At 39.4% G+C, this 72089-nt stretch overlaps 2 protein-coding genes across 2 annotated transcripts; one reads left to right on the top strand and one right to left on the bottom strand.

The window, feature by feature from the left end:
• Nucleotides 1–43102: 43102 nt before the first annotated feature.
• Nucleotides 43103–46078, top strand: LOC110892233. Its single transcript, XM_022139467.1, has one exon. The coding sequence runs from the start codon at nt 43103–43105 to the stop codon at nt 46076–46078; it is 2976 nt and encodes a 991-aa protein (XP_021995159.1).
• A 19170-nt stretch (nt 46079–65248) lies between these two features.
• On the bottom strand, nt 65249–70750 carry LOC110917172 (probable ATP synthase 24 kDa subunit, mitochondrial). Its single transcript, XM_022161771.2, has 7 exons — nt 70599–70750; nt 68278–68374; nt 68016–68160; nt 67325–67435; nt 67094–67240; nt 66749–66871; nt 65249–65538 (listed from the first exon to the last, which is right to left on the bottom strand). Exons 1-7 carry the CDS (start codon nt 70629–70631, stop codon nt 65475–65477), a joined length of 720 nt encoding a protein of 239 aa, XP_022017463.1. The 5' UTR covers nt 70632–70750; the 3' UTR covers nt 65249–65474.
• Nucleotides 70751–72089: the final 1339 nt, after the last annotated feature.

The raw sequence follows: 72089 nt of genomic DNA, 5'->3' as shown, positions 1-72089 counted from the left end.
CATGGCAAACAGGTCGGACCGGGTCATGGATCATGGGTCAAAACGAGTCAATTATAAAAAAAAGGGTTGTTTTGTTTCAAGTCGAAACGGGTCCGGGTCAGAACGGGTCTGGGTCGTGTGTTTTTTTTTTTGATATACTAAAATCTTATATTGATACATATTAGTATATTAATTATAAAAGGAAGGACTTGTTCACTGATTTCAAGTAGGCTACTTCAATAGATTTGAGTATTTAACTTCTGTTATGATTTAGAACAACTCTGCAGCCAGTATCACCTAGACTTTTAGAGACCTACATAAGAACTTAATTTTTCGTTTGGTTTTGTGTATATTAATTGCTTGTTCTTGTTGTCCTTGTGACAACCTCTGCTTCACATATTATTTTTCTATAAACTTGTTCATGGGGGGCAAACTGGTATCAATTTAGTAGATGTTAACAAGATTTCTAACCCAAAACCATTGGAAAATTTAATCTTACAACAATCTAAACACCAAAAAGATTACCTAAATTCACTAAAACAATCCTCATAATCGGCAAATTCTAAAAGCAACTAAAATACTAATGCATTTTGAGACTTTGATCCTGTAAAAACCTATGTGGTCAAAGAAGCCAAAGGCACGCACCAAGGCACAAAAACGTCTGAACCTAAAAAACCTGCCCGAAACAGCCAAAACTAGTTTCAAATGGTCTAAACCAGCCACAAATGGCCTAGACCGAACTCGCGACTGGCGCACCCTTAACCCTTTAACTACTAGCTAAAAACATCTTTCAAAGTGCAACAAAGTAGACATCAATTTACCAATAATAGGTAACACCTTGTAATAACAAAAACAACTCACAAATCCAGTAGTAATTCCAACAGTTTCTTAATTTCTCACAAAACCAACACCAATGGCTAAAAGAGCTGTTAAATTTGGTGACTATTTCTATCGATTAACACACAGATGCATGTTTTGTGGATGAAAGTAAAAGACTTATCAAAGTGACAGCTATCAAAAAGGGAATATAACACGGATACTTTAAGATCCTTAACATGATACGCTCAAGGCATAGAAGATGTAGCAAGAATATAACTCCAAAATTCCAACCAAACATAAGCATAACAGATGGGAAGATTTGAGTAAATTAGTTCATAAATTTATATAAAAAAAAATTCCATAGTGTTTTAAATGCAAGAAAGGGTGTATTAAAATATAAAAGTAATAACTTAGAATTTTTCGCAATAATAGGTGTTTTGAACCACAAAAGAGTGGCATTAGGTGGTTAAACATTTTGTTTACACTTTTAGGTAAGTTGCAACTTGATATAGCGACCTTCAATGAAGTATTCTGCAAATTCTGCCAAATTCTGCAAAAGCTGCCAAAGATGTTGAAGGTTGCTATTTGATACAGCGACCTTCTGAAAGTCGTTGTTTTATCTTGCAACCTTATAGAAAGTCGCAGTTTCATACTACAATGTTATTGAAGGTCGCAGAATCATACTACAAGCTTATTGAAGGTTGCTGTTTCATACTACAAGCTTATTGAAGGTTGCTGTTTCATAATACAAGCTTATTGAAAGTCGCAGTTTCATACTACAAGCTTAATAAAGATCGCAGAATCATACTACAAGCTTAATAAAGATCGCAGAATGGTGTCACAAGCTTATTAAAGATCGCAGAATGGTGTCACAAGCTTATTAAAATAACTGTCATGTTTGTAGAATTTACATGCAACTTTCGTTTGCTAGTAATAGGTGACTGTTTCACCTTGTTGTCTTTTTGCAGCATGAAATGTGAGTGGTTAATGTAAAGGTGATATGACTAAACCCTAGGCTCTCACATGATATGGAATCAAACCTGCTAACTTGAATAGTTTTGTGTAAGAATTCAACTGTAGTGTAAGAAAAAATATTGTCTTTCAATATGAATTCGAAAAATGATGCACAGATTGAAGTCTTTACATATGAACATAAAGCAAAGCACTCGAGATACATTTTCAATATCAAACGAAGCTTCAATCCTTTCATTACCGATAAATATTCAGTCAACTTTTATCAGCCGAAGATGAATTTTGAATGTCATCCTGGTCCTCTTGATGCATCGGTGTTGTTCTTGAACAAGAATCACCATGCGTTTGAGGTATTCAAAAATCCAACAGCGTATGATGAGCCAATAAATATTAGATGATCAGATCGATCGTTCCGGCAGTATATGAAAGAAAATCCGGTTGGTGGAAGGGTAGAAGGTTTAATACATGCAGCAGGATTCAGCGGGATACTGCAAATTGGGTACAAGTATGTAGACCACTCATTAATAACTGCGTTGGTTGAGAGGTGGAGGCCAGAAACTCACACGTTTCACCTTCCTTTTGGAGAAACGACTATGACATTACAGGATGTCAATGTGTTGTGGGGGCTACCAATAGATGGGTTGCCTATTTCTGGGGCTGACACTGTTATGTCGATGTATACTGTAAGAGACAAGTGTCAACTGGTGTTGGGGTTTACCCCTGAGGAAGCTTATGTGAGGGGCAAAAGGGTTAAGTCCTCCCGAGTTTTACAACAAATAACGTCCGATTTTTCTGAAAATGAAGCATCAGATGAAGATTGCATTTTTCGTGCACGTCAAATAATATTTCATTTGATAGGGTGCACAATCTTTCCTGATAATGCAAACCACCTGATTGATGTCAAATTTTTAGAATTTCTCGTAGACTAGCCCGCATGTTCGGGATATAGTTGGGGCAGTGCTGTGTTAGCTCACCTTTACAGAAACCTTTGTAATGCTGCAGCACCTAATGCTATAGCCATTACTGGCCCAGTTGCGCTTCTACAAGTGTGGGTTTGGGAGAGGTTTCGTTGTTTGCTCCTGCTGTTGCCCGGTTCCAGTACAATGCCCCGTTAGCTGCTCGGTAGTGTGAATTGAAATAATTAAATTTATTATTTGGTATCTATATAACACTATGTTATTTTTTTATTTATCCTTTTAGGTGGAAGGGAAACTTAACGTGTACAGATGTTTCCACACATTGCCTGAGAACATATATATCTCAGCTGCAATCTATGACCGAGGCAAAAGTATGTTTGTTAGTTGTTGACATATAAAATTTTAGTTTGTTTGAACACGTTTCTAAAGATTGTTTTTTTTTTGTTTCAGTTTAATTGGAGACCATACGACGACATTGTGGGTAGACTCCCCGATATATGTCGGAGTGGTATGGGAATTTGGCGGAGTTGTTGCCCTCTGCTATACTACTCGGTTGTGGAGCATCACTATCCTCAACGAGTGATGAGACAGTTTGGCATGTTCCAGTATATACCTAACCCAATTGCCATAGATAATAATGAGCATGCCAGGCTTCATTCCATGAACCGGAGCGGAAAACCGGCTGGAACTGGTTAAGTCGTCACGCACCGTATGTTTCTCAGTGGGAGGCACGTCATCAAAACTTGGTCACCGGGGAACTCATGACATCTGTTGGAGTTGCCAATGATTACATGCCGTGGTACATGGAACATACCGTGTTATATGTGTCTAACCCACAGTTGCCAGTTGGCCCTACGAGCGGTTTTCAAGACGAAGGAGCAAGGGCCCAAATGATGGTATACACAAGTTTAAAATTATTGAAAGTTACCTTTATTATTGTTAGTAAAAAAATTAATTACTAATTATTTTTTTGCAGTCGGAGATGATGGGTCTAATTCACCGATCTGAAGATGTGGACGTTATTCATGGTGTGGCGTATCGGGCCCTTGAGATGTCTAATGTTCCACAATACACACAACATCCGACTCATCTGTCACAGGAGCCAGTGGACCTTGTTTCATATCCTCGTACACAGAGGGTAGGGAGGCCCCGACGTCGTGGTCGTGGTGGTAGAAATGTTCAAGAGGCCGGGACATCAAATTGGGGCCCAAACTTCGAAACAGGGGGGATCAGGATCCGGTGGTAACGAAGATGTAAATTTTGCGGGAAACTTTGGTGTGTCACATAACGTTGGCACTATGTTTGCGGATGCTAATATAGCGCCAAACAATGATAATAATGATATGGGTGGATCATGGCAGTCAGTGTTGGCTACGGCATGTTCCGAGGGTTTTGACGTCGGTGACTTATTGAACCCCCAACAGAATGATATGGGTAACAACAATCAGTTTGTAGACCCAAACATAAGTCAGGCGGGGTTTTTTAGCCCCTCGTCACATATGATGGACCCCAACACAAGTCTGGCACGGTTTGTTACCCCCGCGTCACAGATGATAACATTTATGCTGGAGACCCAAACTGACTATCAGTACTGGCCCCCAAACCAAAGTAACGAAGATCACCGGAACCGTTATGCAAATGTTGAACCAAACCCCTTAGACTGGAGTCTCGACTTGAACCTGTTTCCACCACCGAATGACCCATAGAGTGTAATACATTGTGAAATAAATATATTGTGTAATACATTGTGAAATAAATTGTGACAACTCGAGTTTCCAAGATTCCATTTTCGCATTTATTGCACGTTCATTGTTTGTTTAGTTGTTTACTTGCACAATTGGTTTGCTTTGTAACTGTATATGTTTTGGATTCAATAAAGTGTATTGTAACTGTGCATGGTTATGTGTTACTTGTGAAAGATTTGACAAATACTTGAATGTGGTGATGAAACTGTAATAGATAATACTTAAGGGTGTTTAGTGCTAATAGTGAAACTTTAACAACTCATAACCCTAATCTCCTTCCCTAATCATTCACTAATCATCACCAAAGAAACTAAGCACGTACTCTCACATTCTCTAATCATCTCCTACAATCATTTGCTTCATCTGTGGCACAAGACTTTTACATCAATCTTGGTCTTTCAATCTATTTAGAATCAATCCAAGGTAATTGTTTATTGATTGTTTGATTGTTATCAATTCTTGATTCTTGTGATTCTTGTAAACCCTAAGTTCTTCATATGATGTTCTGTGTCTATTTGATTTATTCTGATTATTGAGAAATGAATAAGGTTGTATGATATGTAATCGATTGCCTGATGATTAAGATATATGATATGCTAGAACTATTGATGATTGACTTGATTCTTCATTGTGAAAGTATGAATTAGGGTTTTGATCGTATGAATGTTAGAATGTAACTGTTGCTTTGATTCTGTGAATTGGCTGTGGAAATCACGTATGTTGAAACTCGTTGTTAACAGTCAGGGCTATGTGAAGTCACAAAGGTCAGAGTTTTGTGTTTGTCTGAGTTTTGTAACAACATGCTTAGTCCGAACTTTATACCTAACAAGAGTCTGAGTTTTGTGTTAAACATAGTCAGAGTTTTGTAACCCTAATTGATAGTCCAATTTTTATCCTAGGGAAGAAAGTCCAAGTTTTATCCTAGGGAAGAAAGTCCAAGTTTTATCCTAGGGAAGAAAGTCCAAGTTTTATCCTAGGGAAGGAATGGAAGTCAGAGTTTTATACATGAAGGGAGGGGTCCGAATTTTAACCCAGGGACTAAGAGTCTGAGTTTTTAAGCCAGGAAACCCCCCCCCCCTTGGTCCGAATTTGTTGCCCTGGAATGTTGTCTGACCTTCTGTTGTGCTGTGTTGTCAAACCTTTGTGAATTAAGCATGATTGTCACCCTGATTTGCATGCTACTAGTCAGAATACCACATATGATATATGCTTATGACAAACATCAGTGTTGAAGCTTACTGTATGATTCTGTATATGATTGTATGCTACTGAATACAACTGTATGATCCTGTATGTGTGGACAATCACCTCATATCATTCTGTACACAATGAACACACATAACACAATTGCTTGTATATCAAGGACTTGTAAACCCTAATTGAATGTAATCCTTACATCGAATCATGTGCAATGTATCCTAGGTCGTGTGTAACGGACTTAGACATTTAATTAACCCTAGAAGCAATAACATACCGAGCAAACCAAGGTGAGTTCACACTCTTACTAAGGCATGGGATTTCCCGGGGATAGCGAATGGTTTGAATGATGGAATTGAACAATTACGCGTACATACACGGTTACTAGACTATCTACCATGGTCCTCGGGTTAAGCAGGACACTTACGTAAAACCTACGTAAACAGGAATACGCTACTGTCTTCCGGAGTCAGGAAGGACACTTACGTAAAACCTACGTAAACAATAACATGCTACTGTCTTCTGGAGTCAGGAAGGACACTTACGTAAAACCTACGTAAACCCCACGCGTACCACTGTCCTCGGGTAAAGAAGGATACTTACGTAAAACCTACGTAATGCTTGTACGCACTACTGTTCTCGGTTGTGAAGAACACTTATTGTTACGAATAGTCTAGTGGATATACAACATGGGAAGCCCCCACCAATAGAACGTACTATCGGCCCAGTAGAGCCACATGTTACATACGAACTTACTATTACGCATTTACTTTCTGTGAACTCACTCAACTAGTTGTTGATCCTCTGTTACATGCCTTGCAGGTCGTTAGGTACATGGAGCTTGCACAGGGAGGAGATGGTCGTTGTGGGCACGGATCGTGAATGTTTTGTTAAACACTTTATGACATTTCATACTTTATTATGTTGGGTTTTATTTATACGCTTCCGCTAAACAATGATAACATACTTGTGTTTTGAACACCTTTCATATTGGTGATTGAATGGCATTTACTTTTACTTATTAATTACATGTTCAATATGATTGGTGGCTTGATCCTGGTCAGTCACGCTCCCAAGCGGTGATACTCCGCAGGTGGATTTTGGGGGTGTGACAGATTGGTATCAGAGCCATTGGTTATAGAGAACTTGGTTTTAATATGGGAAAACGTTTTATTAAAACCAGACTATAACCAGAACAGTGCTCTCAACGATCCACGACGACGCCTCGCTCCACGTGCAAGACTCAACATCCTAGGTAATAAGGTTTATGTTTATTACCTGCTTGCTAGAACTACATAGAACTTTGCTCGTGGTATGCTTAGATTACATTGCTCACTATTTGTTATTGCTTGAGAACACTTGTGTGCTTACACTCTTCTATCATCGCACTATTCGCTAACCTCTCTCACTTACGTTACATTTGCTATGAAGATCATGGCCGGACGTATCAACATGACACAAGCCCAGTTGACGGCTCTCATTAACGAACGGATTGCTGCGGCACTTGCAGCCATACAAGCAGGAGGTATACCCTACAGTCGTAACTAGGATCTTTAGATCCTACACTCCTAAACCAACTCTTGTGTTTAACCTTGTCCTATTCTTATACACAATAGGTCAACACGCTCAGCCACCTGTTTACACCTTCAAAAATCTCAAGGATTGCCAACCTAGTACCTTCAGTGGAACTGAGGGAGTTGAAGGCCTCCTCCACTGGTTCGAGAGGCTCGAAACTGACTTCGAGGTGTGTGATTGCCCTGAGTCTCGTAGAGTAAAGTTTGCTACTAGAACACTCGAAGGTGCTGCATTAACCTGGTGGGAAGCACAGGTTCAAATGTTAGGGCTGGCAGCTGCTAATGCCACTCCCTGGAACGAGTTCAAGGACCTAATTAAGGAAGAGTTTTGCAGTCGAGAAGACATCCACAAACTAGAGGTGGAGTTCCTCAACCTACAGATGGTGGGGTCTGAAATTGAAGTTTATACGAAGAGATCGAATGAATTAGCCACATTTTGTCCCACTATGGTAGACCCTCCCACCAAACGCATCGAACTGTATCTCAAGGGTCTGGTGCCCGAAATTCAGAGTCATATGACCGCAGCTAATCTTGGCACTATCCAGCAAGTCACTCGGCTTGCTCATCGTCTCACAGACCAGGCTGTAGAACAGAACAAACTACCGAAACGTGCTAAGACTGATACTACATGTGCTTCTAGTGGTAACAAACGCAAGTGGGATGAAAGCCTGAGCAAGGAATTAATTTTGGTCCAGCCTCTGGCGCAGCAGCAAAAGATAGATGACTACCAGAGCCCCAGACAGCAATTTTCTAGTAGTCGTGGGCAGAGTGGATATCGAGGAAATCATCCAAAGTGTAACAGATGTAATAGACACCACAGCGATCAGTGCAACAAGGGTCGTTGCCAGAGGTGTCTCAAGATTGGGCATGAAGCTAAAGATTGTTGAAGCTCACGTCCTGCAACTCAAGAACAGCTACGGCCGCCTCAATCTTCACAGAATCAGCAGCAACAACAAAGTTTTAAAGGATGTTTTCAGTGTGATGCTAAAGATCACTACAAGAGACATTGTCCGCATATAAACCAGGACCAGACTCAGAACCACGACCATGGCAACAGGGACGACAATGGGGATAGCATTGGGGGAAACAATGGAAACAATGACGCCTGGGCCGCATGTACGTGATTGGTTAGGGTGACGCAAGGAACGATCCTAATGTAATAATGGGTAAGTTTCTTCTCGACGACTTTTATGTTACTGTCTTGTTTGATTTGGGTGTGGATACCAGTTATATGTTCTTGAAAGATAGTCAAATGTTACAACGTACACCAACTCCCCTGAACACCAAACCTGTCGTAGTGTTAGCTTATGGTACAAGTCTAGAGGCCACACATAGTTCAGGGTTGTAATCTTATCCTCGCTGGGCAGACGTTCCCTATCGACTTCATTCCTATAGTTCTGCACAGCACCTATAGCTCACGCACCGTATCGCTTATCTCCATCAGAATTGGGAGAACTATCGACGCAACTACAAGAACTGAGGGATTCATCCGGCCCATCTTTTCGCCTTGGGGAGCTCCAGTTTTATTCGTGAAAAAGAAGGATGGCACTTTCAGGATGTGCATTGATTACCGCGAACTGAACATGGTCACAGTGAAGAACCGTTATCCTCTTCCACGTATTGACGACCTATTCGACCAGTTGTAAGGGTCGAGTTACTACTCCAAGATAGACTTGAGGTCAGGTTACCATCAGCTGAGAGTCCGGGATGAGGACGTCTCCAAAACCGCATTCAGAACTCGCTACGGTCACTACGAGTTTCTAGTCATGCCATTCGGGCTTACGAACGCGCCTGCAGTTTTCATGGATCTTATGAACAAGGTGTGCAAACCCTATCTTGACAAGTTCGTCATTGTCTTCATCGACGACATTCTGATCTACTCCAAGAGTCAGAGGAGCACGAGCAGCACTTACGTCTTATCTTGGAACTTCTTCGAAAGGAACAACTGTACGCCAAGTTTTCAAAATGCGACTTCTGGCTTCGTGAAGTCCACTTCTTAGGCCATGTGGTGAACAGGGATGGGATTCATGTCGATCCATCCAAGGTAGATTCGATCAGGAACTGGCCTGCACCGCGTACACCAACGGAAATATGCCAATTCTTGGGTTTGGCGGGGTACTACAGACGGTTCATCAAAGACTTTTCAAAGATCGCACAGCTGCTTACATTGCTGACACAGAAAGGTATTACCTATCGTTGGGGTAATACACAGGAAACTGCTTTTCAATACCTGAAGGATAGACTATGCAGCGCACCTATTCTCTCATTGCCAGAAAGCACAGATGATTTTGGTGGTCTATTGTGACGCATCGATACAGGGGCTTGGTTGTGTATTGATGCAGCGGGATAAAGTTATTGCCTACGCTTCGCGGCAACTCAAAGTTCATGAACGGAACTACACGACGCACGATTTAGAGCTGGGAGCTGTTGTTTTTGCGCTTAAGATATGGCGACACTACCTGTACGGTATCAAGTGCACTATTTACACCGATCACAGGAGTCTCGAGCATATTTTCAAGCAGAAGGAATTGAATATGCGTCAACGACGATGGGTCGAGTTACTTAATGATTACGAATGCGCCATCAAGTACCATCCAGGCAAAGCCAATGTTGTGGCTGACACACTTAGTCGAAAGGATACTTTACCTAGGCGTGTACGAGCTTTGCAGCTCACTATTCAGTCTGATCTTCCTGCACAGATACGAGATGCTCATGTGGAAGCATAGAAACCAGAAAACGTGAGGACTGAAGCCTTACGTGGCTCAAGGCAAGGATTAGAACAAAAGGAAGACGGCGCCTACTATATAACAGGACGTATTTGGGTCCCACTATACGGCGGTTTACGAGAACTTGTGACGGATGAAGCTCATAAGTCTCGCTACTCGATACATCCAGGTTCGGATAAAATGTATCACGACATCAGAACTACATACTGGTGGCCTAGCATGAAGGCCCACATTGCAACTTACATCGGCAAATGTTTGACTTGTGCGAGAGTCAAGACAGAGTACCAGAAACCCTCAGGCCTACTGCAACAACCCAGGATACCACAGTGGAAATGGGAAGAAATTTCCATGGATTTTGTCACTGGCCCGCCTAGATCCCAGCGCGGGAATGATACTATTTGGGTGATCGTAGATCGACTCACAAAGTCTGCTCATTTCTTGGCTATTAAGGAAACAGATAAGTTCTCTACCTTAGCAGACGTCTACTTGAAAGAAGTTGTTTCAAGGCACGGAGTGCCAACCTCTATTATTTCGGATCGGGATGCACGATTCACTTCAGAACTATGGCAATCAATGCACAAAGCTTTTGGCTCTCGATTAAACATGAGCACAGCTTATCACCCTCAGACGGATGGGCAGTCTGAGCGCACGATTCAAACTCTAGAAGACATGCTTCGGGCATGTGTTATCGATTTCGGCAACAGCTGGGAAAAACATCTCCCTTTAGTGGAGTTTTCGTACAATAACAGTTACCACACCAGCATACAAGCCGCTCCGTTCGAGGCATTGTACGGACGTAAATGCCGGTCACCTCTCTGTTGGGCAGAGGTGGGGGATAGTCAGATTACAGGTCCAAAAACGGTAGTTGACGCTACTGAACGAATAGCACAAATACAACAACGCATGGCGGCAGCTCGTGATCGCCAGAAAAGCTACGCTGATAAACGCAGAAAACCGCTTGAATTCCAAGTTGGGGATCAAGTGCTACTTAAGGTCTCACCCTGGAAGGGTGTTGTTCGTTTTGGTAAACGGGGCAAGCTCAATCCACGGTATGTTGGACCGTTCGGAATCACTGAAAGAATAGGCAAAGTAGCCTACAGACTAAACCTACCAGCTGAACTCGGTGCAGTTCACAAAGTATTCCACGTGTTGAATCTGAAGAAGTGCCTGTCAGATGAGACCCTCATAGTTCCTTTTAAGGAACTCACTATCGACGAGCGGTTGCAGTTCGTCGAGGAACCAGTTGAAATCACGGACCGAGATGTCAAGGTCCTCAAGAACACGAGAATACCTCTTGTACGAGTTCGTTGGAACTCCCGTCGTGGCCCAGAGTACACCTGGGAACGAGAAGATCAAATGAAACTCAAGTATCCCCAGTTATTCGAAAACCGTGCAACCACTACTAAGGCTGAAGCTACTACTACAGAATTTCGGGACGAAATTCCAAATCAATGGGGGGATGATGTGACACCCCAGGAAAACCAGTAAACGATACAACTTACCTAGCTTCCTCAGTAACCGCATGCTAAATTTCGGGACGAAATTTCTTTCAAGTGGGGGATAATGTGACAACTCGAGTTTCCAAGATTCCATTTTCTCATTTATTGCACATTCATTGTTTGTTTAGTTGTTTACTTGCACAATTGGTTTGCTTTGTAACTGTATATGTTTTGGATTCGATAAAGTGTATTGTAACTGTGCATGGTTATGTGTTACTTGTGAAAGATTTGACAAATACTTGAATGTGGTGATGAAACTGTAATAGATAATACTTAAGGGTGTTTAGTGCTAATAGTGAAACTTTAACAACTCATAACCCTAATCTCCTTCCCTAATCATTCACTAATCATCACCAAAGAAACTAAGCACGTACTCTCACATTCTCTGATCATCTCCTACAATCATTTGCTTCATCTGTGGCACAAGACTTTTACATCAATCTTGGTCTTTCAATCTATTTAGAATCAATCCAAGGTAATTGTTTATTGATTGTTTGATTGTTATCAATTCTTGATTCTTGTGATTCTTGTAAACCCTAAGTTCTTCATATGATGTTCTGTGTCTATTTGATTTATTCTGATTATTGATAAATGAATAAGGTTGTATGATATGTAATCGATTGCCTGATGATTAAGATATATGATATGCTAGAACTATTGATGATTGACTTGATTCTGCATTGTGAAAGTATGAATTAGGGTTTTGATCGTATGAATGTTAGAATGTAACTGTTGCTTTGATTCTGTGAATTGGCTGTGGAAATCACGTATGTTGAAACTCGTTGTTAACAGTCAGGGCTTTGTGAAGTCACAAAGGTCAGAGTTTTGTGTTTGTCTGAGTTTTGTAACAACATGCTTTGTCCGAACTTTATACCTAACAAGAGTCTGAGTTTTGTGTTAAACATAGTCAGAGTTTTGTAACCCTAATTGATAGTCCAAGTTTTATCCTAGGGAAGAAAGTCCAAGTTTTATCCTAGGGAAGAAAGTCCAAGTTTTATCCTAGGGAAGAAAGTCCAAGTTTTATCCTAGGGAAGAAAGTCCAAGTTTTATCCTAGGGAAGAATGTCCAAGTTTTATCCTAGGGAAGAAAGCCCAACTTTTATCCTAGGGAAGGAATGGAAGTCAGAGTTTTATACATGAAGGGAGGGGTCCGAATTTTAACCCAGGGACTAAGAGTCCGAGTTTTTAAGCCAGGAAACCCCCCCTGGTCCGAATTTGTTGCCCTGGAATGTTGTCTGACCTTCTGTTGTGCTGTGTTGTCAAACCTTTGTGAATTAAGCATGATTGTCACCCTGATTTGCATGCTACTAGTCAGAATACCACATATGATATATGCTTATGACAAACATCAGTGTTGAAGCTTACTGTATGATTCTGTATATGATTGTATGCTACTGAATACAACTGTATGATCCTATATGTGTGGATAATCACCTCATATCATTCTGTACACAATGAACACACATAACACAATTGCTTGTATATCAAGGACTTGTAAACCCTAATTGAATGTAATCCTTACATCGAATCATGTGCAATGTATCCTAGGTCGTGTGTAACGGACTTAGACATTTAATTAACCCTAGAAGCAATAACATACCGAGCAAACCAAGGTGAGTTCACACTCTTACTAAGGCATGGGATTTCCCGGGGATAGGGAATGGGTTGAATGATGGAATTGAACAATAATGCGTACATACACGGTTACTAGACTATCTACCATGGTCCTCGGGTTAAGCAGGACACTTACCTAAAACCTACGTAAACAGGAATATGCTACTGTCTTCCAGAGTCAGGAAGGACACTTACGTAAAACCTACGTAAACAATAACATGCTACTGTCTTCTGGAGTCAGGAAGGACACTTACGTAAAACCTACGTAAACCCCACGCGTACCACTGTCCTCGGGTAAAGAAGGATACTTACGTAAAACCTACGTAATGCTTGTACGCACTACTGTTCTCGGTTGTGGAGAACACTTATGGTTACGAATAGTCTAGTGGATATACAACATGGAAGCCCCCACCAATAGAACGTACTATCGGCCCAGTAGAGCCACATGTTACATACGAACTTACTATTACGCATTTACTTTCTGTGAACTCGCTCAACTAGTTGTTGATCCTCTGTTACATGCCTTGCAGGTCGTTAGGTACATGGAGCTTGCACAGGGAGGAGATGGTCGTTGTGGGCACGGATCGTGAATGTTTTGTTAAACACTTTATGACATTTCATACTTTATTATGTTGGGTTTTATTTATACGCTTCCGCTAAACAATGATAACATACTTGTGTTTTGAACACCTTTCATATTGGTGATTGAATGGCATTTACTTTTACTTATTAATTACATGTTCAATATGATTGGTGGCTTGATCCTGGTCAGTCACGCTCCCAAGCGGTGATACTCCGCAGGTGGATTTTGGGGGTGTGACATAAATATATTGTGTTTTTTGTTGTTGTTATTTGTGCAATATATTTTATTATTATTTTATTGTTGTAAGTAAACTGATACTAAAAATACACATAAACCAACACAATCATGAGGTATTTATATTTGTTTATCATTAAGGGTATAAAGGACATTTCACAATTTTTAACTAATAAGCATTTTTCTCAAAAAGAAAAAGTATTTTTAATTCAATTTCCACCCACTATAAATACCCCTACCATAGGGAATGAGAAGTGCACAAAAACCACAACCACCTTTATGGCTAACCAAGGTGACAATCAAGTAGCTGATGAGCAAAACAATTCGCATGTGGTCCAGAGAAAGTCATTTTCGATTCTAAACAAGTTAAGACGTCCAACCGGTCGTTCTAGCACTTCGTCTTTTCCAAAGCCGACCCAAGTCGTCCTAAATAACCCTGGGTCATCCGCTCAGTCGAGTAAACCTGGTAGCAGCCCTCCAGAAAGAAAAAATTTTGCATTTCCAACCGAAAATTCTGAAAATTGGTCAAGGGATGCTGTTGATTTTTACCTAAACGGGGATTCCCCTTTTTGTTATTCTCGCTTTTCAGGGGAAATACAACTACCTAGAAGCTTTTGGGGTAGCCTACTAGGCTACGAATCTAGTGCATGCCTAAATGACATTGTAAACCCAATCCTACCAGTATTAACTTTGATTATACAAATCACTGATTAGATATATTATTTTTTATGGCAGCATGTTTAAGCGTGGACGTTAAGGCTGATGCGGCTTCGACAGTCTAAACTTTTAAAAGACCCGTCAAGGAAATTGCGTTGGACGGTTTTACCTCCGCAATTTTATGAAGACATGTGTTATACGAAGGATTGTTTAAGAGCGGTAGACATGGCGGGAAAGAAGGAACCGTACCCTCCATTTTGGGAGGTTGATTATTTGTATATTCTGATATGGATTAAGCAGGTGGACTGGTTACTATTCCGTGTTGATATGTTTAACATGGAAATAACACAATATTGGACTGATAAAAGATGGGGAAATGAAAAAAGACGGCTGGTTGAACACGTGATGGACATTTTTCCAATTTTCTTCAAGCATTTTCTTGACCAAATCCACTATTGGCGAAACTCGAGATACTACACAAAGAAAAAAGTTTCATTTGGTTTTGTTCAAGATGGTGTGCCTCGGGACAATGGTAACATTGCTAATTCAGGGGTGCTTGTCTGTATGATGATGGAGAACCTTGTAAGAGGCAAGTCGCTCCTTGATGAAACTGACGTAGAAGAGAGTTGTATCAACTACCGTCGCCACATGGCTAACGAGCTTTATAGATGGCGTTATATGTAGGATGAATGTTGTTTTTGTTTATGAATTGTGCTTTCGTACTTTGTTTATAATAAAAATTTAATGTTTCCTCATATTCCGACATATTAGGCTTTTTGTCAAAAAGGGCCAACCTTGCGTTTTCTGGGTCTGTTATCTCACCGGTGCGTCGCAGTTCGCCATCACCGGGTTTCTTCGTGTCGTATGCTAGGGTGAATGAGGACTTGGGGCATTGGCGTTGTGTCGCCAGAGGTCGTTTCCTCTCGTTTTGAGGGGGGCAAAACGGCTCAAAAGCCATATTTGGCTTTTTGTCAAAAAGGGCCAACCTTGCGTTTTCTGGGTCTGTTATCTCACCGGTGCATCGTAGTTCGCCATCACCGGGTTTCTTCATGTCGTATGCTAGGGTGAATAAGGACTTGGGGCATTGGCGTTGTGTCGCCAGAGGTCGTTTCCTCTCGTTTTGAGGGGGGCAAAACGGCCAAAAAGCCATTTTTGGCTTTTTGTCAAAAAGGGCCAACCTTGCGTTTTCTAGGTCTGTTATCTCACCGGTGCGTCGCAGTTCGCCATCACCGGGTTTCTTCATGTCGTATGCTAGGGTGAATAAGGACTTGGGGCATTGGCGTTTGTAACACCTCGTAAAATCACGTCCAATGATGTATTGACACGTGTAGTAAACCCTAATAAAGTCAAACCTTGGGATTTAGGGACTAATTTTTCGAAAAATCGAAAAACTTTAATTATAAACAAACTAGAAGTATTAACAAAACTTAAATAACTTTTAAATAACCTTTTATGGTTTTATATTCACAAATAAGCCACTTGTTGATCAAATGTAGCCGTTTGTGTATTTAATTGAAAGTCTGCGCAATAAAGGGTTAAAAGCGTCAACATGTTAATTCTTACCTCTGAGTGACCTTTTAACAAACCAAGAGCTTCATGATATTTGATTATGCTCTCGGGAATGCCAATCGTTGGCCGTCCAAGGCTTTTGTGCCTTTGAGTAAAGTTACGCGCAACTTTGCAAGTTAGAGGGACTAAAAGTGTCAATATGTTTAATTATACCTCTGAATGACCTTTTAGAGAACCCGAAGCATCGTAATGTTTAATAATACTTTCAAGGATGCCTAATATGGATTAGATGAGGCTTCAATGCTAATAAATGATGAAATGCGCAAGTTTGCGCAATAGAGGGGCCTAAAGCGTCAACTTTTGAATCTACGCCATTGGTGACCATTTAAGCAGATGGGAGCGTAGTAATATTTAAATATATGCTTGGGAATGATTATTATGGGCCATGGAAGGCTTAGATATCATTAAACGGCATTTCACGCTACTTTGCGCAATTAAGGGACTAATTGCGTCAAACTGCAAAAGGAGGTCGAATCGTATGGTAACGGACCTTCCGGAATATGTCCATAAGTTAAACATACCCTATTTATCCTTTATATAGCTTAGATATAGGTTTAGAGGTGTTTGGTACGCAAAAATAAACTTTTATGTCATGCAGGGACTAAAAGTGTCAAAAAGTGCACAAGTTTGCACTTTTGCGCATATCTCGCATTCTGAATATCCCCGGACACCCAAAAATTTACGTAAGCACTAAAATATTTTATTTTAGTGTCTGGCATGATAAAATTCCACTCGTCGCGTAATTTGGACCGTTTTTCACGTCCATCCGTGTTCCGTCGTAATTAGCCGAACAACGTGACCGTACGACCAAACGAACCGACATCCGGCATATTTTTGAGCATGTTTCATATTCCCTATGCTTAGGCATCATTTTATAGCCTTAAAAATGGTTTAACGGGCCTCAAACGCATCAGAAAGGGGCTAGAAGCATTCAGGGACCAAAACTGCCATTTTAGAAACTTGATTTCCAGCTGTTACCAGCTGTTACCAGCTGTTACAGCTGTTTTAATCAATTGCAAATGGTTTTCTTCAGTCCTTGGGCAGCCCATAGATTGCTAAAACAAGGGGTAAAGGTGTACGGTCCAGATTTGATCATATTTATCAAGGAACGATCCTAACGGTCCTCTAAATCCTATAAATACCCATTGAATGTTTGGCTCTCATTTGCACCTCTCCTTCAATCTGATAAACTCTCTGAATTGTGAGGATCTTGAACTCTTTTGAGAACCTCCCTCAGTCCTTTGGACCCTTTGTAAGTCCCCTTTCGTGCTTAGTTTAATTATTTAGCGTTTATAGCCGAAAAGTCAAGCGTTTTCGATAAACGCTTTGACTTTCAAATGGCTGAGCCATTGTTCGCAATGAACATGGCTACGTGACCGTAATTAGGTGGGTGTTAAACCCTCAAAAGGGCACCTTCTAATTACCACGTTTACTTAGTTAAATTGTCGAGTCAAATAAAAGTCAAACGGGTTAGTTTTAAATAAATACATAACTATAAATATAGAAGCCATAAAATCAGTTTTCTCATATTAATAACTTGGTAATTATTAATTGAACATGTCTAAGCATGTTCAACCCGACAATTCTAAGTATAGGCTCGGTTCGGAACCGAAAGTCGCAAAAGTTGACTTTTGCTTTGACTTTCAGTTCTGACCCGATTTAGCTTAGTTTAGATATGCCTTAGGATTCCATTAGGACCATATTATAAGTTAGTATAACCCTCCGAGGTTATACAACTTGGTTCCATAGAAATCCTAGTTCATGCATGTTTCCGTTAAATGCCTAAATGTTGACCGTTATGCCCTTTTGACCTTAAAACGTGATTTGTGAAAATGTGAAAGAGTGGAAACCTTAGTTACTGATTTATAAACTTGCACCCAAAATTTGACATCAGTTTGAGGTCTAGATTAAGAGTTATGCTCATTAGCGTAATTAGAAAGCTTTTTATTAAATAAACGGCGTAATTAGCGTATAGCCTACCTAAACCCAATTTTTGAAAACAAACTTTTTACCTACTGATATAAAATAATATTTTTGGATTTTTGAAGATTTTTATTTATTTTTAGGCTGAGCATAACTTAGAGTTCTAAGCTTGATTCGGTAATTGTCGGTTTTGCCCTTTTGGGCTATAAAATGAGTTTTACAAATCCCCTTGACCCAAACCTTTTTCTACTGATCTAATATGATAAATAAAATATTTTGAGCCTTCTGGAATAATAAAAATATCATATTTCCTTTAAAAAACCCGGAAATGGCTCCAAATCGTCTTTTTAAGCGTTTTTAACGCATAGTATGTACTAAAACTATTTTAAACATATAAGGGTTGATGCCTACTGATATATTCAGTAAATTTTTATATTTTAACAGTAAGGAAAAGTTTTAAACTCAGGTTTTCAGTTTTGACCTTTTTAACCTATGTGAAATTACCAAAATGCCCCTATGGTGCATAGTATGGTTATAATTAATAAATTTCACATATATATGATACCCTACTGTTATAACTTATTAAATTAAGTATATTTACTGATTAAATCAGATCTGTAACTCAGAATAATATTTAATCTCTTTTATAACCTTTAAAATGACCAAAATACCCCTACGGGGCATAAATTGGTCCTTATTTCGTTTTGGGCATAATGGAAGGTATCTTACTGATATCACAACATATATAAGGCATATTAACTTAGGAAACTTGTATATGACTCTTATGGTTACCCGTTACGCTTCTTACGCGTTCGGTTCGGTTTATGTAACTAGTTTGCATAAATTAGCCAAAACGGGTCAAACCTTATCATTTTTATCTCAAAATCCAGAATGTGTTTAGTTTACCCATATTATACAAGTCTTCAAACTTGTCGGGTCTAAATCACATTCTATTCCGGTCTTCGCTTAATCGTGCGTAAGAACCGTGAACCGTTCCTTAAAAACTAACCGGTCTAAGTTACGACTTAAATAAGACCCGTTAGGAATCTAATAGGTTAATAAAACCTCCGTTCCAGATTAAGAGCCCCAGTAGAAGTACTTGTGCTTGCTGATTTGAATATACAGCTGAGTATAAATTGCATTGCTAGCTCAGGTAAATACTTTTAACTTATTTTCCCTTATACAGGCTTGGGATATGGTATTATAAAAATACCGCTTGGTCGGGTGTAGAAACCTTTTGATCGGAGATGATTAAATTGCATAATCCTGTTTTAATCTGTATTGATTGATAACAAGTAACATTTGGGGTTAATGACCGTGTCCTGGATATCCTTGGCTCATTTAAAAAGTGAATGGCCATAACTTAAGCACAAGGTGTAGGCATAACACCTCCTGTTGCGTATGTAAAAGATATACTCACTCGTAAGGTGTCTTCTTGTGAGTTATATTTATGGTGTGTCGATTAATCTTGACCGGCTTGTATTGTATAATCACCGGCCCTAAATGTTGGACAAACATGTAAATCGGATACAAGATTTTTATTAATAAGATTGTCCCAAGTTATAAAAGATATTTTGTGCCTCGTGCATTCAAATCAATTTCAAACTCTTTTCCAAAATGAGTCAGTTAATTGTATTTACCAGTGTAAACTGACGTATTTTCCAAAAAGGTTAAGTGACAGGTACTGAACGTAATTGGCTGGAAGCTCAGGGCGTTAATAAGGAATCTTGCAAGTTCTAGATGCCTGAACTCTGTTGAACAGTTTTTCTTTTATTTGATCCGCCTGTGGATCCTTTACTTTCCGTTGTAATACTCTGATATTACGTTATATTCGGATTGTAATATACTTATCTTTTGCTTCCGCTGTGCATTTATATATTGTGTTGTTTGACTATGATGATATCAACTACGTCACGATACTCCCCACCGGGCCCACCGGTGACACGTGGAAATTTGGGGTGTGACAGGTTGGTATCAGAGCCAACATTGAGTGAATTAAACACTAGCCTTTTGTGTTTAGTCTCAATGACACAGTAGCACATTCCTTGACCTTCTAAGTCTAGACTTAACATAGGAATACCCTCATCCGTATTAGGAAATCTATTGCTTCCAATTTTGTATATATTCTAAATATGTCGTCAAGCGAAGAAGCCGTATTGGAAATCCTCTACAACTGGAGCCTTGAAATGCTGAGCTTTGTACCGCGGCTTGAATGAAACGTGCATCCAGGGAGAAAACATTCAGAAATAAAATAAAGAAGAAAACTCCTCTTGCTGAAGATCGTTTCTTTAATAGTCCTTATAAGGACATATTTATTTTTCAGTCCCTTCGAGGACAACATCATTCTTTTCAAGTCCCGTTTAGGGCAGATCTGTACTCTAATTTTATATAGTGGAATGATTAACTTTAAATTTCCATACTAAAACATGAAATATGAAACAAATGAAAATAACATTCCTTTTATAAAATCTACCATTTTAATAGAATGGCAAAAATCTAAAAAGGACAAGACCTAGCCACGTGTCATGTAAAGACAGGGCCAAGATGGTAGTTCCTCAAACAGATTCAGATCCTTATTAATATCTTAATTTAGGATTGTTCTGCGTTAAATAATAAAGAGAATCTTAAAGGGCATAATCTAGCTTGAATGTCATTAAAGACCTGGCTAAGATGGAAAAACCTGTTTAAAAGAGATTCAGATTCTTGTTAACACCTAAGAACGTGTTAGCACTCCTGACAAAAGTGATTCGAGAAAATCACAATAATCATTCCTATGTTGGAATTCTTCAAACTTCCTGATCTAGCCTAATGATCCAAAAATCATGGCTTATATCATCCTATAAGATGATCATATTATAAACATCCATTAGTGATGAAGTGCCTACGGGCTAAACTTGTTGTCTGATAAGACGACAGTTGTGGTCTTTACCCCCTGTCTAAAGATGTTGGATTGCGTCCAAGCATAATAGTCGGTAGGATCCATACGATCTCGACTGATAGCATCTGAAAAGATGATCATATCATAAACATCCATCAGAAGGGAAATGCCCACGGGCTATATCTATTGTCCTAAAAGACAAAAGGCAGTTGTAGTCTTCGACTCTCTGTCAAGAAAAGTAACCGACTATGCTCAAACCTTAAATGCCTCGATCCCAAACGATCATGGCTTATAAATTCAAATCTGTCCTCGTGACAAGACCGTTGTGCCACTTTAATATCCTTAATGATTTATAACTAGGATAAATTATAATGAAAATACTAATTAAATATAATTAATAAATTAACCCATATGGTTCATATTACCATGGTTAATGAGTCATCAAAAATGATAATCCCATAATAACCTTCGAATAAATCATTGTCAATATTTATGTAGCAATCAAGCTACATGGCTGGGTCAGACGAGGTTAACAGCCACCCGAAGGAGAACAATGATACTACCAGAATTAATATAACTGGTGCAGAACTACAGGCATTAATAGATGATGCTGTTACTCGAGCTCTCGATAGACAAAATAATGAATCAAGGGATACACACTCTAAGACTCTATCTGTGGCTCGTAGTAAGCCCCCTCCTAAATCACATGAGTCAGAGGAAGACGATGTTCATCACTCATCAAACCAGAGGAGTGTCCCGTCTGGTCAGGTTGTGCTTCATCAAGAGGCACCAGTTAAGAGTTGCTCCTATAAATATTTTGTCTCCTGCAAGCCCAGAGACTTTACAGGAGAGAAAGGAGCCATCGATTGCATGACATGGCTCGATGAAATGGACACTGTTGTTGACATCAGCAGTTGTGCAGAACAGGATGTTGTGAAATTTGTTTCACAATCATTCAAAGGAGAAGCGTTGGCATGGTGGAGATCATTGCTCCAAGCCACGGGAAAGACCCTACTTTATAACTTATCTTGGGATCAATTTGAGGCATTGATCAAGGAAAACTATTGTCCTTAGCATGAGGTAGAAAAGATAGAATCAGACTTCTTGACTCTGGTCATGGAGAATTTGGATTGTCAGGCATATGTGACAAGTTTTAACACTATGTCCCGCCTAGTTCCGTATTTAGTCACCCCTGAACCTAAACGTATAGCGCGTTTTATTGGAGGCCTAGCACCAGAGATAAAGGGGAATGTTAAAGCATCTAGGCCTACCACATACAGGTCCGCGGTGGACTTATCCCTATCTCTCACCTTAGATGCAATCAGAAATAAGTCTATTAAGGCTTCTGGCGAGGGAAAAAGGGAAAGAGAGGAGGAAAACTCTCAGCAATCTGACAGGAAGAAAAAGGGAAGTTTTAAGAGCAAGAAGGATTCCGAGTTTAGGAAAAATTCGAGTCAATCTAATGACAAACCCAAATGCAGTAACTGCAGAAAGCAACATTATGGAAAATGTACAATTGACCCAAGTGCTAAACTGTGTGGAATTTGTAAGACCAAGGGTCACAAGACTTTAGATTGCAAGGAGTTGAAGAACGCGTCATGTTACAACTGTAACGAGGAAGGACACATCAAAACCAACTGCCCAAAACTTATAAAGAAGCATGGAGGGGCCAGGGAAACAAGCGCGTGATTCATCCAGAGGAATGCTCAGAGTTGGTGCAGAATGACGACGATATAGCAGGTACCTTTCCTTATCAAGAGTTTATGCAGAAATTTATTTGATACCAACACATATAACTCTATTATGGACAATAAATGTTGTAAGCGGTTGTATCTGCCTAGAAGGACCTTAGGCATATAGCGCAAGGTGGAATTGGCCGATGATACTCTAGAGACTGCTTCAACAACCTTAGATAGATATTTTATACTAGGAATCACTCTTATCAAACATCCCTATGTCAAGTTTTCAAGCTATCCAAAATCATCAATATGCTCAAGACAGATGTGACATTTTGATCCTCTGTCAAAAAGGGTGATAGACTAGGTCCAAACCTTAAATGCCATTGATGGTCTTTTATGACCTAGGCTAAGTAATATTGATGTATATTCTATTAAATAACGTTCATTAAGAATGTTAGTGCTATATTGGCCTGCATGGTTTAATGATGCCATGGTTAGGATATGCTAAGGCCATCAGGGTGATGAATAGCAACTGTTGGACTGCAACTAGGAAATCGATTCGTTTGGTAATAAGAACCAAAACTTGAGTATGACAAACGCGGATAAGGCAGCAGTCAATCGCGCCATTGATAATACGACACATGTTAATGATGTTACAATTGAGAACCTCAAAATTTACAAGGATATTCTTCTAACTATGATAGACGCAGCTGTTGGAAAAGCTGTGAAGGAGACAGTGAAAAAGATCCAAGAGCTAAATGCTACTTGCTCCAAATCCTTCATAAACCATAAGTGTAGAAAACTTTTAAAATCTCTCTTGAGAACCCTAGATACTAAGTGTAAGGTAAAACTTGCAGACAAAATTATAGGAACCATTTCTTCTGTTCCGTCAGGAATCTTCAGTCATAAGGTTCTAGGTGTACTCTCGCTCCAGAAGAAGTATGTCAGAATATGCAGATGATATCTCTTGATCTCTATCGATTAAGAATACCAGATGGTATGACAAAAAGCGCCATACGAGGGTTGGTGTATCTTAATAAGTTCCATAGATTGCTCCCATGCCTGATCAACATGGAGGTTTAATGCATGGAACCCCAAAGATATTCCAATGATCATATGATACTAAAAGTCAACTAATGGTATTCAAAGAAGATATTCAGAATGGAATTGTCCAAGTAAATGTTCCCGATTAAGAAATTCGTGGACTTGTAACCTAAATGTGTCGCTTATTTGACACAAGCATTGATGGATGAACTGGAGCCTGAGATATGGAAAATCTCTATAACCTCCTTGTATCTTGATTATCTTCTTCTAAGATTACCCTGTTTACCTCCTTAGAGGCAAGTAGAGTTAAGATCAACATCCGGCTTAGGGCTACATTATTGCAAAATCTCCATGATGACTGGTACCATCATTGGAAGAATCGGAACCCTGATTAAGTGAGTTTTAAAAATAGAGGTTCATATAACCTAACTCGATATTCTGAGAATTTGATATGGTTAAGTAAGAAAGACAGTTCATTTGCTTATACATTTGATTACCGCAACCCTATTTAGGCAACGATTAAGAATCGTCGTTAGCTACCCAGGATCGTCGATTTGTTCGACTAGCTGTGAGGATTATCTATTCCTTAAGATTGGTTTTAAGTGGTTGGAATAACCATCTCACCTTAAAATAAGCTTTTCTATAATAGTTGTTATATAAGTATCAAGGTTGCTCCTTGGGAGACCTTGTATAGATGGAATGTTAAACATCTATTGTTAAGAACAATAGATTGGTAAGCCCAATTATCAGAATCTGAAAGTTGCATTGGAAACAACAAATAAGATCATTCGAATTCATAATCATCTTAAAGTTGCCAGTAATCGGCAGAAAATTTAGGATTGATAAAAGTTGCAACCTTCTTAAGTCCTTAATAAGGAATAAGGTTCAATCGAAGGTATCACCCTTAGAAGGGTGTGCAAAATTTTAAATTTCCCAGGAAAGGTTAAGTCCTGGATATATAGGAGCATTCGGAAATCGAATGCAACAAAGGTCAATAGCCTATAAGCTAAAACCTATGTAAGGATCCTAGTGGAGTTCGCAATGTGAACCACACTGATAATTTAAAGATAGGTTTCGCCAATAAGTCAAAACACATTATCGCGTAATGATAAGCAGATTAATGAAACTTTATGATATAATAAGAACCCATATCGATCAAGGATCGGTAGGTTAAGAATGCTCTAAAAGGATACATGTACAAATTATAGAAGTCAACTTGGGTGCTTGGAGAGGCCCCAAGTATGCTATGAAAATTAAGTCCAATATAAGGCAGAAGGTACTTCCATTACTTTAGCAAATCTCGAGGTCGAGATTTATTTTAAGGGGGTGAGGATGTAACACCTCGTAAAATCACGTCCAATGATGTATTGACACGTGTAGTAAACCCTAATAAAGTCAAACCTTGGGAATTAGGGACTAATTTTTCGAAAAATCGAAAAACTTTAATTATAAACAAACTAGAAGTATTAACAAAACTTAAATAACTTTTAAATAACCTTTTATGGTTTTATATTCATAAATAAGCCACTTGTTGATCAAGTGTAGCCGTTTGTGTATTTAATTGAAAGTTTGCGCAATAAAGGGTTAAAAGCGTCAACATGTTAATTCTTACCTCTGAGTGACCTTTTAACAAACCGAGAGCTTCATAATATTTGATTATGCTCTCGGGAATGCCAATCGTTGGCCGTCCAAGGCTTTTGTGCCTTTGAGTAAAGTTACGCGCAACTTTGCAAGTTAGAGGGACTAAAAGTGTCAATATGTTTAATTATACCTCTGAATGACCTTTTAGAGAACCCGAAGCATCGTAATGTTTAATAATACTTTCAAGGATGCCTAATATGGATTAGATGAGGCTTCAATGCTAATAAATGATGAAATGCGCAAGTTTGCGCAATAGAGGGGCCTAAAGCGTCAACTTTTGAATCTATGCCATTCGGTGACCATTTAAGCAAACGGGAGCGTAGTAATATTTAAATATATGCTTGGGAATGATTATTATGGGCCATGGAAGGCTTAGATATCATTAAACGGCATTTCGCGCTACTTTGCGCAATTAAGGGACTAATTGCGTCAAACTGCAAAAGGAGGTCGAATCGTATGGTAACGGACTTCCGGAATATGTCCATAAGTTAAACATACCCTATTTATCCTTTATATAGCTTAGATATAGGTTTAGAGGTGTTTGGTACGCAAAAATAAACTTTTATGTCATGCAGGGACTAAAAGTGTCAAAAAGTGCACAAGTTTGCACTTTTGCGCATATCTCGCATTCTAAATATCCCCGGACACCCAAAAATTTACGTAAGCACTAAAATATTTTATTTTAGTGTGTGGCATGATAAAATTCCACTCGTCGCGTAATTTGGACCGTTTTTCGCGTCCATCCGTGTTCCGTCGTAATTAGCCGAACAACGTGACCGTACGACCAAACGAACCGACATCCGGCATATTTTTGAGCATGTTTCATATTCCCTATGCTTAGGCATCATTTTATAGCCTTAAAAATGGTTTAACGGGCCTCAAACGCATCAGAAAGGGGCTAGAAGCATGCAGGGACCAAAACTTCCATTTTAGAAACTTGATTTCCAGCTGTTACCAGCTGTTACAGCTGTTTTAATCAATTGCAAATGGTTTTCTTCAGTCCTTGGGCAGCCCATAGATTGCTAAAACAAGGGGTAAAGGTGTACGGTCCAGATTTGATCACATTTATCAAGGAACGATCCTAACGGTCCTCTAAATCCTATAAAAACCCATTGAATGTTTGGCTCTCATTTGCACCTCTCCTTCAATCTGATAAACTCTCTGAATTGTGAGGATCTTGAACTCTTTTGAGAACCTCCCTCAGTCCTTTGGTCCCTTTGTAAGTCCCCTTTCGTGCTTAGTTTAATTATTTAGCGTTTATAGCCGAAAAGTCAAGCGTTTTCGATAAACGCTTTAACTTTCAAATGGCTGACCATTGTTCGCGACGAACATGGCTACATGACCGTAATTAGGTGGGTGTTAAACCCTCAAAAGGGCACCTCCTAATTACCACGTTTACTTAGTTAAATTGTCGAGTCAAATAAAAGTCAAACGGGTTAGTTTTAAATAAATGCATAACTATAAATATAGAAGCCATAAAATCAGTTTTCTCATATTAATAACTTGGTAATTGTTAATTGAACATGTCTAAGCATGTTCAACCCGACAATTCTAAGTATAGGCTCGGTTCGGAACCGAAAGTCGCAAAAGTTGACTTTTGCTTTGACTTTCAGTTCTGACCCGATTTAGCTTAGTTTAGATATGCCTTAGGATTCCATTAGGATCATATTATAAGTTAGTATAACCCTCCGAGGTTATACAACTTGGTTCCATAGAAATCCTAGTTCATGCATGTTTCCATTAAATGCCTAAATGTTGACCGTTATGCCCTTTTGACCTTAAAACGTGATTTGTGAAAATGTGAAAGAGTAGAAACCTTAGTTACTGATTTATAAACTTGCACCCAAAATTTGACATCAGTTTGAGGTCTAGATTAAGGTGGTGTTTGTTTTTTGGCCAGAAGCTCTTCTGGCCACTTATATCTGCGCCGCGCAGACGCGGGCAGACGTTTGGATGTTGCAGCTTGTTTGTTTTCTCGCAGACCTTTCATTAAAAAAGGTCTGCGAGACCTCTTCACCACGCAGACAATGACCCATGTCTTCTTGGAACCTCTTCTTGGCACATACCTCTTCTTCCCTGCCACCACCTCCACCACCACATCCCTGCCACCACCTCCACCACCACATCCCTGCCACCACCGCCACCACCACATCCCTGCCACAACCACCGTCACCAACACCCACCTGCCATCACACCCCACCTGCAACCACCATCCACCTGCCACAACCCCCACCTACTCCCGCCGGCCACCACCACAACTACCGTCACCACTATCCACCTGCCACCACAACCACCATGAAAACCCCTCAAATCCAAAAACCCACTCAAAATCCCCAACTTACCGGTTTTAAGAAGAAACAACCACCAACTCAAAATCCCCAACTTACCGGTCTTTCACGCCGCCGTGCGCCGGAGAAGAAGGAGATGGGTGTGCCGGAGAAACGGCTGGCCGGAGAAGGAGATGGCGGTGGTGGTGACAGATTGTAGAGAGAGAGAGTTTGTAGAGAGAGAGTTCAAGGCTAGGGTTTGCGGTGGTGGTGATGAAGGCAAAGAGAGAGATCGAGGGAGGAGAGAGAGATCTGTGAGAGGAGAGAGAGAGACGGTGAAGGGCGGTGGTGTAGTGGTGACGACGGTGGTTGTGTAAGGCGGTGGTGCTTGGTGGTGGTGAGGAAGGCAGAGAGAGAGAGAGAGAGCAGAGGTGTGTGTGTTTGTGGGTGTTATGTGTGTGAAGATCTTTTTATATAAAAAAACAAACCCTCTTCTCCTTGCAGACTGCAGACATTTGGTCCACCTCTTCTCCTGCAGATGCCTGCAGATGTGGTCCGCAGACTGCAGACCTTTTCCCGCAGAAAAAACAAACAGCACCTAAGAGTTATGCTCATTAGCGTAATTAGAAAGCTTTTTATTAAATAAACGGCGTAATTAGCGTATAGCCTACCTAAACCCAATTTTTGAAAACAAACTTTTTACCTACTGATATAAAATAATATTTTTGGATTTTTGAAGATTTTTATTTATTTTTAGGCTGAGCATAACTTAGAGTTCTAAGCTTGATTCGGTAATTGTCGGTTTTGCCCTTTTGGGCTATAAAATGAGTTTTACAAATCCTCTTGACCCCAAACCTTTTTCTACTGATCTAATATGATAAATAAAATATTTTGAGCCTTCTGGAATAATAAAAATATCATCTTTCCTTTAAAAAACCCGGAAATGGCTCCAAATCGTCTTTTTAAGCGTTTTTAACGCATAGTATGTACTAAAACTATTTTAAACATATAAGGGTTGATGCCTACTGATATATTCAGTAAATTTTTATATTTTAACAGTAAGGAAAAGTTTTAAACTCAGGTTTTCAGTTTTGACCTTTTTAACCTATGTGAAATTACCAAAATGCCCCTATGGTGCATAGTATGGTTATAATTAATAAATTTCACATATATATGATACCCTACTGTTATAACTTATTAAATTAAGTATATTTACTAATTAAATCAGATTTGTAAGTCAGAATAATATTTAATCTCTTTTATAACCTTTAAAATGACCAAAATACCCCTACGGGGCATAAATTGGTCCTTATTTCGTTTTGGGCATAATGGAAGGTATCTTACTGATATCACAACATATATAAGGCATATTAACTTAGGAAACTTGTATATGACTCTTATGGTTACCCGTTACGCTTCTTACGCGTTCGGTTCGGTTTATGTAACTAGTTTGCATAAATTAGCCAAAACGGGTCAAACCTTATCATTTTTATCTCAAAATCCAGAATGTGTTTAGTTTACTCATATTATACAAGTCTTCAAACTTGTCGGGTCTAAATCACATTCTATTCCGGTCTTCGCTTAATCGTGCGTAAGAACCGTGAACCGTTCCTTAAAAACTAACCGGTCTAAGTTACGACTTAAATAAGACCCGTTAGGAATCTAATAGGTTAATAAAACCTCCGTTCCAGATTAAGAGCCCCAGTAGAAGTACTTGTGCTTGCTGATTTGAATATACGGCTGAGTATAAATTGCATTGCTAGCTCAGGTAAATACTTTTAACTTATTTTCCATTATACGGGCTTGGGATACGGTATTATAAAAATACCGCTTGGTCGGGTGTAGAAACCTTTTGATCGGAGATGATTAAATTGCATAATCCTGTTTTAATCTGTATTGATTGATAACAAGTAACATTAGGGGTTAATGACCGTGTCCTGGATATCCTTGGCTCATTTAAAAAGTGAATGGCCATAACTTAAGCACAAGGTGTAGGCATAACACCTCCTGTTGCGTATGTAAAAGATATACTCACTCGTAAGGTGTCTTCTTGTGAGTTATATTTATGGTGTGTCGATTAATCTTGACCGGCTTGTATTGTATAATCACCGGCCCTAAATGTTGGACAAACATGTAAATCGGATACAAGATTTTTATTAATAAGATTGTCCCAAGTTATAAAAGATATTTTGTGCCTCGTGCATTCAAATCAATTTCAAACTCTTTTCCAAAATGAGTCAGTTAATTGTATTTACCAGTGTAAACTGACGTATTTTCCAAAAAGGTTAAGTGACAGGTACTGAACGTAATTGGCTGGAAGCTCAGGGCGTTAATAAGGAATCTTGCAAGTTCTAGATGCCTGAAGTCTGTTGAACAGTTTTTCTTTTATTTGATCCGCCTGTGGATCCTTTACTTTCCGTTGTAATACTCTGATATTACGTTATATTCGGATTGTAATATATTTATCTTTTGCTTCCGATGTGCATTTATATATTGTGTTGTTTGACTATGATGATATCAACTACGTCACGATACTCCCCACCGGGCCCACCGGTGACACGTGGAAATTTGGGGTGTGACAGCGTTGTCTCGCCAGAGGTCGTTTCCTCTCGTTTTGAGGGGGGGCAAAACGGCCAAAAAGCCATTTTTGGCTTTTTGTCAAAAAAACGTGGAAATTGATATTTAATAATTTAATACAAGTACGATAAACAATTACACGTTTTATTACATGTAAGGGTGAATAAGGACTTGGGGCATTGGCGTTGTCTCGCCAGAGGTCGTTTCCTTTCGTTTTGGGGGTGAAAAACGAGCTGCATAAAACTCATCCGCCATCTCTCGTCTGTATTTCGCGCAAGCCTCGACAAGATCTCCCCCAATCCTGACGTCCTCGTCATTAACCAGTTTACTTAACAACATACAAACTAACACCCCTGAATCTGGTCCTGGGTTTTCCTTTTGATGTTGGCAAACTTCAGTATGTGTCACCATTGTGTTTTCCACATGTGGGCGTCCAGAATGTTCCCAGTATGCAATTTTTTCCAAAAATTTTTTGAATAACGATTCAAATTTTATTAGGGTTGGGTATACCCTAACTTGAATCAAGCTTGACCCATCAGAAACACTTGAAGTACACGTCCCAGTAAAATGCAAAGTAAGGTGAAGTGTCCGCATATCAACACGAACCATGAACCAGTCTTGAAGGTCAACACAGATTGGAATATAAACCTGAGACAAAAATAAATAAGTTAAACGTATTTGGTTTAAAATATACAGTGGGGGATGTAAGTGTTACCGTATCGATGTCCCAAAATGGAGGGTAATGTTCCTTTAATCCAATAGCAAAAGGTAACGCACGATGGTTAGGATTCTCTTCCAAAAGGTCGAGAAATTGAGGTGGGAGAATCGTCCATGGAAACAGTTGTTCTGGTCTTTTGGATTTTTTTATTAAAATCCATCTGAACCTCATCATTCTCGTCACCCACCCACACACATGCTACAACGGTGAAAGTTTTATAACATAAGAATAAAACTAAATTTTCGAAGGGTTTTAATAATTTATACTCCTTACCAGTGGCGACAAGTAACCGTAGTTCTCGTATCCAAGTAGGGCACCCCAAAACTCGGACCCGAGTTGTCTCCTTCCAAGGAATCCGCTATAACAGAAAGAAAAATCTCCGTTATGATAGAACGCCATTACATTTTTTGACCACGATCTACACTCTTCTGTTGGGTAATAATACCAGCGTGTCTTTCTGGGGATCTTTTCAGGGGGGGTATCAGGGACTTCCTCCAGCTCCAATAACGAGTCTTCCGGGTCCCCCATTTGTTGTGTGTCGTTGGTCCAATTCGAGATGGGGGTATGAGTGACTATTTATCCAGAGATGTTATACTAGGTCGCTGTTTCATTCAGAGATGTTATACTAGGTCGCTGTTTCATTCAGAGATGTTATACTAGGTCGCTGTTTCATTCAGAGATGTTATATTAGGTCGCTGTTTCATTCAGAGATGTTATACTAGGTCGATGTTTGATACAGAGATCTTCTAGTAGGTCGTTCTTTCATCTATAAAAGGCCCCCCATTGGTACCACCTCATCACTCTTCTTTGCAATACCATTTCGTAGTAATGGATAAGCGCAATGGTAAGAAACGGTTACCTCCTTTCTCCCACTTTCAAAACAATTGCTTGACTGAAGAAGACATGAAAGCTATTTTGGAATGGGAACTACCCCCAAAGGTTACGGTTCTGGAGGAAGGAAAGAAATCAACAAAATCGGAACCTGTCAAGGAAGGAGGATCGTCTTCCGGTGCAGTTGTGAATCAGCAACTGGCGAAACAGAAGGACGTTCGTGGAAGAAATAAACAGGTTGAAGAAATCCCCATTGTTAAAAAAGTTTGGACCTATGACAATCAATAGTTTGATTTCAACCCTAACTCGGAGGAGGATTACGACCCAGAAGTCCTGAAGGAAGCTTGGAACTATGAGGAAGAAGAAGAAGAAGATTGGTCCTGTGTTTGGCACAACCCATATTCTGGAGAAGAGTCAGACTCGGAACTATCATCTAGAGGTGACTACCATTGGAAATAGGGTTGCTCCTTTTCTATCATGATGTTTGTTGTAGTGGTGTTTACTTGAAAGTTTTTTGTCGTTTTCTATCTCTTTAGTGGAAGAAGGTTATTATACTTTATTGTATCAGTAGGTTATTTTACTAGTATTATAATAACTACCCACCCTTATACTTCTCCTGTCTATAAATACCACCTATCACCCAAATATGTCTTCACATCTTTACCTCACCCCACTAGTTATTCGGATGGCAGATGGTGATAACGAATTACACATTCATTTTCATTTGCATATACATGAAGGGGAGCCAAACCCTGCAAATGTTGAACGACAACCTATTCGTAACTCTGTTGTACCACAACCCAACAATAACTCGCTCCCCCTACAATCCCTCCGTTACTCCGGTGATCCTCTTCCTAACGACAATAGTGCTTTGCTCTTCGTTGGACACCAGGCGAACCGTCCTGCCGCTTCACCCCTCGACCAACATCCTCGCCCACCACCATATGTTGAACATCAAAATTGAAATCCTACCTCCTTTATGCAACGACCTCAACGTCCTTGGATTGTGCAGAACCCTAACCCTGCATCGTCAAGGGTTTTAGAACCATACCCCCCGATATGTAGGTTTGGATGCATCTACCATAGCTTGTGCTACCACCAATACGACAGTGATCGTGACTCTAATGCGTTATCAGATGATGCCGTCGTTAGTGATGATCCATGGGAACAATATCGCAACATTGACAGCGACTCTGATTCATCCTTTTGATTCCAGAGCATGAGTCGAATGCGTTATCAGATGATGCTGTCGTTAGTGACTTAGGGGTTCCTGTATTGGTAGATGTATTGTGTGTTCGTGAATTCTCCTAAATTAAAATAAACCGCGTAATGTTCTTTGATGTTTATATTATTGTGATGGTCAATGTGAAAGATTGTGAATTTTGTGTTTGTGAATTTTTCTTAAAATAATAGTCGTAAAAACTCATTTTTTTGGAACACATGTCTTAATTGTTAAATTACACCAAATGAGAATTCAAACAGAAATACCAAACACAAAACATAGGAGGATACACCTAACAGTTAACATTAAAACCACAAAAAGATACTAACTTAACGTCGGCCACAGGTCTTCCTGTTGTGCCCGGTTTCTCCGCATCTGCTGCATCGACGTGCCTGGGGTTCATCGTGGTAGTTAACATCCATCTCGTTTTGAATTCTTCTTGAACGAACCCTGCCTCGATGTGTTGTGACCCTCGAAGGATCCCCTTGAATTGTCCAGTCCGCTTCTTCCCACTCATCTTTGTGTCCTAGGGTGAAAAAATGACCGCTATACTGTTCCTGATAGGTGGTGGTGTGGAATATGGAGTGGGTAACGTCATGTGGTTGCTCACCCCTCCAAGCGCAAATGGAGATAGCATGGGAACAAGGGAATCAAAGCATTTGCCATTTCCCGCATGAGCACCGGTGGCGTCTGTATTCAACAGTGTACTCGTTTCCACCGTCATCATTGGTTTCTTCCCTTGAAACCACCGCGTAACGACCTTCTCTGACATCGTAGACGGACACTTCATGTTGCATGGCTACGGAATGAACTTGTTAAACCTGGACCAAATTCGAGGGGGTAGAGGGGTATTGCAGCTTTGGGCTATCTGCGCGTGGCGAGCATACTCTGATACGTCCTTGGTGAACGTATAATGAATCAAGGCTTTTACTGGCAGCAGTCTTGCTTCCCGTAAGACATTATTCATAGACTCAGATATGTTCGTCGTAAGGTTACCCCAATGACGGTTTCCGTGGTCATGAATAATAGTCCACTTGCTTTTGTCGATGTCGTTCAGGTAGTTCCAAGCACCCCGATTTAACACCTGCATTTCCCTCACAGCCCAAAGATACTTTCTTCGTTGACTTGTGCTCCCGATCATCCAACACAGCTTCCTAAGAGATTTGGTCTTGAACCTACCACTAAAATTGCTTCTGACATGCTGAAGACAATAACGGTGGTAGGCGTTTGGTTCCCTCCAATCCAGAAGGTTCTCCATCGCATTAATTATCCCGGCATGACGGTCTGATAGAACACAAATTCCACTATTACAGTCTTTGGTGACGTATTCTCTCAAATTTTGGAAAAACCAACACCAACTATGAACTGTCTCTTCGTCAACTAGAGCATACGCCACTGGCATTATGTAGTTGTTGGCGTTTTTGGTTACCGCAACCAACAACTTACCACGGTACCCTCCTTTCAAGTGTGTGCCATCCACAGAGATGACAGGCTGGCAAAGATGAAACGCGCGAATAGAAGGACCAAATGCCCAAAAAACATATTTGAATGTTGGATGTCCTGGAGCCGAGTGCGGGTGATGAAACCATGAAACCACCGTACCAGGGTTTCGAGACTGAAGCCGTAACACGTACTTTGGCAGCTCCTGAAAGTTGCTTTCCTAGGTTCCATATATCCTCTCAATTGCCTTTCTTCGTCCACGCCACGCCTTCGTATACGTAACATCGATAGGCACCTGTTGTTGTTGCGTACCACCGTGGAATAACAACTGTGGGCAGGCGCCCAGTTGGTAATTTGCCAAAGGTGTTGGTGTTTCTGTTTTGATGCCGTTGCACACCATTCACACAAAGGAGCATGAGGGAAAGGGTTTTTAAAATTTTTGTTTCTCGTGTAGCATTTAACTTTGTATAAAGTTGGTTTGCTATCCATTACAAAAATTTCCCTTCCACGGCGAATGTTCCATTCTCGGATAGCAAGGTCCACCTCCTGTTTTGACTTGAAACACATGCCCAGACGTATCTGTTTTACTTTTGGATTCCATACGTCCATTGGATTATCTTCATAATCCGGACACATGTAATCCCTAAGTTCCTCGTCCTCGTCTGGGTCGTCATGTGTCGCTGGAATGATAGGCCTCGGCTGAGCCAGGGTCAACTCAGTGTGTTGGTTGACTGCAGCCTCGTCGTCAGAAGTACCATCGTCGGATGGTGGTGCCTCTGCACTTTCAGAACTTTCTTCGGTGCTGCAACTTTCTGAATCATCAAAACCGTCATTATTGTTGTCACCCAACAGAAACTGGGAGGACGGACCTACTATGTTATCAACAGGAGGCATCAAGTGGTGTTCTTGAGTTGTTTGCCCGTATCCCTCGTCATCTTCATCAGAATCTTGGGTGTCAACAACATTACGTTGTGTAATGTCATGCAGAAGGTTTGTGAAACTCATGTATTGGACAGGATTGACTGCCTCCCACTGAACATAGATCTCGGCAATGAAGTTGGTTTCCGATACTTCGGCTAAATAGTTCATTGTTGCAATACCATCATCGTTGAAAATTTTTGTTGTCTGAGATATGCCATGAAACGTGTACCCTAGTAACAATGAAAGGCGCACCGATTCTTTCTGAAGTTGAACATGATTACAGATTGAATCCACCAATTCGTCATACGACGATTTATGTCGCATAAGGAAAGAGGTTGTTAGCATGGATTGGTCAAACTGAACAGCCCCGTTAACAAAGGAAAACACACCGCCCCAATATAGTCTTACGAGGTATGGCCGAAAAGAATCCATTAACTAAGAAAGTGAAATGTTAAGAAATGTTAAGGATGAGTGGGTTGTGTAAGCTGGATTTCGTTTGTTAAGAAATGTTAAGGATTAGTGGGTTGTGTAGTGGGTTGAGAACCTAATACAACTAGTATTTATAGTGTTGGAGTAACAAGATAGTTGGTGGAGCCCACCATCTACTGGATGAATATACATATAATAATATTTTTTAAATATTCAAAAAAGTAAAAATGGTAGTTCTCTTAAAACAACTTTAAATACATTGAAATGGTTATTTGTTTCAAATAATCAGTTAGTCGGATTTTATTATTCGTTTGAAGTGGTTCTAATTTTTATTTTTTGAACCATCATTGAAATTAGGTTTACAACAAGGCATGATACAACACAAAAGTTAAAAAGGTTTACAACATTACAATAGGATCTATCAAACTCGCAAATTACATAAATGTAGTACTATTTTAATTACATACAGGCAGAAATACAATGTTCACTTCGTACTATTTTAACAAATCATTTCTAATTGCAAGACTGTTTGCCGGGCTTACAATTAGAACAGAAATACAGTGAATTTAAACTCGTCCCATTTCTTCATATATCGAGCTTCCTGATGCAACTTTTTTTTGCGAAAGGAAATGAGAGGTCGAAGGTTAAGGATGCTGAGAATTCTGCAACCTCGGTGATGTTCGGCGAACAACATTACAATAGGATCTAAATCTCCTACCGAAAACAGGGGTGATGCCCCCACCAGAAGTTGCAGAATAATTTACGGGAGGAGGTGTAGATGAGAAATGCCTCAGCGTCTGCTAAATCTTTCATAAGACTCAATAGCAGACGTTGACGCATCCACAGCAGCAAATTTCATTATCTTCGTACACCTTACGGGAGGAGATGGTAGATGAGAATAATCTTTCTCCTCCACACAAGATCTTCCCACTTGATATACGAAAATTAAAACTGAGAAAAACATCATGACGAATGATCCAAGAGAATCATCATACATTGACCAAATTTTCCTATCGACAGAAATATCAACCAACGAACATTTTTAATAAAGAACATCATACAGACACAATTTAAATTTCAACATTATATTTTTTTAACAAACACAGTATGTTGTTCACAACACACGAATTGTTGTGCACCTCTTATGTGTAGTTGGGTTATAAAACATAACATTTCAAATTTCAGAACCCATATCAACATTGCAATATCATTCTACGACTTTAATAAGCTTGTGACACCATTCTGCGATCTTTATTAAGCTTGTAGTATGAAACAGCAACCTTCAATAAGCTTGTAGTATGAAACAGCAACCTTCAATAAGCTTGTATTATGAAACAGCAACCTTCAATAAGCTTGTATTATGAAACAGCAACCTTCAATAAGCTTGTAGTATGATTCTGCGACTTTCAGAAGGTCGCTGTATCAAACAGCAACCTTCAACATTTTTTGCAGCTTTTGCAGAAACTCTGATATTTGGCAGAATTGCTTCATGAAAGTCGCTGTATGGAACCATAACCTACCTAAATCTGAAAACAAAATGTTTACCCACCTAATAACACTCTTTTGTGGTTCAAACCACCTATTTATGCAAAAAAATTCAATAACTTAAACCCTTTTACTTATTAATTAGTAACTTTCATGTAAAAAACTTGTTGGTTCACTAATTATATAAAAATGGGCTACTAAGAAAAAAAAAAGAAACTGCAACTTTTCAATAAAGTGAATGTGGTGAACTCATCATTTGTGGACAGAAACAATACTAAAAAAACCTCACCTTCAACTGGTAATCAGCAGACTGTGTACCAGGCATAAAGTTTTTGGCCATGCAGAACCCCAATGTGTTTGGCCAACAGGCATAGAATCTTGAAGCAGCTAACCTTGTATGATACCAAGTTATTATTAACAATAACTACATGAACTGTTGGTCAGCAATGCAGCACCATAAACACACAAAGGATTGAAATGGGCAGCCTAAAAATTATGTAAATTTAGAGTGGGTTAAAAGTGAGTAGAAGCGGGTCAACTTGTTAAACAAACTACTATTTTACAAATATTACTATATTATACAAAAAGCAACATAGGGGTGTCTTTAACGCACCGTCGCAACGTTTATAGAAAGGCATCCATTCATTTTAATCACCATCACATCCAACTATTAAATAATCGGTGTGATGATTTATAAAACCAACTTTTTCTTCTGGCTTCCAACATGAGATGCATGAAACAGAACCCTTTCGCATTCCTCATCTTCATTCTGTTTTACACACAAAAACATCCCCTCTCTTTTGTACCATAATTGTTGGAGCACAATTGATTGCGATCTGCATATGGCATTTTTCAAAGGCCATGGCCATTTGCATAGAGTATAAAGAAACTATGCATATGATTGAATCGATTGTAATAATAATAATCCCATATTTATAAGTAAAAGACTTAATATATTATCGGCAATTGAAGGATATCGAACATTAATCTTCTTTAATTTTGTTAACACCATGGGACGTGTGACGGTTGAAACAACCGATTCATGCATTTTATAACACACTATTGCATCGTTTGATTTTAACGCACCGTTTCATAGGCACCGATTATTCAAAAACATGGTTTCAACTACGTGTGACGGTTGAAACAAAACATGGTTTCCAAACGTGTGATGGCTTTTTATTGCGTGTGTTCATTCATTATTCTTCTATATCCGACATATTTGCTCTTAAATTTAGTCGCTGGGCGTAATAATAATAATCCCATATTTATAAGTAGAAGACTTAATATATTATCGGCAATTGAAGGATATCGATCATTAATCTTCTTTAATTTTGTTAACACCATGGGACGTGTGACGGTTGAAACAACCGATTCATGCATTTTATAACACATTATTGCATCGTTTGATTTTAACGCACCGTTTCATAGGCACCGATTATTCAAAAACATGGTTTCAACTACATGTGACGGTTGAAACAAAACATGGTTTCCAAACGTGTGATGGCTTTTTATTGCGTGTGTTCATTCATTATTCTTCTATATCCGACATATTTGCTCTTAAATTTAGTCGCTGGGCGAAATAGGAACTTCATATCAGAATGGAGAAGAATGGATTTTGGGATGGGGTAAAAGTAAAACAAATACCATTTCGTTGGAAAGTCAGTTTGCTTTAACATCGCCATCGAAACTGTCCATTGGGCAGTCTGAAACCTCGCCTGACAGATCATCTAACACATGTTGTCTTTTGCCACCGTCGGACATCACCGGAACGTCGTCCGAATGGCTCCTCATTTTGTCTTTTCCATCTCAAACCCCCTCTATACATCCTCTGGTATCTCTATCTCTTTAGTAGTTGATGTGTATGTTTGATGCTTTTGTCGGTTCAAAAAAATGTAAGTTTGATGGTTTTGAAAAGTCTGTTGGTTGGTTTTGAGAAAGAAAGATAGAAAAGACAACCCTATGATCAAAATAATGGTTAAAATGGATTTTAGTCTAAAAATGAATAAATAAAACGGAAGTTCTAGAAATGATTTGATTGAGTAAACTGCCATTTTAGTCCCTGTGGTTTGGTCACTTTTACCACTTTAGTACAAAACTCAAACTTTTTGCATCTGGGTCCCTGTGGTTTCAGTTTTATTGCCATTTTGGTCCAAAAATGAAATCAGATCATATTTGTCTTATAAAATCCTACAATTTTGTCATTTTCCTCAGGGGTAAATCAGGTCATATTTGTCTTATAAAATATGATATTTATTTATAAAAGAGAAATGATCATTTTGCCCCTGCGGAAAATGACAAAATAGCAGGATTTTATAAGGCAAATATAACCTGATTTCATTTTTTGACCAAAATGGCAATAAAACTGAAACCACAGGGACCCAGATGCAAAAAGTTTGAGTTTTGGTTTAAAGCGGCAAAAGTGACCAAACCACAAGGACCAAAATGGCAGTTTACTCGATTTAATTTAAATAAACTTTCGAGTATGATTTTAATTATATAATTTTCTAACTATTTTCATTCTTCGTAGTCACACATAATTGTATTCTAAATTTTAAATTTAAATACCGGACTTTTCTTTTGAAGTATCAATACACAACGTTTTATTTTAAATTTCTAACTTAAATTTCAATCGCATTAGATAACTTTATTTTTATTTTAATTGCGTATTGTTTGAACCTAAAAGAACACTAATATATACAATTTTTGTGTATATACATATAATAAGTTGTTACAATGTACGTTATAAAAATATAAAATTGTAAAGCCTCTTTTTATCTCAGATCTTTCAACATTCCGTCGCAACACGCGAATTCACGCTCGAGAGGCCGGAGGCCGGATTTTTCAGAGAGAGAGATCAAAATATATCCTATGATGATTATGAATGTGATTATGTGAAATCAAAATGAACACTAAATCTGAGTTTGGGTTTTCAAAACGTATTATTTATAAATATAAATAAATGTAAATGGGAGTTTGGGTTATCAATAAATACAATTACAGAAGAATAGAAAAGAGAAATGTAAATTGGAGTTTGGGTTATTCATAAAATGCAAAAGAATAAAAAAAAGATGATCACAGTTTTTGAATACTTTTAAATTTATAACAGATATATTTTAAAATAACTTTTAGTCATTTAACTTAAATTTAAATAAAACAATTTTGTATAGTTTTCGAAAATGTTTTCTCCTTTTATAAAAAAAAAGCAAATAAACGAATGATTATACTTTTTGGGTTTGGTTTACCTATTTTTCGTTTTATCATTTAACTAAAATATAACTATATGATTTTTTAAATGCTTATTTCTATTATTATCTAACTAAAAGAAACAACGTCAAATCCGTTTTAACCATATGTTAACAATACAGTATATGCTAGATCTATTAAAAAACGTTGAATATGGCTAATCTCTTTTGTTGAATTAGTTATAACTGGACAATTTGTTGATAATCAACATTCCGCCGCAACGCACAGTTAACATTAACTTGTTAATATACAATTTATAACTTATATGGACTACATGGTAAATAGAATCGACTAAACAAAACTAGATATAAATATTGAATTGTATATTAATTAACTAAATGGACTAAAATAATAACATTAATTAAATACTAAATATCTTAATCAGATAAAAAAACTTAGTTGTTCCTTTCAACTGAACAAACAATGGATCTTGACGACGGGCCAGTGGGTAAGCCCACTTTACCCGCTTTGGGCCTTTTTATCTAGAAGCCCAATTATTTAAAAAGCCCACCGGTTATAATAACCTTGCTCGCTAAGGTTTCTTCTATGTACAAATGGGCGGGAAACAGCTAAGGAAAACAGGGCTCATTAAATGCATGACAAGAGGCGGCTCCGGTCTAAGTCACTGTACTTATCCGACAGGTCATTAATGAAGAGGATCATCCTACCGTTGGGGGCCAGACACGTGTCTGACCTTCCCAAGAACCCCCAAAAACCGTCGGATCATGCACGGGAAGATCCTTAACAAAGATAAGGGCATGTCATTAGATAAGAAGGAAGAAGGATCCAAGGAAGGTATGATCTCCGGTTCACTCTCATTTATTACACCTTCATTTACTCTCCACATTGACTTCCGACCAATATTCTTACATTTACTACACATCAATAAGATTCACACCAAAAGGGAAGTCTTCCGGTGATTATACTCATCGGAAGAAACTCCTCTCATTTCCGGCAAGTTTACTTATTCTCACGCCGGAGCTTGGTCACGGATCCCCCTCCCGGGGTCCCCCGTGACGAGGCTAACAGTTTATTCTTTTGTAGCAAGCAAGGATCAAAGCTCTTGACGTCACCGAAGATCTAACCAACGTCAGCCGGAGGTTGGGTATTCGACATTGACGCCATCCGTGGGACACAGGCCTGACCGGTGTTCCCACATTAACATTCGACGTCCAGAGAGCTACTCACCTTTCCAGAAACAGCATGGCAACTCCACATAGTTCACGTGTCACCCAAACGGCCCAGAATGATCTGGAGAAAGTCACTGTGGAGGATATCACTCATGAGGAAGGTAACGAGAATCTGGTAGAAAACCTGGAAGAAACGGAGCATGTCACCCCTGGCTTTGTGGCCATGCACAGGGAGAAGATAACCAAGTGTCTTGACGATCTAAAGAGACAAGAAAAGTTGGACAGCCTCAGAGCCAGACTCTCTTTTGACACACCCTCTAATCAAGAAGGGACGGACCCCCAGAGTAAAAACGACAAGGGGGACCAGCTGGAAACATTCATGACGGCCCTGAGGCAGATGTCTTCCGAAGAAAGAGAGGACTTGATCACCGGTCAGAAACATAAGGAAAAGGAGAAAGACAACTCAGGTAACACTGGTTTGGACCAACCATACCTGCCACGAGACTTGGCCGAAGTCTCAAAGTTCACAAGGAGAATATCAGAGGCACCCATGCCCCCCAAGACAAAGCTGCCTCCAGGCTTTGACCGCTATGACGGAACGAGAGATCCAGAGGATCATCTGCATGCCTTCCGGGGAGCGGGGCAACTTAGAAGGTGGCCCATGCCAGTATGGTGCCACATGTTTGTGCAGACTTTAACGGAAGGAGCCCGACTGTGGTTTGATAGCCTTCCCCCGGGGAGCATAGACAGCTACGAGGAGTTAAGCGAAAAATTCCTCAGGAACTTCGGCCAACAAAGGAAGGTGGTCAAGAATCCCAATGAAATCCTCCACATCAGGCAAAGGGACAACGAGCGGATAGACCAGTACATGGAAAGGTTTGTCAAAGAAAGCATGAACATCAAGGATGTCCCGGAGGTCATGAAAATTAGTAGCTTCATAAACGGGCTGAAGCATGCACAACTGTGTGAAAAGCTGGGGGAGGAGTTCCCTCCTTCTTTCGACAATCTCATGGACAGGGTTAGGGCTTTCGTCCGGGGAAAGGATACGGTCAGCAAAGCTAAGGAGACAGACACCACGCCCCGGAGGGCCACTCCAACGACAAGACCACCTGAGAAAGGTACCCCCTATTCACGAAAGCCTCCCTTTGATAGAATGTTGCATGACAGGGCAAGGCCCTCATACTCCCCCTACAGACCCCGAGGGAGAGGCCCTCTCCCTTACTCCGACAGCTTCACCCCCCTCGTCAAAACTCCAAGTGAGATACTGTCCACGGAAAGAGTGAAGAATTCGTTCCCGAGGCCACCCCCCATAAAGCCAGGACCCAAAGCACAGCCAAATGAATATTGTGAATTTCATAAGGGCTTCGGGCACAAAACCGATGATTGCATGTACCTCAAGAGGGAATAGAGGCGGCGGTGAAGACGGGAAGACTGGCCCACCTGGTCAAGGAAATCAAAGAAGGGGGAGGGGATTGTAAGGGAAGAGATGCAAGAGAGCCTGGGAGGGCAGATGTTGATATGATAAGAAGAAGAAATGAATTTGATGTTACCCGAAGTGTTAAGGCCAGGATCCTAGGCTCTCCGAACTGCATGAAAACTCCCATCCTCATGCCGTACTTGGAAGAAAGCGAAGTACAACGGCTTTCGCTGAATATCTCAGCTGTGATAGCTGGGCACAAAGTGTCTATAATACACGTAGACGGAGGGTCCGGTGTCGAGGTAATATATGAACATTGCTTCCTCAGATTCGACAGAGATATAAGAGATAGACTGGAGGAAGACTCCATCCCATTGGTGGGATTCAACAACAGCGTATCACACCCTCTGGGAAAGATCAGGCTCCCATTTACAGTCGGTGTAGGGGACAGGGTCTGGACGATCAATTTAACCTTCACTGTAGTCAGGGCACCCTCCAAGTACAACGCGATTTTGGGAAGACCTGGGATTGGAGATCTACAAGCACAAGCATCTACTCCTCACGGGGCTTTGGTATTCCAAACACCAAAGGGGCTTGCATGGGTTAAGTCAGCCTACGAAGTGGTCTCCTCAGTATCCAAAGGGGAGGAACCCGGGAAGACCCAAGGGAAGAAGGTGGAGGAATGGGTCCTCTGTGATAAGTTCCCGGAGCAAACGGTCAAGGTGGGAAGCCACCTAAGTGGCAAATGCAAGAGTGCCCTGAAGGAGTTGCTCCTCCATAACCTGGACGTGTTTGCATTCCAACATGGTGACATGACGGGGATTCCCAGAAGCCTGACGGAACACCGGCTCAACACTTTCACATGGGCGAAACCAGTGAAGCAAAAGAAGCGGAGCATGGGGCCAAACAAGAGAAGGGCTGCTTGTGAAGAGACCCGCAAACTGCTCAGGGCGGGGATAGTCAGGGAAGTCAAATACCCATCATGGGTTGCCAACCCAGTTATGGTTCAGAAAAAAGATGGGGGATGGAGGATGTGCATCGATTTCCAAGACTTAAACAAAGCATGCCCCAAGGACTGCTACCCCCTCTCGGAGATAGAGACCCAGGTCGACTCCCTGTCCCAGTACTCACTGAAGTGCTTCCTAGATGCCTACAAGGGATACCACCAAATAGAGATGTCAATAGAAGCTGAAGAAAAGACCGCTTTCATCACCGATGAGGGAACATTTTGCTATACTAAGATGCCCTTTGGTCTCAAAAATGCGGGGGCGACATACCAAAGGTTTATGAACACCTTGTTTAGGGAGCAAAGGGGAAGGAATCTAGAGGTGTATGTTGACGACATTGTCATCAAGAGTCTGACAGAAGCAGCCATGATAGACGACATAGCTGAGACTCTCAACACAATGCAGGATGTAAATATGAAGCTGAACCTCGGGAAATGCTGTTTCGGGGTAGAGGAAGGAAATTTCCTGGGGGTGGTGGTAACTAAAGGAGGGATAAAGGCAAACCCAGAGAAGACCCAGGCTGTGGCTGAAATGCGCTCCCCCAGGTCCTTGAAGGACATCCAGCAATTAAACGGAAGGCTGATTGCGCTAAATCGTTTCTTCTCGAAAGTGGCTGACAAAACCCTCCCTTTTATGAAGGTATTAAAAGACTGCCTCCAGACCAGCAAATTCAACTGGACCGCCGAGGCCGAAACCGCCTTTCAGGAAATGAAGACCTACATCTGCAAGCTCCCAGCGTTAGCCACCCCGGTGCCCGGGGACCCACTGCTCTTTTACCTATCTGCCTCTAAGACGACCATAAGTGCGGTCATGATGGTGGAACGGGAGGGGAAACAGATCCCTATATATTTCATCAGCAGAACACTTAAGGGGCCCGAGGAGCGGTACATGCCTTTAGAAAAGCTTGCGTTGGCCCTGGTTTTTGCATCTCGAAGGCTCAGAAGACACTTCCAAGGGCATAAGGTCACCTTAGTAACTGATCAACCCCTCCAGAAAGTGCTTAGGAAACCGGAACAGTCAGGGCGACTGGCTAAATGGGCCGTAGAGCTGGGAGAACACTCTCTGGAGTTCAAGCCCAGGACAGCCATGAAGGGACAAATACTGGCCGACTTCCTAGCAGAAGTACCCGAGGACGAAGAGAGGGAACTACAAAGGTGGAAAACTTTGGAGGAAGAAGAAAGAAGGAGGGGGGATGAGGCCGTCTGGAAGTTGTTCACTGATGGAGCATCTAGTGAAGAAGGGAATGGTGCAGGCATCACGTTGATAAGCCCTGAGGGGGTTGAGCTGACATATGCTATAAGGCTGGATTTCGAAAACACCAACAACACCGCCGAGTATGAAGCCCTCTTAGCAGGGATGAGATTGGCACAGAAGATGAAAGCAAAACACGTGGAGGCTAGTACCGATTCACAGTTGGTGGTAAAGCAGTATCAGGGGGAATATGAAGCCAAGGATGGCGTCATGGCTCGGTATGTGGCGAAAGTTAAGGAGACAACAAAGGCATTCGGAACCTTCAAACTGGAATACATCCCTCGAGGGAGGAACAGGAAGTCTGATGCACTCAGCAAGCTAGCTTCAGTAGCATTCAACCACCTCGCGAAGGAGGTCAAAGTAGAGATCCTGACGTCCCCCTCCCTGGACGTAACGGAAGTGGCCACAATCGAAGGTTCCCAAGAAACATGGATGACCCCGATCATTAAATTCCTCCGAGATGGGACCTTACCTGAGGGGGAATGGGCAGCCAGAAAGGTAAGAGTCAAAGCCCTACAATATGAATTGATTGGGGAAGAGCTATACCGAAGGTCGTACCTGGGTCCGTCCCTAAAGTGCATAGACATGGAAGAGGCCGAATATGTGATCAGGGAAATGCACGAGGGAATCTGTGGAATGCACTCAGGACCAAGAACGGTTGTAAGAAGGGCAATGAACACAGGATTCTACTGGCCGCGAATGTACGAGACGGCATCTGAAGAAATCAAGAAGTGTGATAACTGCCAAGTACATGCACCAATGACCCACCAGCATAAACACCCTATGGTCCCGGTCTCGACATCTTGGCCATTCCAAAAATGGGCCATTGACATAATCGGGCCTTTCCCGAAGGGCCCCGGGGGGGGTCAAATACGTGGTGGTGGCCATTGATTATTTCACTAAGTGGATCGAAGCGAAACCCCTGGCAAAGATCACCGGAGATCAAATGAGACGGTTCGTGCTGGATAATATCGTATGCAGATATGGGGTCCCGAAGGAACTGGTGAGTGACAACGGGGTACAATTCGCCGGAAGACCCTTCAAGCCGTGGTGCGAGCAGATGAGGATTCAACAAGTGTTCACCTATGTAACCCATGCCCAGAGTAACGGGTTGGTAGAGAGAGCCAACCAAAGCGTTATCAAAGGAATGAAGGGCAGGCTTGGGAGGAAACAGAAGGGCTGGCTGGAAGAACTTCCATTTGTGTTATGGGCATACCGAACCACCCCCAAAAGTTGCAATGGGGAGACCCCATTCAGTCTTACCTACGGGACAGAAGCCATGATCCCTGCAGAGATCGGATCCCAAACCGCCCGGATGAAGCTGAGGGATGAGGAGAACGAGCAGGATCTAAGAATGAACCTGAACTTATTGGAAGAAAGAAGAGAGATAGCAGCGGTGAAGGAAGCTCACTACAAAAAACTCCTGGCAAGTTACTACAACACCCGGATGAAGAAGCTCAACCTCGTCCCAGGGGACCTAGTTCTTAGAGCCAACGAGGCCAGTCTGCAGGAAAATACCGGGAAGTTGGGCCCCAAATGGGAAGGCCCCTATAGAGTCACATGGGCAAACGGGAAGGGAACGTGCAAGTTGGAGACTTTAGAGGGAAAAGAGGTCCCCAGGACCTGGAACTTGATGCAGCTCAGGAAGTATTACATGTAAGGGGCATGCCCCCAGGAGAAAACGGCCAAGGGCCACTTTTGTTGTAGGAAAACTATGTGTACGGGGACTTTCCCCCCAGAAAGTAAACCTTTTGTAAACAGTCTATGAAGGGAAGTATAAATCCCCCGAAGATTCAATGAAAGACGGACAAAAGTGTCCCATTTTGAAAACTGCGGGTAACCATACCTGGGCAGACGTGCCTATGAACACCCTTCAAATCTAAAACTAGAACAAACAAACACACGTGTATGATGCATCCAAAGACGTGCCCAAAGCCCGGCCGTGGGGCTAATAAAGGTCTAGCTAACCTAAAAAACGGACAAAAGCAAGTCAAAAACAAAATATCACATTATAAACTTGTCCACCGATTGGCCTCGAACAGACAATCACAGTTTAACAAAGCAAACAACAAAGAACCAATAATGCAAATACACTCGTACATAGAAAACTACGAAGGGGAAACTGCTTTATTTGATACAAAACATACGTACAAAAAGAAGCCCCAATAACTGGGGCAAAAAACTAAAAAGATTATTACAAACACGGCGAGACAAAGTAAAGACATAGCTCCTCGCCAAAGCAGCTTGAAAATCTCCAAGGAATCACCAAGCTAGCCTCCGATATAAGCCCCTGCAAAATGAAACAAACAAGGCAAGAAACAGGCAACAAAGCGAAAGAGGAGCTATACATAACCATAGGCCGTACGATTAGCGGTCAAAATGGTCCCCAACACAAAGGACCATCCAAAACAAAGTCAAACCAAACATACAAATATCCCAAGGTAAGTTAGAGTTATTACAACCATATCGAAGTTTGTCAAGTGTTCAGAATTCACTGGGGATCACCCCCGAAAAGAGACGGCAGGGACGAAGGACCAACGTAGGAGAACAGGGCCTTCAGTTCATCAATTGAGATCATGGGATGTTCAAGGATCTTGGCGAGGACGGCCGGGGTTTTACGCCCAAACTCCCCGTTCAGTTTGGACAACCTCTTCTTCGCTTTGGAGTTATAAAGAGGAGTCTCTTTTCTGCCCAGGCCCTGGGCAGAATAAGCATAGCCGTCCTTCAACCCTGCCTGATAGCCAACATCCCTATAGGCCCTATAAACCTCCTCCAAACCGCTTTTAAAGTCTTTTGATTGGCTACAGCAGTCAGGAAAGCCCCAAAACCTTCAGTAATCAACCAGTGCTTCTCCCCAGCCAACCGTTGGTTATCATCCGAAGCTATCCCGTAATCTGCATACATAGTGTTAAGCTGCTCCTGGGAAACGGAGCCAACTTCTTTCACATGCTTCAGCTCAGCAGCAAGCTCCTCCTTCTCCGCAATCAACGATGCCATCTCCTGCTCCCAGGCTCACTCCTTCCTCTCAAGCATAGCACCAGCCCCCTAAACAAAGGATCAGTGAATACGTATATATATATAAAAAAAGGGGGGGAGAAGATTATGCACCTTCTCCTCCTGTAGCCTCCTCTCAGCATCAACTACTTGGCCTCTAAGCCCAGCAACAACCGACTGGGAAGCCTTAAGCTCAGCCTTGAGTCCCTCGTTTGCTTTCCTCAAATCGTCAATCCTTTGCAGCATTCCAGCACCCCTAAAGAAGCTTTCACACAAAGACATGCTGTATTGATCTTCAAAGAGATCATCCCTCAGGGCAGAATTTACAAATTTATGTGAGGGGGGGACAGCATGACTCAGAAAATCCCTGGCAGCTTCAGGAGTCCCTATCACGGAAGAACTAGTTACCTTCCACTTGGGAACATAAGTGGTAGGGATGGCATCAGCAAACAGAAGGGAAAGGGGGGACCGACAAGCAAGGCCTTCCTGAAAAGTAGGATTGCTAATCCCAGTAGCATGTAACGAAGAAAGTTCATAGGCAGAGGAAAAACGAGCTACCCCCACCTCAGAGGCTTTATCCCGGATACGAGAAGGAGAGGGACCAGTTGGAATTTCTATAGGTTTCCGAGAGCTCCCCTAAGAGAAAAGAAAAACAAGAACAAAAGACAAATCAAAAATAACGGGGAAAGAAAAAAGAAGAAAAGAGATTACTTGCCAGTAACGAAGCACTCACTAAACTTGAGGACTTCAAATGCATGCTTGGATAGGGAACCCTTGACTCCGGCAGGAGGAAGGTCAGAGGTAGCCTTGGAAGAAGGAGGGAGCTTTTGACCACTGGCACTACGAAGCCTCTGACGGATGCTGCGAGGTACAGGATCTGATTGGGGGCTAGCAGACCTCCTCTTACGAACCAAATTTATCTCCACATCTTCGTCATCACTCTGACCAGAAGGATGAACAGGAGGAAAGTCGGGAGAACTCTCCTCCTCCCCGGAAGGGTTTTCCTCATTACCACCCAGGGTGGCAGAACCTCCTGCCTGGACGGATCCCCCGGTAACCTGCACTTCCACGTTCAGCCTGAGATCAATCTTATTATCAACCACATACTTCACATCCTTAGAATCACCCTGGAGAAGCCTCCACAAAGTTATCTCTGCACAAAAAGAAGGCACTAAAGATGACTACGGAATTCCCGAAGAAGAACAGATGTAGGAAACAAACCAAAAACAAAAAGGTACCTTTCTTGCCGAAGAAAGCCCTCGGGCGAACCGGATAAGAGGGACTCACCCCCCCCCCCATAGCAAGCATCCCCTCGGAGAAAGTGAACGCCCTCGATGGGTTATCACACATCCTCTTCCACTGAACAGTCTCGGCTGCAGAAAGGGTGGGAATGGTGTCCTCGATAACAGCATCAAGGTCCTTTGGTGAAGGGGAATCCGGCAACATAGCGGCTGAAACAAAGATGAATCTACACTTCCAGTCTTTCGGATAAGTAGAAGTGGGCATAAAACTGTAACAGGGCCTTGAAACGTTGTTCTGTCGTTTCGCGAATGTGAACCAATCTCCGTCGAAAATAAGCCGGTAAAACATGCAAAACAAAGGAACAGAGGGCTCCCCTGAAATGGCCGCACAAGACAGTTCAAAATGAACCACTCTCATTAACCCTAAAGGATGAATCTGTGAAAAGTGAACACCGAAATGACGGAGCAGAGAAATCTTGAAAGCAGAGAGGAGGTATCGGACCCCACAGGATGAAAAGGCAAGGGTATAAATAGGTATCCTGTCCGGCGTACATTCTGCCGACTCACTAGGACCGGGCAGAGAGGGAGAAAAGCGATCCGGGATGTTATACGCTTCTACAAAGGACTTCAAGTCCTTTGCCGTCAACACAGATCTTATGGATGAGCGTCCACAACGGCTCATGATCGGAGAAGAAGGGGTAGTCACAGAGGAGTACCACAGAGAAAGGAAAGAGGGTTTAAAAATGTTTGAGTGAGAAACCGGAAAAGAGGAATGGGGTATTTAAAGAGACGCGACTGACTTGCAGGTAACCGTCACGTCAGTTGTCTCTTCAAAATTCAAAATAAGGAACACGTGTTGTTAAAGGGTTAGCTCCCGCTATAATGAGACCGGCGATGTAATGATTAGTGGAGATGGCTCATTACAACCGATCCCAGAGGGACCCACTAGAAAAAACCACTCTTTGGACGGTTATGGCTCAGCCCCGGATCATGAGCCTCGGGTCTCAGAACCAGGGACTAAAGATGACTTGACGACGGGCCAGTGGGTAAGCCCACTTTACCCGCTTTGGGCCTTTTTATCTAGAAGCCCAATTATTTAAAAAGCCCACCGGTTATAATAACCTTGCTCGCTAAGGTTTCTTCTATGTACAAATGGGCGGGAAACAGCTAAGGAAAACAGGGCTCATTAAATGCATGACAAGAGGCGGCTCCGGTCTAAGTCACTGTACTTATCCGACAGGTCATTAATGAAGAGGATCATCCTACCGTTGGGGGCCAGACACGTGTCTGACCTTCCCAAGAACCCCCAAAAACCGTCGGATCATGCACGGGAAGATCCTTAACAAAGATAAGGGCATGTCATTATATAAGAAGGAAGAAGGATCCAAGGAAGGTATGATCTCCGGTTCACTCTCATTTATTACACCTTCATTTACTCTCCACATTGACTTCCGACCAATATTCTTATATTTACTACACATCAATAAGATTCACACCAAAAGGGAAGTCTTCCGGTGATTATACTCATCGGAAGAAACTCCTCTCATTTCCGGCAAGTTTACTTATTCTCACGCCGGAGCTTGGTCACGGATCCCCCTCCCGGGGTCCCCCGTGACGAGGCTAACGGTTTATTCTTTTGTAGCAAGCAAGGATCAAAGCTCTTGACGTCACCAAAGATCTAACCAACGTCAGCCGGAGGTTGGGTATTCGACAGATGTATATTAAATATGATAAAGAGTGGATAGTTAAAGAGAGTCAGAGTCAATACCACATATATGGTCTAATGGATAGCTCGCTCAGTCGCTCTCTGATGTTGATAATGAAACTTTGTATCAAGATCTGAATTACCTTCAACGCAACATGAATGAATGAAAAAGTTGTAAAGAAGAGTATAAATTTAGTCACACTTAGAAGCCTACTAACAATTAATGCAAAATTAAAAAGCTACAATGGGCTAGATAACTATAAATTATCTCTTACATAGTTATATGGGTATTGCATTTATTCAAGAAAAAAACAAAAGATTGCTCAAATATTCCAATATATTTCTTGAAAAATGTTCAATGTTTATTTATCATTATTTGTCTTACAAACCTATCATTGAATCATGTCATCATGAGATTACCAGTTTTATCAAGCACCCTTCTTAAAAAAGGTTTAGAATGACAAGCATTTTGTTTGCTATAAACTAGCAAGGGTAAAGGCATCTAATTCAATCCTCGCCAATCTGAAAAGCACTAAAAATAAATAGTCATTGCATGCGCAAAAGTAGAAAGGATAGTTATGCACTAACCCAAGGATTGCATGTCACTCCATTGACTCCTAAATGGGCTAAAATGAAAACAACCAAAAGGGAATATATAGCTTTATAACAAGAAACACTTACATTTTTAATATAGGAAGTATGTGAGGAGCTAGAAGTTTAAGAAAAGACTAGCGTAAATAATTATTGCAGCTAACTAGTAAGCAAGCACATAGGATGCTAACAACTATGCTTATAAAACTTAAACCTTATATGAGATCATCACACTGTCAAATAATGAAACTTGAAAAGATTTCTGAAAACAAAAACAAAGTGGTCAAAATAGCAAACACCAAAGGAGCATTAATGGTACAATATGCTTCAGCATATATAGGGCTATCGAAATAGAATTTTAAAAAATATTTAAATAATGAAACTTGAAAAGATTTCTGAAAACAAAAACAAAGTGGTCAAAATAGCAAACACCAAAGGAGCATTAATGGTACAATATGCTTCAGCATATATAGGGCTATCGAAATAGAATTTTAAAAAATGAACGATCAGACGACGAACCTAAATCAAAAGCTTCACTCAAATTAAAGCAAAAATTCTTTTAATTCTATTTAGCATTTAATCAAACAGGTTGTGTGCGCAATCCTTTAAAATCTTAGAGACTTAATAGCATAAAAAGTAGATTTCAAGTCAATTTTAGCTTCAAGTAATCACAACGGGAACAATTTACGTGGTCAAGAAAGATGACATAACTTAGAGACACACGAGTTTACTTATTTAAAAAACAAATTATATTCTGGTTATCAAAAACAAATCGAATACATCCAAACACCTTCAAAAAACGCACCTTTTACCTCCATGAATGCGTGGAATGGGTTTTAGATTGAAGATGAACAAATATAAAGAATCGTCGGTTGCCGTGTGTTGCCCTGTGGGTGAAAGAATCAAAGATGAATAGGGTTGATGAACGGTGGTGTTAGGTCGATGACGAACATAACTTTTGGGAGTGGTTGACTGACTTCGATTAGGGTTCGTGAGGAGAAAAGGATACAATCAGTATTTGGGGAAGGATAAAAGTGGAGGGAATTGAAGTGAGAACTTAAATTTTTTTTGAGGAAATTCAAAAAGTTTGGAGGGAACTAAAATTTTTGGATTAATATAATGAAAAGATGTTTTTACTTTTTAATAAACAATTTTTGGATTAATATAATGAAAATATGATTTCAGTTTTTAATAAACTAAAATATGTTTTAAATGTAATATTTATTTTTAATAAACTGAAATATGTTAAGTGTTATGAAATTTTTTAAATTTACTTTTATTATAAGTGTTATCAATAAATAGAAAGAAAAATTATATATGTATAAAAAAGAGAGATAACAAGCATGCGAATGATAACTACCTTTGAAATAATATTAGTTAAATATCCCCTGAACAATAAAACTAAACAATATATTTCTATTAGATTACTATTTAGTTATATTTAAAAAGATTGTAATTACAAATCAAAACTTTATATATATATATATATATATATATCATTTTCATTTAATTACACAACTTTTGTAATTAAGAGTTGCATTTAAGTTTTAAAAATGCAACCTTTCATGAAAAAAGTTGCAATTTCAATAAATTATGCAACTCTTTTATGTAAAAGGTTGCATTAAATCTTTTAATGCAACCTTTATGTAATACCAAGTTGCATTAGAGTCAAATGCAACATAATTTAAAAAGGTTGCATCTAAAAAGTTGCATTAGCCTCATTTTCTAGTAGTGTGCTTACCGCTTAAGCAGCCACCGTTTAAGCAGCTCCCAGGCCGAATATGAAGTTGTAGGTCACAAAGATCTAATCTTTGAAGTCGATGAACAATGCTTATTGCTGGAATGTTTGAGAGCGAGATAGAGAGAGGGGTGTTAGAGGGCTTATGAGAAAAGATGCTCAATGTAGGTTTTGAGGATTAGGGGGAATTTGGGTTTATGAGAAAAGATGAAAAATCGAGCGGGATGATTTTGGTGGGTGTGAGTTCATGTCCCCCTTTTCTTTTATATGTTTTCAGTTTTATAACTCTCGGGGGTGAGATACATGTTTCAAATGTCTCAAATGTTTCAATGGTATGATATAGCTAAGAAATGAACTGTTAGATCAAGTGGATGATGTAGTATCTCTCCTAAGTGCAATTAATCTAGTATAGACCGAGGGGCATGAGTGGTAGATCTATTTGGGTGTAGCGAGCCCCACCCATGGGTACTTGTGTGGCCATATGTGGTGACTATGTCATTCCCGCCGGATGGCCCAGAGGAAATTCGCGAGGTTTGAGCACTTCCTACATACCACACATATTAATGTCTTAGCTACACATTAATGATCTGTTCATAGACGCTTTCATACCGGTTTACAAAAGGCATACTTACAGATGTTGACAAGATTATTAGAACTCATACAGAAACACATGAACTCGCTCAACTTTTGTTGATGTTTTCAAAATTACATGTATTTCAGGAAACAAGATGGATCTTGGGCGCTGGTGTTGTTTTCAAGACATAAATTTCAAGTTTTGATGTCATCCACTTTTGATTTGTAACATAACTTGAGGATATGTTGGTTGAAACTTAATGACTCGTGTTGTAACATTTTAAACTTGAATGGATGAACATCATGTTTTAATCATATAGTTGTTTATTATAATTGAATGCAATATTGTTGAACAAGTCACACATCATACGCTTCCGCAAAAGTCAGGGTGTGACAACAGGATTGCCTCTAATACCATTTGCAACATTCATTCTCTCATACCAACTAATAATGTCTGTATTGCCCACTTGGAGCTCACATGTTTGTTTTTTGTTACCCAATTGAAGACTTCTTAGGGGTCACCCATCCTAACACTATTCTCACTCGAGCATGCTTAAATGTTGAGTTCTCATCTCACTTCCAATGCATCCAAAACGTGTTGTGATATTTGAGGTGGGGCTATATATGCACTGTGAGCAGAATATAACAAAACTACATAGGATTTAGAAAAGGAATCAACAAGTGGTGAAGTTAACTGGGATGTGAAATCCCAATGGGATGATAAACATAATCGGAATATTAAATCTTGAAGTGGAAAATGATATTGGATATCAATCTTCCAAGTGGAAATGGTTTGGGACGTTAAGTACAATAAGATATTCATATTATTGCTAAAACATTAGAGCATTCACATCCACTCCATCATCTTTAACCCTATATTCTAACTAAAAATTACTACTTTTTAAAATTTACCTTTCATTTTAAAAAAACCCTCTACATCCTATCCTTTATATTTAACTCTATATTCTTTTTTTTTATTAATTCTTTCTCTTTCTTTCATTTACAATCTTAACCACTTACTATTTTGTCTCATTATATTTTTCTTTTAAACTAGATGCAAACTTAAAAAGAACAATAACAACAGAAACGGCGTGTTTATTTCAGCAAAATACGCTACAAAATATCTGTAGTAATACTTCCTTGTAACACCAAAATATAGATGGTAATATTTCCATGTAGCACCCAAAAAACGCGCTAGTGTTCGGTTCAAAGCTGATTATCTCAGGCATGGTCGCGCCTCATTACGATTTTCCTTTGAAGTTCTTCAAAATACAGTCGTTGGATTTCTGTCATATCGCTCACATCCATCATCATAATCCGCTTGTCCGATTCCTTCTTTGCAAGTTCTGTTTTCTCAGCTTCAATCCTCAACTTTTCTAACAGTAACCTCAACCTTTCATCTTCCGCTTTCTTATCATACTCCATCTTCTCGGTCTTAAGGCGAAAATACTCTTTCTCTTGAGCATGTGCCTCCTCTAAAAGTGTAAACTTCATCTTTCTGAGTTGAATAATTCCCTCAGTTTGCTTACCTTCAGCCTTTCGTTTTTTTACAGTAGCTTTCTTACCCATTGGTCGATCCAATTCGACAACTTCATCTTCAATGACATTTTGCATTGGGGATGGGGTTGTGGTTATGGTTGGGGTCGGGGGTGGGACCATCGTCTTCCTTTGCTTTGCGGCATCCCGCAAAATCCACTTAGGTTGGTCCTTTAATAGGTTCCAACAATGCTCGAACAGAAAGATACACTTTTCTTCTGATTGGTACATAATTTTCGCCTTATCAAACTTGCATTTAAACAAATAAAATACATGTTAGAAGAACAAAATAAAGTATTATAAGATAGTATAAAAACAAGTTGAGTGTGGATTATTTTACCTTATCCTGTTCAGTCATGCCGCTTTGATTTAATCGTTCAACTTGAGCTAGGCATGAACAAAAGCTATTTGTGGCCTTTTGAATACAAGACCATCGATTTGATAAGGACTTGATCGTTCACTCAGTTGTGGTTTCTTTATGTTGCTGAAAGTACTCAAAGATTTTTTCCCATAACTGAGAGTATTTCTGATTCGTTCCTTGAATGGCATCAAGGCTATGATTAAGCCAGGCGGAGACAAGTAGCTTGTCTTCTTCCAGGATGAAATTCACACCCCTTGTTGATTTCTTGACGCTAATTGGATTAGCGGGTAAGGGTGGAGAGTCTTCAAGGCTTATAATAGAGTTTCCATGAAGAAGGTTGGTGTAGTACATACATTGGTCTTGTGAATCCATACTCAAAGCTACAATAGGATACAAAGATCATTTATTTAATGTTTACACTAGACAAAAGCAATATTGAAACAAAAATTTGTTTAACATCTACTGAGATACATAATAGTGTTTGAAAGTTGTGTTATTTGAGAACAAAGCCCCGAATTAACAAAGTTCTGTAATTTGGAAACATCATATTGTAATATTAAGATGATACATAATAGTGTTTGAAAGTTCTATAATTGTTAGTGCATACATCTGTCGACTTCGTCTTATATCGAGTCTTGTACTAGATTAGTTAGATCAGTTGTGTAATTCCGGTACCGAGGTGCTGCCGAAGTGTCGTCTGATTGTAAACAGTTCCTGGTCAATATATAAGGCATATTAAAGTGAATTAAGTTGTTTTCCACATCTGTTTCTTAGTTTCCGCCTCTGAAACAGATTAGAACCCCTCTGAACGACTCGTTCGGGTCTGTACTCGATCCTACAAGTGGTATCAGAGCTCGGGAGGAGGAGTTCTGCAAAATTCAGCTGGATTTCATTGTGTTTTCTTGCTTCTACACCTTCTTTCTTCAATTGAACAAGTTTTAACGGACAAAATCGTCTAAAATTTTCACAACATATAGGAAATTGCATTTTAACAAAGCCTTGAAATAATCAGAGTAAAATTCGGACTAAAAAGTGGTAAAAATGGACTAAATAGTGATTCCGCTTGTACGAGTATCTTCTGATTCTGCTTCAAAAATCATTATTCCGCTTGAGATATTCAAGCGAAAACAAAGATTTCGCTTGAGTTTACCTGATTCCGCTTTAAGTTTGCTATTTCGCTTGAAAGTTCAAGCGAAATCTGAGATTCCGCTCGAAATTGATTCCGCTTGAACGTACACCTGTGATTCCGCTCCAAAGTGATTGTTGGTGATTTCGCTTGAGTGCATATTCCGCTTGAATTGTCTTATTTCGCTTGAAAGGTGTTGTTTTTGAAAAACGTGTTACCGGATCATGGAAGAAGAGTTCTATAATGCGTTTGCTACATCTTCGACTACTCCATCTGCCATTACTCAAAACATGAACTTAGAAAACGAAACCGGAACTTTGCAGAAACCCCCGAAACTTATGGGAATTGAGGAATACCATGGATGGAATAATCGTTTTGAGAATTGGGTTCAGGCAAATCATCTAAGAGCTTGGGAAAGTATTGAAACAAAGTATGTTAGGCCACTGTCTGCTTTGAAAGTTGATAAAATCATTTCAGAATTCACAGAACAAGAGAGAGACAGTTATAAAGGAGATAAAATGATGATTAGTCTCCTGCAACAAGCTGTAAAAGAAGACATCTTTATTTTGCTTCAGCATGATGGGAGTGCGTTTTCGATCTGGGAAGCACTTAAGAAGAAATTCGAAGGAAGCACAGAAATTCTCAAGAGTAAAGCATCATTGTTGAAAAAGGAGTTTGAGTTGTTTATTAGTATGCCGGGTGAGACTACAAAGACTCTCATTGAGAGATATTGTCATCTTGTGTGTACCATGTCTCAGCTGAAAATCACTAAAACTCCAGCAGAATGGGTTGAAAAGATCGCTGACGCTTTACCGCAGAAAGAGTGGGGTACTTATCTCATGATCTTAAAGAATTCTGGAGAGTTTAGCAGATTGTCAATCAGACAGTTTATTGAAAAGCTTGAGGCACAGGATCTTGAACAGCAGAAGATTGCCAGAATGAACAGCTCAAGTCATCAACAAGATATCAAACTGTATTACAAAGGAAATGTTCAAATTGTTGAAGCTAGTCCAAAGATCCAAACCGCGTTTAGTGCAGGAAATTCATCTGGATCAGTCAGTCAAAGTTCAGTCAACACTAGTGAATTTTCAAATGTTAATCCTTCAAGTGTTCAAAGTGCAACTGTTGGTAATGGACATATGATTCAGTGTAATGTGGCATTGCATCTTCAAAATGGACAGAATTTTTCGGAAGAAGTTGTGAAAAGCCATATGGCATTGCTGGTTACTGCATTGGAATCTTACGAAGGATTGATTGCTGGAAGAATTGGTAATCCGATGCTAACAAAGGAAGATTACGACTAGATTGATGTAGAAGAATTGGAGCTTATGGATATAAAATGGTTTTTAGCAAGTGTTCTGAGAAGAGCTGAAATGTTCAAAATGATTACAGGAAGAAATGACTTTTTGGATGCTCATCTTTCAGCTTTAGGTTTTGATAAATCTAAAGTTACTTGTTTTAAATGCAGGGAGAAAGGTCACTTCTGTCACGGCCCCCGACCCGGTTTGACCCGTTTCAGGAGCCGCGGGACAGAAATCCCGTGATATTTATTTATGTGATTTTAGCAGCGGAATTCTTTAACATCAGGATCGTTATAAAGCTAAAAACTTTTCCCGATTATTTTATTTCACAATTCGGGCTAAAACCCTGATAATTTACAATAATAAGATTTTTCTGATAAGTCTTTATTTCAAAACATATTTCTTTATTTTATACTGAGCCACTATCTTAAGCTTGAAATGCTCCCCGGCACTTTTCCTGAATTACAGTAGATCACCTGAAATATGTTTGAAAAAGGTTTTGTCAGCGGGGAAATACTGAGTGAATCATTCAGTTTACTTAAAACGACACATTTGTTATAATTCACAGTGTTAAGATCTTTTACATATGTTTCTGATATCAACCAACTACCCACAGTATTTGTCACTCGACCGGATCTGTGACAGTGGTCATATCACCATTGGCTGCCCCAATGAATGACGTATCACTTAATTTTAGGTTCGCCCACCTAATTGTGATAAAAACAGTAGTAATGTGCACAATACCCCACATACTGGCTGTAATTTGGTGATTACATCAACTTAATCACTGTAATTATAATTCTGAAAATAATTTGGAGTAATGTAAAACAGTTGATAAAAAGAGAATGACTCACATTGCAGATTTAATACGGATAGAATATGATTTAGCCTGGTTAACCTAATTTCAATAATAATGCACACAAAACTGGGTTAGTGATCAATACAGCAGTCACGATAACTCACGAAATCAAATTCTCATAATGAACGACAAAGTGCAATACTTAAACATTCATCGATTTAACGACGAATGACAAAGTATAACCCAATGTGGGCGGCACTTAAACATTCTTTGGATATATTGATCTCGGAAAATGAATCGTAATAGCGATCGAGTAGTTACCCTGTTTTGCGGCAGCGATTCGAGTGCAGTGTGTGTGTTTAATTGTAATATAAGTGTGATAACTCGACGTACAGAAAGCGTTTGGCCGTCGTTTTAACTTCCAAATTCAAGTCCCAAGGTCGGCTATTTATAGTGAATTTTGGGACTCCCTTACGGACCGTATGGCTTTTCCCTTTACGGTCCGTAAAGGGTGCAGTCTATTTACCTATGCTAGCTGGTTGCGGGACTAGCTTAGCTGACTCACTTTTAAATTCAGTTTCTACTGTGACAACGAATTTAGTTGATAATTATCAACTAGGGTTTTTACCCCCCCCCCCCCCGAGTTTTAGGGGCCCTGATCCTAATTCCGATTGTTCCGAAAATTTTAGGGTTAGTGCGGAATTAATTGGGTGTCTCAATTAGGGTTTCCTTATTGACTAATTATCATTCTAATTATAAATTTTAATGAGAGTTGTTACATCCTCCCCACCTTAAGAAAAATCTCGTCCTCGAGATTTATTGAAATAGATGAGGGTATTTCCGCTTCATTTCTGACTCCAGTTCCCAAGTATATTCTGGTCCTCTCTTTGAATTCAATTTGACTTTCACCAGTACTAGTCGCTTGTGTTTGAGAAACTTAATTTTCTTATCTTCTATTTGTAAAGGTTTCTCTATGAATTTTAGCTTTTCATTTACCTCCACATCTTGAAGAGGTACTACCAGGGATTCGTCTGATAGACATTTCTTAAGATTGGATACATGAAATACATCATGTACTCCAGCTAGTTCTTCTGGTAGTTGTAAGCGATAAGCAACTGGTCCGATTCGTTGAATCACTGGGAATGGTCCAACATATCTTGGACTCAGTTTTCCTTTCTTACCAAATCGTACGACTCCTTTCCAAGGAGATACTTTCAAAAGTACTTTGTCTCCTATCTGGAATTCGAGTGGCTTGCGGCGATTGTCTGCATAGCTTTTCTGGCGATCTCGAGCCGTCTTTAATCTTTCCTTGATTTGTGTTATCTTGTCAGTGGTTTCTTGCACGATTTCTGGACCTGATAATTGACTTTCTCCTATTTCTGCCCAACATACGGGAGTTCTGCATTTGCGTCCATACAGTGCTTCGAATGGAGCGGCTTCGATGCTTGAATGATAACTATTATTATAGGAGAATTCGATTAATGGTAAATGGTTATCCCAATTACCACCAAAGTCAATTACACATGCTCGGAGCATGTCTTCTAGGGTTTGGATCGTCCTTTCACTTTGTCCGTCTGTTTGTGGATGATATGCAGTACTTAAATTGAGTCGGGTTCCCATTGATTCTTGGAAACTTGTCCAGAAACGGGAAGTGAAACGACTATCTCTATCCGATACAATGGAGAGTGGAACTCCATGTAAGGATACTATTTTATCTACGTACAACTTGGCTAACCTTTCCATGCTAAAGGTTTCCTTCATTGGTAGAAAATGAGCGGATTTGGTTAATCGGTCTACGATTACCCAAATGGCATCATTACCTTTTCTGGGTTTGGGTAACTTAGTAACAAAGTCCATTGTTATAAGTTCCCATTTCCATACAGGCATTTCTAACTGTTGTAGCAGACCTGAAGGTTTCTGATGTTCGGCTTTAACTTGTGAACAGGTTAAACACTTAGATACGTATTCGGCTATATCCTTCTTCATTCCTATCCACCAGAAATTCTTTCTTAAATCTTGGTACATCTTATTGTTTCCTGGATGTACAATATACCTAGATTTATGAGCTTCGTCTAAAATCCTTGACCTTAAATTTCCCTGTTTAGGTACCCAAATTCTGCTTTTGTGGAATTTCCAAATTCCATCATTTCCTTGTTCCAATTCTTTTAGGTAACCTTTCATTCCTTCGGCATCGTCCTTGATTGCCGTTTCCTGAATTTCCTTTAATTGTTCCATTAAATCTACTTGTAGATTTATTCTAAGGGCACGGACTCGCCTTTGCTTTTCATGATACTTACGACTTAAGGCGTCTGCGACTACATTTGCCTTTCCTTCGTGATATTGAATATCACAGTCGTAATCACTCAGGATTTCCATCCATCTTCTTTGCCTCATGTTTAACTCTTTTTGCCCAAATATATACCTTAAACTCTTATGATCTGTATAAACAGTAAACTTACTTCCATACAGATAATGTCTCCATATCTTAAGGGCAAAAACTATAGCTCCTAATTCTAAATCATGAGTCGTATAGTTTTCTTCGTGCTTTTTCAATTGTCTGGAAGCATACGCAATTACCTTCTTGCGTTGCATCAACACACATCCGTATCCTAATTTTGAAGCATCACAATATACCTCAAAATCTTCTGTTCCTTCTGGTAAGGCTAAGATTGGAGCTTTGGTTAATTTCTGTTTTAAGATTCTGAAGGCTTCTTCTTGTTTAGGTCCCCACTCAAACTTAGTGGCTTTACAGGTTAGCTTAGTTAATGGTATAGCTATCTTGGAAAATCCTTAATAAACCGTCTATAATATCCAGCTAATCCTATAAAACTTCTAATTTCCATTGCAGTTTGCGGAACCTTCCAATTGGTAATTGCTTCTATCTTAGCAGGATCTACGTGAATTCCTTCATGATTCACCATGTGTCCTAAGAATTGCACTTCTTGTAGCCAAAATTCACACTTCGAGAATTTGGCATACAACTTTTCTTTTCTTAACAAAGTTAAGAGTGCATGCAAGTGCTGACAATGTTCGACCTGACTTTTTGAATAAATAAGTATATCGTCTATGAAAACAATTACAAATTTATCCAAATATGGTTTACAGATCCTGTTCATCACGTCCATAAATGCTGCAGGTGCATTAGTTAATCCAAAGGGCATGACTGTAAACTCATAATGTCCATACCTAGTTCTAAAAGCAGTTTTAGGTATGTCTTCTTTTTGAACCTTTAATTGATGATATCCGGAGCGCAAGTCTATCTTAGAAAAATATTTAGCGCCTTGTAATTGATCAAAAAGATGATCAATCCTAGGTAATGGGTATCGATTCTTAATTGTAACCTTATTCAACTCTCTATAATCGATACACATTCTCATCGATCCATCTTTATTTTTCACAAACAACACTGGTGCACCCCAAGGGGATGAACTAGGTTGTATAAATCCTTTGCTGAGTAATTCATCTAATTGCTTCTTTAATTCTAGCATTTCGGTAGGAGCTAATCGATAGGGTGCCTTGGCTATCGGTGTAGTTCCTGGAATTAGATGAATCCTAAATTCTACCTCCCTATCTGGTGGTAACCCAGGTAAGTCTTCCGGAAATACATCTGGGTATTCTGAGACTACAGGAATTTCCTTAAGTTCTTTTCCTTTAGTACAAATGATTACTGAAATCATATATACTATTCCTTGTTTCCGTTCATAATTAGCAACTTTCATTACTGATATGAACTTTAGCGGCTTTCGAGGTTTATCTCCTGTAATCATGATTACTTTTCCAGTAGGTGATTGAATTTCTATAGAGTTTCTATCACAAATGATTTGAGCATGGTTGGCTATTAACCAATCCATTCCTAACACAACATCAAATTCAGCTAATTTCATAGGTAATAGGTTTGCAGCAAATTTATGACCTGAGAGTTCTATTTCTACTTTTTGCAAAACTTGATTGATTTTTACTAAATTCCCATCTGCGGTTTCGACTGTAAAAATCTGCCTAACGGTAGTTAAGGGTAACTTAAGAGCTTGACAGAATGAAGTATTTATAAAACTTTGGTTTGCACCAGAGTCAAATAATACTTTTGCATAAACGTTGTGAACTAGAAACGTACCGGCGATGACATCCGGAATGAGCTCTGCTTCTTGAGTGGTTAGCTGGAATGCTCTGGCATTCTTCTTAGTAGCTCCTTCGGTCGCTTTGGGTTTGTTGTCTACTGGGTTGGCTAACTTAGGACATTCTATTTTGAAATGTCCGGCTTCTCCACAATTGTAACAAATTATAGATTTCTTTCTGCAGTTTTCTTCACGATGTCCTATCGTTTTGCAAAAATTGCAAAGTTTGTTACATTTTCCAAAATGATTCTTTTTGCAAATTTTGCAGAATGGCAAAGTTGAGGATTGCCCTGTTCCTCTTTTCTTGAAATTCCTACTATTACCCACTCTAAATCCTTGGGTAATTTTCTGAGCTAATTCCTTCTTCTTATCTTCATCCCTTGTGCGTATCAGTTCCTCAGTTAGGGTGTTAGCTAATTCTACTGCATCGTCAATAGTGCGAGGTCTCGCAGCCTTAACGATATTTCGAATTTCACTAATTAATCCCCAAATATAGCGAGAAATGAGTACCGGTTCTGGCGAAGCCAGGTTAGGTACCACTTTAGCATATTCGAAGAATGTCGAAGTATAACCACGACAATCCACACCTAACATCCGATGAGTTAGGAACTTATTTGCCATTTGTTCCTTTTCATACTCAGGACAGAATTTTCTTTCTACGAGATTCTTAAATTCTTCCCAAGTCATAGCATAAGCCCTATCTCTTCCTTTAGCTTGTAACACAGTGTTCCACCATTCGAGTGCTCCTTCTTTAAACAGATTTGATGCGTACATGACCTGATCATCTTTGGCACACTTACTTATTGCAATTACTGCTTCGATTTTCTCTAACCAACGCAGTGATGTAGTTGCCCCTTCATTGCCTGCAAATTCAGTGGGTTTACAAGTAAGGAATTCTTTGAAAGTGCAACCAGGTGTTGCAGCCTTCCGTTTCTTAGGGAGCGGCGTGTGCTGGGATTTATTATCATGGTTAACATGATTATGGCCACCGTTTATACTATTACTGAAGTTATCTTCAGTAGTACGTTTACTAGGAATGATATGTTGCGGTTCGATTGGACTTTTTACAGCAGCAACAAATGCTGGAATAGCATTGGCTATCCCTTGAGCAACAATATTTTCAATATCTTGTCTAGTCATATATTGATCCCCTGGATGTTGCTCCGACTGATTAACCTCATTTACTGGTTCATTACCACTATTTGCCATCTGATAATATATAATAATTTTTATTAGTATTTGATAAATAGTAATCATACATAAACAATCAGACAATTTATAATACACGTATAGTCAAAATTATCGATTTCTCGATTCCATTTCATATCCGTTATAGTATGCATCACTACACACAGATATTTTACAAAGTTTTATTTGGAGTTATGTTACAGACTGCTTTCACTATTTACTATTACACAACTATAGTTTTACCATCCTCCTATCCCTCACCATTTGTTGTTCTAAAAACGCATTTCCCTTTCATCATATTTCCAGGCAATCTGTCCCCCTATCTCCCTGATTCTATTCCCTGCATCCATCAACTCTTCACCGAAATGGCGAAGTTCAGCCATATTCTCAGTGCTCATTGGTGGATTAGGTAGGGGTTCTGGATCGAATTGCGGAAGGAAGGAGTAAGGGTCGTTGACAATTTTGATTGGAGCTCTCTCCAATTTCTATTTGAGTTGGTCTAGAACCTTGTCCTACTTCCATTTCTATATCTTTAGAATATTCCTCAAACTGTATCTCCATTTGCCTAGAATCTTTCTTATCTTCAATTTCCATCTCCGGCTGTTTACCAGTTTCTTTTGCTATTTCTAAAGGATTGTTTATTTTAGGAAGTTTCGGGACTGGCTTTTTCCTACGGATACGATGTCCCCACACGTAATTCTTCTTTTTCTTTCGTTTTATTATATAGTTTAAATTGTTCAACCCGTGTAACACACGGGGAACTAACCTAGTTATTATATAACACAAAGTAAGAAAGTGATCATGAGAAACTTCTTACAAAAATTATTTAAAAAGGAGAAAGAGTTGAGTTGTGCAGAAAGAAACAAGTGAGAATTTTTTAGCTTCACTTCAAAAAATCAAACATTTATTCATGGACTCTTGATTCGATACATAAACAGGTATCATTGTCGTCTTTATCATCAAACTTCTCCGGATATCAATGAAGTCGAAATCCTCAAGACGAGCAGATTAATTATTGAAGCTCATAGCATGTTTCTAATATCCAGAGACTTCACGTCTGGCATTTCCTCGTCGTTGAATTCCTCCCTGCAAAAATTATTGAAATAAACTCACTGTGTGTTTAGCTCACAAGCCTATTATTCATAGGAATATGACAAATTTTATTTAATATAACTACATAAAAGATATATTATAATATATACAACTATAATAATATATAAAATACACGGGGTTCTAACCTAGTGTTTAAAGATATATTTTATTATTATTTAGTATATAAAATACATTTATTCAACCCATGTAATACACGGGGTTCTAACCTAGTGTTATATATACAAAAATAAAACTATTAGTCTATTATATAAGCTGACCCAACTTATTTTTCTAAAGGATAATTGGGTTTAGGGGATGTTTGGATTTGTGTTTTGAAACTGATCTATGTAACTTGGTTTTTAAAATATGTGCGCTGTGTTTTAAAACCAAAGCCGATACGCGAAGCGCACGTGTGCGAAGCTTTCATTATTAAAAGTTACTAATATTATTTATTATTTATGTATAATATTTTAACTTGTTAACCTTTAAACACTAATATATAAGACATTCTCATCATTTCTAGTCAGATTTGTTCAACCAACAGCATCATGGAGTCGCATCGCGTGATACGATCTTATCACCGCATCATGTGATGAGCGCACTATGTGCTCGTGATGTACGCATTTAAAACGAAGCTATGTAATATAAGATAATCAGAATATCAGGTAATCGGGAGTAAAATATACATTTAGGTTGTACAAGATAAGTGTTTGGATGCTTCGATTGTTTAAAAGTTGTCATTACTAATGTGGGTCCATAAGATTCCCTTGTTTTCTATACTAGAGAGTGTTTATAGACATTTAACAAATGAAAGAAAAAGATAATATAAGAATGTATCTGTTTAAATATGGATTAGGATCAAATACAAAGGCTCCTAATTGTAAGAAGGGTACAAAGGCTCCTAAAAAAACCCACCACAAAAAAAAAAAAAAAAAAAAAAAAAAACTTATACATCCACCACCACACAAAAACCTAAACCCTCACCTACCCCCAAAAAAAAATTGCCGAGGGGGTGGGGGGTGGGTGTTTAGCGTTTTTTTAGGTTTTTTCCGGGGGGGTTTAGGTCTTGGGTGGTGATGTAGTGGGTTTAATTTTAGGTTATTGGACACTTGTCCCTCTATAAATCCTTCTTACAATTAGAAGCCTTTGTAGAATAACTTGACCCGTTTAAATATTGTAATTTTCATGGAAGTAGAAAGCATACCTTTTCTTTTGTGTTTCCATTGCCTCAAGGGCATCCTTCTTCAGCTCTTCCAGTTGTGCTTTGGCGATCTTCTTCTCCAATTCTTCTTCATATTTAGGCAAGTCTTCCTTTCTTATGCCAAGTCTTGAAATGAACACCATGAATACGCGTTAAAAAAAACTCTAATATTGACTGGTCAAAACAGAATGGACCATCATCCAGATATCAGGGTGATTATGCATGAACATTTCTGAGGTTATTCATATTAAAGATTGAGTGCTCGTTGATTAAAAATCACTAAAACATTATTCTAGATTAAAATCATTAATATATTAAATCTTATGTTTCTTAAGAATAAAAGCGTACTTTTGGTTAATCTTGTTGAATTCTTCAGTGAGGAGAGCCATCCCCTTCTTGTCATTCCTCATAAGCGGCTTCTTAATCTCCTTCTCAACTTTCTCAAGTGCATCCATCATCATACCCTCAGCACCTAATTCATCCGTAAGCCCTCTCCTGTGAATATCATTTATATTTCATATATAGTCCACTCAAAAGCAAAATGTTTTATAAGAATTACAACAATTGATGTAGATATACTTGAGACGGATATCCTTCAAAGCCAGCAGATAAGATCGAGCATCCTGGATTCCATCAGTTCGTTGCTTGATGGTGAATTGGATTCTCTGAGATTCTGAGAACAGATCTGCCCTGTAGAAATGAAAGACAGATTTAAAAAATTAACGTGTCAATCAAAAAATAAATGGAAACATAATGTTGCTAAATTAATATGCAATACGTAAACATGTACATGTTGAGCTATGTAGCACGGATACGGGTACAGGGAACAGCAAAATTCAAAAATACAAGATACAGGTACGGCAAAAAAAATAATATTAAAAATAAAATTATATTAAACAAAGTCCAAATAATGAAAATATATCAAACAAAGTCCAAAAATATATTAAACTCCTACTGTTGATACTTGATAATACAATGTACGTGAATGTTGGAAGTTAAAAGGCCGAGCATATGTAATTTAAAAAGGGCGACCATTCGTATTTTGGAAGTTAAAAAGTTTAAACCCTAAATATTTTAGGAAACGTTCCCAATACTTTGTTTTGGAAGTGCCCGAGCCATCCCCGAGCATATGTAGAAGTCCCCAATTCCGGGTACGTTTGGGAAACGTCCCCGGGACGGGTACCCGACGTAAAATGGGGTCCCCGTGCTTCATAGATGGGAGTGAACAAAATTATATGAAAACTGAAACATTTTACTACTGAGTACTTACTTTTCCCTTACAGTCTTCATGACTTTAGCATACTGTTCAACTGCTGCAGGATCTTCAGGAGCAATGGTAATTTTCTCTTTGCGAAGAACCCCGATTGCAGTCTCAAATTTCTTCTTCACATCAAGGAAAATACCTTTCAACATTTCTACAGATGCGTGTGAAAGTTTAAACATGAGCATTTTCAGAAAAGGCGTAAAACTCACAAGTTATCAATTTCATGTAACATAAATTACGATACAGAATCTGAAGATTCTAAACTCACCATCACCCTTAAGAGCTGCAGGAGCAGCTTCTTTGGCATAGAAACGAATTGGGCCTGCATGCTGCTGTGATTGCAAAAGAGATTGACTGCCATATAACTGCATAATGACAAAAATCCATATGTTATACACACCAGTACCTGCTGTGGACATTCTTGATAATGCAGCAACACAATCCAAACTTTGAAGGTTAAATATCACACAATCATTCATTTAAATTGCCTAATAAATTAAATGTAAATATGGTATTCTGGCATAGAGTTAACTGCCACTTCTGTCCCTGTAGTTTGTCCAATTATGCCAGTTCAGGCCAAATTTCAAATTTATATCATTTTCGTCCCTGACATTCTTGAAACATGCTAGTTCCATTCAAAAAACTAAGTTTGAATAGAATAACTGGACAAACCACTGACATGTTTCAAAAATGTCAGGGGCGGAAATGATACAAATTTAAAATTTGGCCTGAACTAGCATAATTGGACAAACCACGGGGATGAAAACGGCAATTAACTCTCTGGCATATGAATTTGTTGTGTAGTACTAATTGTTAAGCTATTGTATCTAAACCATTGAGTTCTTAGTATATAAGCTCAAATCATTGAGTGTAGTAGTGTAGTGCAAAACTGGAAGACCAATTTGTTATGAGAATATATACTGATCTCCACACTTGGTTTTAAAAAGCGAGGGGGTCTAAAACCGAAGAGCGAAGCGCAAAACGCAAAAGCGGTGGGCTTTTCGTACCCGAGGCGCAAAGTGATTATATATTTTTTTATATATATTCCATAGGTTTTTAGCATCACTTACCCAAAATATAGCTATAAATAAGGTTTATATATGATTTTACCTACAAGTACAAGCCAAAAACCCTATCGTACAACAGTTTGATGCTTGAAAACAGCATAAAAACACCTTATGTACATGAGGCGCGTGCCTCAGGCCAGAAAAACCCCCAAAATTTGCGCTTTTTTGGGGCTTTTTGTAAAAAGTGCGCCTCGGGCTACCTAAGGCGCCAAGGCTTGCGCCTTGATGCGCCACGCACCTAGGCGCGCCTCAGGTGCGCTTTAAAACCCAGTCTCCACATAGACGTATGTTGGTATACATGGTCTCGAAATATAACAATCTTCTTATCTAAGGCTAGAGTGACACATCTTGAGAAAGAAACAGATTGTTAATGATGAGTTATAGAACTTGAAATTAAAAATAATAATAAATATTTGTACACTTATGTAGTTATGTCTAATAACCAGTCCAATAGACAAACAAAGATATACTCCAACAACAACTCAAGTGAAGATTTTTTAAGTCAACTGGCATTTCTGCACTGGAAAACTGCCATCACCAGCATTAGGTCATTTTGTGCAGAAAGAAGCAAACTAGTAATGCATTTATTCAAGTGAGGTAAGCTAATTCTATTTGTTTACTATAAGGTTAAAGTTCATATACATTAGTGTATACATGATATTTTAGGATTTAATTTGATCCAACATACAAATCTCTTGGTTTACACCGTAAAAACGATTCTAAGGCGCGCCTCATGGGGTTTCTAGTGTACGTGCGCCTCAGAGAGGCTGAGGCGCTAAAAAGGCTGTGCCTCAGGGGTTTCTTATATTTGTTTTTTATGTTTTTGACTTTTGTGTCAATTTCAAGCAATTTATGTCTTTTTTATGTGTGGTTTTGATGTATTTGATGATGAATTTAGTTAGTATTGTTATTTCTATAAGATATATAATTTTATATTTATTTTTCAATTCCACCTCGGGAAAACGCCTCGAAGCTCATTTCTGTTTTTGTAAACCTTGGGTTTACCCAAGAAAGGGTTTCTTCAAAGTTCAAACAATTGAAAATAATATCCAAACCAATCTAAATATCCTGGTTCCTATCCATTAGCCTCTTTAATTTTTCTAAAAAATCTTAATTGTTGAACCAATGTCTAGATACATACTTCCATTCCTTTAAAACCAATTTTTTTGACTTCTAAATCAACTACAAAGAAATGAATTTTTAACCCTAAACCAGACATCATAAAACAATGCTAATTAGTTTGCAATTGTAACACCAACTCATCAAAATCACCAAAACAAATAAGCTTCATACTTGCTACGCAATCATCTAAACTCATTTCACCAAAACTCTTAAACCTAATCTAACGATTATAAAGTCAAAAACTAATCTGCAACCAATCTATGACATCAATCAATCAATTATAATAATAATCCAACAAGTAGGTACATTTCCAAACCGTTGATAAAAAATCACGAGTAATACGATAACAAACCGATCAACGTTTAGAATGAATTTGATAAATTAAAGGAAAAATGAGTGCCTGACGAGCGGATCTCGATAGAAGTCGAGCCATATGAGCGATTTTGAAGATCGGATTTGGAGAATGTTACGCAGCGGCTCCTCTTGGGGGTAATTCTAGGGCTCACACGCGATGTAACGCAAAAGCTTCAATGTAAGAGACTGCTGCTGATTGGAACGCTGTCGTATCGAATCTCTTTATTTTTTTTTTTTTACATTTACTATTTTACTAATAATTACTCAATTTTTTATTATTATGATACGAGAAGGAATTTCGGGCTTAACTATAGTTTTACAACCCATCAATCTAATAAAGCATGCCAACAACTTGATTGCTACTCGTTTGACATTTTTGGATAATGGGTTACACTTGTCGTGTCCGGTAACACGATTTTAAGTGTGTGTGAATTAGGGTTGATGTCTTTTACACGAATAAGCATATGAGTCCTGTTCGAGTTGAATAAATCAAAGTGTCAATTGGCCAACCTGACACATCTTATAAGTTATAATGTGTATTGTCAAGTATGATGCTATGCTAGTTGCCTTACTATCCTGAACCTTTTGTGTTGGATTTTAATGGAAGTGAGATAGTTGAGCTCGATTGTTCCCCACATGATGTGTACTTATGCCACAAAATGTTGTAAACTGGTTCTTACCGCATACATTCGGCTGAATCATTCAGCCACCTTATTTGGACCTAAATCACCTCCTCGCACCACGTGGACTACAACCACTATGCCTACATATCTTAGTCCCAACCAACTTTAGTCGAAACCCTAGCTCAACACCTTGCCCAAGTCATTCACCTTTCATTTACATGTACGCGATTCACATAGCTTCATTAATCGTTGTTACTCTCACCCTTTCTCATGGTAATCAAATATATAAAGTAGTTTAAGATTATGTTGAAGCTTTGAACTTCAAGTTAGAATATTGTTGGAAAATCAAGTTAATCAAATATTTAATTGAAATCGTATCAATTCATAACATAATATAGACTTATAGGAGAGGATCTTATACTAAGTATTGTAATAGTAAGAAGTGTAAGAGATAATATAGTTCATTGATCTAATAATTCAATAGTTGAGATTTAAATGGTGCCAAACGGTAAAGGGCAAAATAGGTAGAGTCAATGTTGTTGACTTTTAAAGCCACTCCCCCGTGATTTTTAAACACCTATAACTCTTTTATATGTCAATATTTTTAAACGACTTTACACCATAAAAACGAGTATTTTATTCTCTTTAATTTGAGTTGGCTATTTTTATAGTTTTTTTTTAATTATTTTACAAGCTATGTGATTAGTATTTCTGATTAATGTTACGCGATTTTTTATTAACGTTACGTGATTTTTTGTATAACATTATGGAATTATGTACCAGTACGTGATTACATAAAATGCATTTTACTCTGAACACAAGTATAACGTTACGTGCTATTGTGTACCAATACGTATGTCGCAGCCCCCGACCCCTACCCGGGGAGCGGGCGCCGCGAGCATCCAGATGGGTGG

The sequence above is a fragment of the Helianthus annuus genome, chromosome 2 (assembly GCF_002127325.2).
Source record: "Helianthus annuus cultivar XRQ/B chromosome 2, HanXRQr2.0-SUNRISE, whole genome shotgun sequence".
NCBI lineage: Eukaryota > Viridiplantae > Streptophyta > Magnoliopsida > Asterales > Asteraceae > Helianthus > Helianthus annuus.
This window is presented reverse-complemented; position numbering and strand designations above follow the sequence as displayed.

Excerpts from the sequence above, each read along its gene's own strand:
- LOC110892233 (XM_022139467.1), top strand. The coding sequence starts at position 43,103 with ATGAAAACTCCCATCCTCATGCCGTACTTGGAAGAAAGCGAAGTACAA.
- LOC110917172 (XM_022161771.2), bottom strand. The coding sequence starts at position 70,631 with ATGGCTCGACTTCTATCGAGATCCGCTCGTCAG. Across the intron at positions 68,375-70,598 it reads TATCGAGATCCGCTCGTCAG|TTATATGGCAGTCAATCTCT; the intron begins GCACTCATTTTT and ends GTCATTATGCAG. Across the intron at positions 66,872-67,093 it reads TTCAACAAGATTAACCAAAA|ACTTGGCATAAGAAAGGAAG; the intron begins GTACGCTTTTAT and ends GTTCATTTCAAG.